Here is a 72,089-nt window from a genome sequence, read left to right on the forward strand (position 1 = left end):
ATGTGTGTTTATTGAGTCCGCCAGATCAGAGGCAATAGGGATGACCGGGGATGTTCGCTTGATAAGTGCGTGAATTTTCCTGTCCCACTAAGCATTCATAATGTAAGTAGTACTTTTGGGTGTAAGGGAAAATGTATGGAGTGAAAAGTACATTATTTTCCTAAGGAATGTAGAGAAGTAAAAGTAAAAGTTGTCAAAAATATGAACAAAAAAAGTCAAATACAGATACCCCAAAAAACTACTTAAGTAGTACTTTAAAGTATTTTTACTGAAGTACTTAATGCCACTGTATTTTTGTGTAATTTGTATTTGACAATACAATACATTTTGCCTATCCCTGGTCCCCCTCAACACGCATTCTAATGTTATACCTCTCAACTGCCTTTTTCAATATTGATTCTCTGTTTTTGCAGGAATCTTCTAGCTTGGGTGGAAGGATGGAGGAGGGAGCAACGGGAAGGAGTACAGAACTTATTGTCACAACTTCCACCGAAGGTGGCTCCTCTCCCTGTTCGTGCGGCGTCCGGCGTTCGTTGTCACCGGTCTACTAGCTGCCACCGATTCCTTTTCCCTTTTCTGTTGGTTTTGTCTTTATTGTTTTCACCTGTATCTTGTTTGTGGTTAATTCGGGGCTATTTAAGTCTTCAAGGCCCGCCTGCTTTTGTGCGGGCTTATTTTCTTTTCTGTCAGTTTTGTTCCATTACGGATTGTTTGGTGTCCCGTTTTGTGGTCATTTGTGCCTGTTGTTTTTTGCTTGACCATTTTTGGAATAAATACGTCCTTTCTGGAACCTCTGCTCTCTGCGCCTGACTCCACACCCACCACTCCTAGCTAACGTGACAGAAGCCCGCACCTAAGCATGGAGTCAGCAGGAGCAGCTGCGACCCCCCCCCCCCATCTATGGAAGAGGAGTGGCCTCCCTACCTTGTCCCCAGCTCCTCCTCCGCCTGCTCTACCTACTTTTACGGTGCCGTCCAGATCCAATGCTCTTCGGCTCGCACCCCCGAGGGAGTACGATGGAACGGCTGCCGGGTGCAAGGGATTCTTGCTCCAGCTAGAGCTGTACCTGGCTAACGTTCGCTCAACTCCTTCTGGAGAGGAGAGTGTTAGCGTCCTCGTCTCCTTTTAGACGGGCAGAGCCCTGGAGTGGGCCAATGTGGTCTGGGAGAGTCCTGACTCCGTAAGGGTCCACTACTCTGAGTTCACCCGCCGGTTCCGGGCCATTTTCGACCACCCACCAGAGGGCCGAGCGGTGGGTGAACGGCTGTTCCACCTTAAGCAGGAGACGAGGAGCGCACAGGACGTTGCACTGGAGTTTCGGACCCTGGCCGCTGGAGCAGGGTGGAACGACAGGGCCCTGATGGACCACTACCAGTGTAGCCTCCGGGGGGACGTCTGCAGGGAGCTAGCTTGTCGGGACGCCACCCTCACCGTGGATGAGCTCATAGACATGTCGATCCGACTGGACAACCTGCTAGCTGCCCGCGGGCGTCCAGAGCGGGTCCTGTTTGTTCCACCCCCATGGTTCTAGGGGAACCGGAGGAGGAGGCTCCTCCTGCACCAGTTGTGGTCGGAGAGGGCACACTGCCGATCGGTGCTGGAGGAGCTCGTCTGGGAGTCGAGAGGGCAGGCAGAGCACTTCTCAGAAACCCCAGGTGAGTCAGCACCAGACTCACCCAGAGCTCCCTGTTGGTCACAGTTCATACTAATCTCTTTTGCTGAGTTTTCCCCCTCTTTCCAGCATAAGGCGCTAGTCGATTCAGGTGCAGCTGGGAACTTTATGGATCGCGGACTCGCTCTTTAGGGTTTCCGCTGGTGCTGATAGGCCAACCCTTCCCCGTTCACTCCCTAGATAGCCGACTGTTAGGGTCAGGGCTGGTCAGGGAGGCCAAGGTTCCACTGGACATCGTAACGCAGGGAGGTCATAAGGTGCGGATTAGTCTCTTCCTTATTGATTCGCCTGCATTTCCACCACACTGGGGGGATTCCCTGGTTGGGGATTCCCTGGTTGGCTAGTCACAATCCTAGGATTTCATGGAAACAGGGGGCTCTAAAGGGGTGGTCAGAGGAGTGTCCAGGTAGGTGTATAGGAGTTACCATCGGTGCAACGACGGTGGAGAGTCCAGACCTGGTTTCCACTGTGCACCTTCCCTCAGAATATGCCGATTTGGCTATCACCTTCTGTAAAAAGAGGGCGACCCAATTACCACCTCATCGACAAGGGGATTGCGCGATAAACCTTCAGGTAAACGCAGCACTTCCCAGGAGTCACGTGTACCCACTGTCACAGGAGGAGACAGTGGCTATAGAGGCATACGTCACTGAATCTCTGGGACAGGGGTACATTCGGCCCTCCACGTCACCCGTCTCCTCGAGTTTCTTTTTTGTGAAGAAGGAGGGAGGTCTGCGTCCATGCATTGATTTTGAAGAGGTCTAAATTCCATCACAGTGGGGTTTAGTTACCCGCTACCTCTCATCGCTAAGGCGGTGGAGTCATTTCCCAGAGCGCAGTTTTTCACAAAACTGTGTCTCAGGAGCACGTATAACTTGATGCGAATCCGGGAGGGTGATGAGTGGAAGGCCGCGTTTAGTACCACATCTGGCCATTATGAGTACCTCGTCATGCTGCATGGGTTGAAAAATGCTCCAGCCGTCTTTCAATCCTTTGTAGACGAGATTCTCAGCAACCTGCAAGGGCAGGGTGTGGTGGTGTATATCGATGATATACTGTTCTATTCCGCCACACATGCCACGCATGTGTAACTGGTGCGCAAGGTGCTTGGGCAACTGCTGGAGCATGACCTGTACATCAAGGCTGATAAAAGTGTGTCTCCAAACAAGCCATTTCCTTCCTGGGGTATCACATTTCCACATCTGGCGTGGTGATGGAGTGTGACCACGTTTCAGCCATGCGTAATTGGCCGAAGCCGACCACGGTAAAGGAGGTGCAGCGGTTTTTAGAGTTTGCCAATTACTACCGGAGGTTTATCCGGGGTTTTGGCCAGGTGGCTGCTCCCATTACCTCACTGCTGAAGGGGGGGCGGTGGGTTTGCGGTGGTCTGCGGAGGTGGACATAGCTTTTAGTCATCTGAAGGCGCTGTTTACCGATGCTCCCGTATTGGCTCATCCGGACCCCTCTTTGGCGTTCATAGTGGAGGTGGACGCGTCCGAGGCTAGGGTTGGAGCCGTGCTATCACAGCGCTTGGGCACGCCACCGAAGCTCCACCCCCGCGCTTTTTTTCGAGGAAGCTCGCTCCGGCGGAGCGAAACTATGACGTGGGGGACCGGGAGTTGTTGACTGTGGTAAAAGCTCTGAAGGTGTGGAGACATTGGCTTGAGGGGGCTAAACACCCTTTCCTCATCTGAACTGACAACCGTAATCTGGAGTACATCCAGGCAGTGAGGAGACTGAATCCTCGTCAGGCAAGGTGGGCCATGTTTTTCACCAGATATAGGTTCGCCATCTCCTATAGACCAGGTTTCCTTAACACTAAGGCTGACGTGCTGTCCCGTCTCTATGACACCGAGGAGCGGTCCATCGATCCTACTCCCATACTTCCAGCTTCATGTCTGGTGGCACCGGTGGTATGGGAGGTGGACGCGGAGGAGGTACTGGTGGTCCACTTTAGCGAAGGACGTGAGGTTTTATGTCTCCTCCTGTGGCATTGCTTGATTTTTTAAATGTAAGAATATGTTGCAGATGAACTTTAATCGGTGACTATGGAATCCAATAGAAATGTAATGAACAACATATTCAATATCAAGCTTAATCCTGTGCAATACTTTTTACAGTACACTCTTAGAAAAAAAGGTGCTATCTAGAACCTAAAAGGGCTATTCGGGCTGTCCCCATAGGAGAACCCTTTGAAGAACCCCTTTGGTTTCAGGTAGATCCCTTTTGGGACCATAGTCGGGTGGTCATTACCAGGTTATGCTGAGGTCTTACTATGACCAGTAGGCTACATAATTGTAACGGTTTTCTTCCTGGGAAGGAGAGGAAGACCAAAATGCAGCGTGGTTATTGTTAAGCATCTTTAACTTCTTCGATATAGGGGGCGCTCTTTTAATTTTTGGATGAAAAACGTTCCCGTTTTAAACCAAATATTTTGTCACGAAAAGATGCTCGACTATGCATATAATTGACAGCTGCTTTGGAAAGAAAACACTCTGACGTTTCCAGAACTGCAAAGATATTGTCTGTGAGTGCCACGGAACTGATGTTACAGAAAAAAAACAGATAAAAATACAATCAGGAAGTGCCGCATTTTTTAAAACCGCCTCATGGCAATGACTCCTTATATGGCTGTGGAGGAGCTAGGAGTCAGCTTACCTTTTCCACGTTTTCCCCAAGGTGTCTGCAGCATTGTGACGTATTTGTAGGCATATCATTGGAAGATTGACCCTAAGAGACTACATTTACCAGATGGTCGCTTGGTGTCCTCCGTTGCAATTATTGCGTAATCTCCAGCTGCAAGTACTTTTCCGTTTGCTACTGAGGAGAAACCCAACTGCCACGAAGGATTTATCATCGAATAGATATGTGAAAAACACCTTGAGGATGATTCTAAACAACGTTTGGCATGTTTCTGTCGATATTATGGAGTTCATTTGGAAAAAAGTTTGGCGTTGTAGTGAATTAATTTTCGTTTTTTTTCTTAGCCAAAAGTGATGAACAAAACGGAGCGATTTCTACTACACAAATAATATTTTTGGAAAAAATGAACATTTGCTATCTAACTGAGAGTCTCCTCATTGAAAACATCCGAAGTTCTTCAAAGGTAAATTATTTTATTTGAATGCTTTTCTTGTTTTTGTGAAAATGTTGCCTGCTGAATGCTAGGCTTAATGCTCTGCTAGGCTATCAATACTCTTACACAAATGCTTGTGTAGCTTTGGCTGAAAAGCATATTTTGAAAATCTGAGATAACAGTGTACAAAAGGCTAAGCTTGTGTTTCAATATATTTATTTCATTTCATTTGTGATTTTCATGAATAGAAAAAGTTGCGTTATGCTAATGCTTTATTGAAGTTGAAGTATTTTTCTGTCGATTTCTCAGCCAAGCAGGATGAACAAAAATATTATTTTTGGAAAAAAGGAACATTTGCTATCTAACTGGGAGTCTCCTGAGTGAAAGCATCTGAAGTTCTTCAAAGGTAAATTATTTCATTTGGTTGCTTTTCTTATTTTTGTGAAAATGTTGCCTGCTGCCAGCACAGCCTAGCATAGCATTATGCCATGCTAAACTTACACAAATGCTTGTCTAGCGTTGGCTGTAATGCATATTTTGAAAATCTGAGATGACAGTGTTGTTAACAAAAGGCTAAGCTTGTGTTTGAATATATTTATTTTATTTAATTTGCGATTTTCATGAATAGGAAACGTTGCGTTATGGTGATGTGCTTGAGGCTATGATTATGCTCACGGATACGGGATTGCTCGTCGCTAGAGATTAATAAAGACGAAAACGTAAACACTATACAAATACAAAATGAGAAAACGTGGCAAAACCGAAACAGTCCTAACTGGTGCAGAGAACACAGAGACAGGAAACAATCACCCACAAGATACCTAAAGAATATGGCTGCCTAAATATGGTTCCCAATCAGAGACAACGATAAACACCTGCCTCTGATTGAGACCCACTCCAGGCAACCATAGACTTACCTAGAACACTCAACTGAACACAACCCCATAGACTACAAAACCCCTAGACAAAACAAGACACATAAATCACCCATGTCACACCCTGGCCTAACCAAAATAATAAAGAAAACACAGAATACTAAGGCCAGGGCGTAACCCCCCCCCAAAGGTGCGGACTCCCAGCCGCACACCTAAACCCATAGGGGAGGGTCTGGGTGGGCGTCTGTCCACGGTGGTGGCTCTGGCGCGGGACGTGGACCCCACTAAAACACAGTCTTAGTCCGCTTATTTAGCGTCCCTTGAGTGGCGACCCTCGCCGCCGACCTTGGCCTAGTAACCTTAACAAAGGGCCCCACTGGACTGAGGGGCAGCTCCGGACTGAGGGACAGCTCGGGACTGAGGTAGCTCGGGACTGAGGGGTAGCTCGGGACTGAGGGGTAGCTCAAGACTGAGGGGTAGCTCAAGACTGAGGGGTAGCTGAAGACTGAGAGGTAGCTCAGGACTGATAGGTAGCTCAGGACTGAGAGGTAGCCCAAGACTAAGACATAGCTCAGGCAGGTTGACGGCTCTGGTAGATCCTGGCTGAATGGCGGCTCTGACGGATCCTGGCTGAATGGCGGTTCTGGCAGATCCTGGCAGACTGGCGGCTCTGGCGGATCCTGGCTGACTGGCGGCTCTGGCGGATCCTGGCTGACTGGCGGCTCTGGCAGATCCTGGCTGACTGGCGGCTCTGGAAGATCCTGGCTGACTGGTGGCTCTAGAAGATCCTGGCTGACTGGCGGCTCTGGAAGATCCTGGCTGACTGGCGGCTCTGGCGGCTCATGACAGACGGGAGACTCTGGCGGCTCATGACAGACGGGAGACTCTGGCGGCTCATGACAGACGGGAGACTCTGGCGGCTCATGACAGACGGGAGACTCTGGCGGCTCATGACAGATGGGAGACTCTGGCGGCTCATGACAGACGGGAGACTCTGGCAGCTCTGGACAGACGGGAGACTCTAGCAGTTCTGGACAGACGGGAGACTCTGCTAGCGCTGGAGAGGAGGAAGGCTCTGGCAGCGCTGGACAGTCGAAGCGCACTGTAGGCCTGGTGCGTGGTGCCGGCACTGGTGGTTCTGGGCCGAGGACACGCACCTCAGGGCGAGTGCGGGGAGCTGCCACCGGAGGGCTGATGCGTGGTGGTACTGGATAGACCGGACCGTGCAGGCGCACTGGAGCTCTTGAGCATCGAGCCTGCCCAACCTTACCTGGTTGAATGCTCCCGGTCGCCCTGCCAGTGCGGCGAGGTGGAATAGCCCGCACTGGGCTGTGCAGGCGAACACGGAGACACCGTGCGTAAGGCTGGGGCCATGTACGCCGGCCCAAGGAGACGCACTGGAGACCAGATGCGTAGAGCCGGCTTCATGGCATCTGGCTCGATGCCCAATCTAGCCTGGCCGATACGAGGAGCTGGTATGTACCGCACCGGGCTATGCACCCGCACTCGGGACACTGTGCGCTCCACAGTATAACACGATGCCTGCCCGGTCTCTCTAGCCCCCCGGTAAGCACAGGAAGTTGGCACAGGTCTCCTACCTGGCTTCGCCATACTCCCTGTGTGCCTCCCAATACATTTTTGGGGCTGACTCTCAGGCTTCCTTGCCGGCCGTGTTCCCTCGTATCGCCGGCTCCTCTCTCCAGCTGCCTCCGCTCTCCTAGCTGCCTCCACCTGTTCCCATGGGAGGCGATCCTTTCCCACCAGGATCTCCTCCCATGTGTAGCAACCCTTGCCGTCCAACACATCATCCCATGTCTATTCCTCCTTGCGCTGCTCCTGCTGCCGCTGCCTGTCACCACGCCGCTTGGTCCTGTTATGGTGGGTGATTCTGTAACGGTTTTCTTCCTTGATTCCCCCTGTTTATCGTAAGGAGCCAAGGAAGAAAACCGTTACAATAATATAGTACATAATATAGTGGTCAGAATTATGACCAGCTGGTCAGATAGAGGTCACAATTGCCCTCAATGATTTCATTTTTGTTTTCATTACTACATGATAATAACTCTGGACATGTGTGCGTTTCTATCAAAGTAAGTGCCTTACTAGGTTATCATAAAAGTTTCTGTGTGTCATTTCCACTGTTGCTCACTGTATGTATGGAGCATCATATATTTGTGTGTATTCCTTATAACCACGGACATAGCCCTTATGGTCGGCAGTCATTGTCACCGGCCTACTAGCTGCCCCTGATCCCTTTTCCCCTTTCTGTTTATTGGTTTCACATGTTTGTGTTTTAGGCTGATTAGTCAGGCTATTTACCAGTAGGCCCACCTGCTCTTTGTGCGGGATTGTTTTGTGTAACTTGTATGCACATCTGTGGGTTACCTGTTTCCCATTTTGTGGGTTTTGCTGGACTGTTTTAGTCCCCGTGTTTGGGGCATTTGTTTTGTTGTGCGCCCTGTGTTTTCGTGGGGTTGGCGTATGTTCGCCGTTTTGTGCATTAAATATAGCACTACCCTGCGCCTGACTTCTCACCCACTACACCCAGTACGTTATAGTGTATTTGTCACGTGCGCCGAATACAACAGGTGTAGACCTTACAGTGAAATGCTTACTTACAGGCTCTAACCAATAGTGCGGGGGAAAAAAGAAAAAAAAGTGTGTGTGTGTGTGTGTGTGTAGGTAAGTAAATCAATAAAACAACAGTAAAAAGACATTTGAAAAAAGAGTAGCAAGGCTCTATACAGACACCTGCTAGTCAGGCTTATTGAGGTAGTATGTGCATGTAGGTATCGTTAAAGCGACTGTGCATATATGATGAACAGAGAGTGGCAGAAGCGTAAAAAGAGGGGTTGGCAGGTGGTGGGACACAATGCAGATAGCCCGGTTAGCCAATGTGCGGGTGCACTGGTTGGTCGGGCCAATTTAGGTAGTATGTACATGAATGTATAGTTAAAGTGACTATGCATGTAAGATAAACAGAGAGTAGCAGCAGCGTAAAAGAGGGGTTGGGGTGCACACAATGCAAATAGTCCGGGTAACCATTTGGTTACCTGTTCAGGAGTCTTATGGCTTGAGGGTAAAAACTGTTGAGAAGCCTTTTTGTCCTAGACTTGGCACTCCGGTACCGCTTGCCATGCGGTAGTAGAGAGAACAGTATATGACTGGGGTGGCTGGGGTCTTTGACAATTCTTAGGGCCTTCCTCTGACACTGCCTGGTGTAGAGGTCCTGGATGGCAGGCAGCTTTGCCCCAGTGATGTACTGGGCCGTACGCACTACCCTTTGAAATGCCTTGCGGTCGGAGGCCGAGCAATTGCTGTACCAGGCAATGATGCAACCGGTCAGGATGCTCTCGATGTTGCAGCTGTAGAACCTTTTGAGGATCTCAGGACCCATACCAAATCTTTTTAGTTTCCTGAGGGGGAATAGGCTCCCTCTTCACGACTGTCTTGGTGTGTTTGGACCAATGGAGACATGCTCGGTGATCCTTTTCCTGCAGTCCACAATCATCTCCTTAGTCTTGGTTACGTTGAGGGATAGGGTATTATTCTGGCACCGGCCAGGTCTCTGACCTCCTCCCTATAGGCTGTCTCGTCGTTGCCGGTGATCAGGCCTACCACTGTTGTGTCGTCTGCAAACTTAATGATGGTGTTGGAGTCGTGCCTGGCCATGCAGTCTTGGGTGAACAGGGAGTATGGGAGGGGACTGAGCACGCACCCCTGGGGAGCTCCAGTGTTGAGGATCAGCGTGGCAGATGTACTGGTCTGTAGTCATTTAGGCAGGTTGCCTTTGTGTTCTTGAGCACAGGGACTATGGTGGTCTGCTTGAAGCATGTTGGTATTACAGACTCAATCAGGGACATGTTGAAAATGTCAGCGAAGACACCTGCCTGGAGCACACATCCTGGTAATCCGTCTGGCCCAGCAGCCTTGTGTATGTTGACCTGTTTAAAGGTCATGATCACACAGTCGTCCAGAACAGCTGATGCTCTCATGTATGCCTCAGTGCTGCTTGCCTCGAAGTGAGCACAGAAGTGAATTAGCTCGTCTGGTAGGCTCGTGTCACTGGGCAGCTCACGGCTGTGCTTCCCTTTGTCGTCTGTAATAGTTTGCAAGCCCTGCCACATCCGACGAGCGTCGGAGCCAGTGTAGTATGATTCAATCTTAGCCCTGTATTGACGCTTTGCCTGTTTGATGGTTCGTCGCAGGGCATAGCGAGATTTCTTGTAAGCTTCCGGGTTAGAGTCCCGCACCTTGAAATCGGCAGCTCTACCCTTTAGCTCAGTGCGAATGTTGCCTGTAATCCATGGCTTCTGGTTGGGGTATGTACGTACAGTCACTGTGGGGACGACGTCCTCAATGCACTTATTGATAAAGCCAGGGACTGATGTGGTGTATTCCTCAATGTCATCGGAAGAATCCCGGAACATGTTCCATTTTGTGATAGTAAAGCAGTCCTGTAGTTTAGCATCTGCTTCATCTGACCATTTTTTTATAGACCGAGTCACTGGTGCTTACTGCTTTAATTTTTGCTTGTAAGCCGGAATCAGGAGGATAGAGTTGTGATCGGATTTATCAAATGGAGGGCGAGGGAGAGCTTTGTACGCGTCTCTGTGTGTGGAGTACAGGTGATCTAGAATTTTTTTCCCTCTGGTTACACATTTACAATGTTGATAGAGATTTGGTAGAACTGATTTAAGTTTCCCTGCATTAAAGTCTCCGGCCACTAGGAGCGCCGCCTGAGTGGTTTCCTGTTTGCCTATTTCCTTATACAGCTGACTGAGTGCGGTCTTAGTGCCAGCTTCTGTCTGTGGTGGTAAATAAACAGCCACGAAAAGTATAGCTGAGAACTCTCTAGGCAAGTAGTGTGGCCTGCAGTTTATCACAATATACTCTACTTCAGGCAAGCAAAATCTAGGGACTTCCTTAGATTTCGTGCACCAGCTGTTGTTTACAAATGTGCACAGACCGCCCCCCCTCATCTTACCGGAGTGTGCTGTTCTATCCTGCCGGTGCAATGTGTATCCCGCTAGCTGAATATCCATGTCGTCATTCAGCCACGATTCTGAGAAGCATAGGATACTACAGTTTTTAATGTCCCATTGGTAGGATATTCGTGATCTTACCTCATCTAGTTTATTGTCCAATAATTCCACGTTGGCGAGTAATATTGACGGTAACGGCAGTTTTCCTAGTTGTCTTCTGCGGGTCCGGACGAGGCATCCGGCTCTTCGTCCTCTGCGTCGCTTCCTTTTGTGAATAATTGGGATGTCTGCCCTGTGGGGTGTTTGGAGAATATCGTTTGAGTCCTGCTTGTTGTTGTTGAAGAAATCTTCATCTAATCCGAGGTGCGTGATCGCTGTCCTGATGTCCAGAAGCTCTTTTCTTCCGTCAGATACAGTTGCAGAAACATTATATACAAAATAATTGACAAATGTCGCGAAAAAACCCACATAATAGCACAATTGGTTAGGAGACCGTAAAACGGCGTCCATCTCCTCCAGCGCCATTTTCAACAACCAATCTGGAAACATCCAGGGGCAGGCAGAAGGTCACACACAAGGGGTGCAAAAGGGCAACAGTACAGGCAGGGAAAAGGCTAGTAACATAGTCTGGGAGATCAGGCAATAGGTAGATAACAGGAAATCCAATATGCTGAAGTACAGGCAGGGAATAGGCAAAAAGCAAAGTTACTGAGGCAGGCAAAAAACTATCATACACGGGAGGAGTAAATCACAGGAAAACCAACGCTCTGCAAGACGTGTGTCTATTTCATTGAAATATTGGCGGTGGTTGAACAACAAAAACTTGCTTTACTCAAGGAAAAAAAACTGCAAGAAAATACAACTTATGAATATGCATAATCCATATTTCAATATTCATGCAGTGATTGAACAACAACTAAAGGCATAACATCATGGCAGGTCACCTGTCAAGTCAGTCAGTCAGTCATTTCTGCAGATGTGCTCAATAGTGCTTGAGCGTTTGGTACTCCCCAAAGCATGGTGAAACACACAGGAGTGTGTCACAAGCTAAACACATATACTTTGTCAACCTCCTTTGCTTCCTTCTCCTGGTTCCAGACAGGCAGACTTTGCAGTGTCTCCGTGTGTGACTGCCTTGAGCAGAAGTTTGAGGGACTTCACAGGGAAAATGTCATACAGTGAGGCATAGGGAATTGTCTGCAGCAGGACGACCCCCAGTGGATCGACACTGAGGGGTGCGGTGCTCCTCCAGCAGCTCTCTCATGAGGTTCTCTCTGTACTTTTGGTAGGTAATTACTTTACATATGAGGGAGTGGGGAGGATGAGGGAGAGGAGAGAATGATGAGGGAGTGGGTAGGTGGGTGAGATATTGTCACTATAATTGATTAATGCAACTTTATGTGATTTGTATGTGAACTGTATGTCCGATTACCAAAAACATATTGTACAGTAATCATCTCACCAGCTATTTGGCGGTGAACTATGTGGCCATTGAGGACAGAAGTGTCAATCAGATAGAAAAAATATCTTATTATACCACTTGGTAGTTTTCTGAACGCATTTCACATTTATCATGTCTGCGTTATCCACTGCCCCCATTTTGAGGTCACAGTCTGGTTTGATGTTTCCTCCATCCCTGTGACCGACATGGTTGACGTATGGACACTGGAGAGGACATGGATGTCTCGTTTGTCGTGCCACTTTACTGCCAGCTGTTGACCATTCTCCTTGAACTCAACCTCCCCCTCTGCATCTTCCTGTTTCCGAATCCCGGCATCCCCTTCCTGTTCGACCTGACTGTGCCACAGGTCCCTGTGCTGTTGGAGAGCAGATGCTGGAAGACTTCCGTACCAATTGTCCACATACAAAGTGTCTCTTTCTTAGATGTGGAGCCAGCACGGTCATCACCACGGACCCAGACACCTCAAGCCCCTCGTAATGTTGGATGTCAGTGGTGGACCCAGTGTAAACTATAATGTCCTGGACAAATCCTGTCTTCATGTTGCACATGACAAAGAACTTGACTCCAAACCTGTGCTTTTTGGAGAGAATATATTGTTGGAACGCCATGCTTAAACTTCCATAACATCAGGGACTCATCAATGCATAGGTCTTTGTACGGCACATTGACCCGACCAAATGCTGATGTTATGCTGGTAATAAAAATAAAAAATAAAGGTAAATGGGCCATTTAGGTTGGCAGTAGTATTGTTGATGAAATACTGGCCTCGAAGCAGAACTAGGAAGTGGTCTTGGGGAAAGAGGGTGGCAAAGAAGGGATTTGCAAACATAGGATCTGTGCTCCAGTATTCTCTTAGGGAGTTCTTCACTATTCACCTGAGAAGGACTTTAACCAGGAAGGTATACATTTCACTAACTGTGGTTGTCACCCATTTTGCAAGTTTCCCCCTCACTCCTGACTCTCTCTTCTCCTGTAGCTCCAAGACATACTGATTGTTCTCCTCTGTCTCCCACCAGCTCCTTTGTCAGAAACAGCTTGAATCACTCTGCCTCAGAGGGAAATGGGAAGGGAATTTGCACTCCAGACTGGGACTCATCAATGCAAACAGCAGGGCCAGGAGGGGTGAAATGGCTGGTGGCCTTCCAGCTACCACAAACCTCCTGTACTTCATCCACTGTGGGTCTGCCTCCATCACCAACAGCATCCTCAAAGGGACCTGGGAATTCGTCAGTAGGCAAGGGGTCCTCAGATTCAGGGTTATCAATGGTTGGGGGGCAGCTTCTCACTGTCACTGTCAGAGTCTGATTACTGACCTTCATTCTGTTCGAATTTACAAAAACCTCCATAATTTCCACATTCCTGAGTTGTCTCCTTTTGAAAGACATTGCTAATGCTACAGCTTAGCTCAGTAGCTACGTACATAAACAACAACACTGAATGGCTCAGAGTGGGAGTGAGAGGTTACGTGATTGACTGCCGACACGCGCCATTTATATCAATAAATCACTATCAGAAAATGGTTTGTGTGGTAATTATGTATTTATTTACTGTTTTAATTACATTTTCAAGTACTGGTGACAAATCATGCATTCCTATTCTTGCATAGATTGTAATGGACAAATATTATGTGTGTAAATTCCTTTTTTTGAAGGTTGTACTGGCTATGATGAGCTAATGCTATGCTAATTGCCAGCTATGTGTGGAGCCATGTTTGAAGACAATATACAATGCATTCTGGGTGTCACGTAAATGTTTGTCAAACCAAAGATGTTATAACAAAATGATATGAAGGGATGGTTCACTCATCTTTGGAGTAAACTTCCGGAAGTGAATAATGGTAGATGACACACCCCCTTCAACATGTATACTGCAAACAGATCAAACCCATCTTGTCTCCTCTTCTTATCTTTGTTTGATGCGAAAAAACAAACATGGCAGCACACACAAATACCCACCGTCGGATTACTTTATGGTGAGCTCACCTTTGATGGGATGAATTATAAATAGTAATTGCTATTAGCTAATTCATATTGTGGTTTCTGTCAATCTTTCCTCAGTTAATGCTAGGACTACTGTAGCCTACATTTTCCAGTTTGGATGACCGTGTTAATTTGTTGCTACTTCTGTGAATGTCTGAACATTGTGGCGGGCACTTGGGTTCCCTTTCTAAAGTGGCTTCGCTTTATATAGGGAGGATGAATTCAAATAGGAGCTGATGCAGATTTAGGAAATGTATGCCTTTTTAACACTTTTTGATTTAAACACTCATTATTTGGTGTTTACTTACCCTATAAACTTGTGTAACGAGGTTTGCAGGTGGGGCTTCCTTGTGTGCACCGAATAAATCTAATTCAATCCCAGAAAACACTTCCCTGGCTACCCAAACTCCTTGCTCTGGCCAAATGCTATGACACACCCACGTTTCTTCACTGAAATGAGTCTGGATCTGAATACCTCCCCAACAATTGCTAGAACGCAAACACATTCTAACGGTTCTGATTGGTCACAGACACCGATAGGTTGGGCCAGAGCCAGAACACACATGAGTAAAGTGGCATTTAGAAAATTTGGTGGTTAGAAATGTTCCAATCGCTGATGACTTGGGAAGAGGGGAATGTTTTATACAACACCCCTCATTTTGATATCACCACAAACGACTTCAAGTTTGCAGCGAACATACAGCAGCGGAAGAATTCAGTTTGAGTCATCAGGCAAGGTAAACACACCCACTGGGTGGCCTACCAATTTGATCAGGAAGTTTTTACTCAGTTTGATTATCTGTTCATTTATCTAAAGCGATCCCTTTAAATACTGTGTACTCTACCTATAATTTTAATTTGATCAGCACAACATTAGAATGTATCCTACGGAGAATGAGTTCAGAATGGAGATTTTACTTTATTTGATTTTATTTAACCTTTATTTAACTAGGCGAGTCAGTTAAGAACAAATTCTTATTTACAATGATGGCCTACCAAAAGGCCTCCTGTGGGGACTGGGGCTGGGATTAAAAATAAAAATAAATTAAACAGAAATATTGGACACAGTACACATCACGACAAGAGAGATAACACAACACTACATAAAGAGAGACCTAAGCCAACATGAAAACAACATGATTGTGACACAACATGGCAGCAGCACAGGGTACAAACATTATTGGGCACAGACAACAGCACAAAGGGCAAGAAGGTAGAGACAAGAATACATCACACAAAGCAGCCACAACTGTCAGTGAGAGTGTCCACGATTGAGTCTTTGAATGAAGAGATTGAGATAAAACTGTCCAGTTTGAGTGTTTCTTGTAGCTCGTTCCAGTCGCTAGCTGCAGCGAAATGTAAAGACTAGCGACCCAGGGATGTGTGTGCTTTCAGGACCTTTAACAGAATGTGACTGGCAGAATGAGTGTTGTATGTGGAGGATGAGGGCTAAAGTAAATATCTCAGATAGGGGGGAGTGAGGCCTAAGAGGGTATGATAAATAAGCATCAACCAGTGGGTCTTGCGACAGGTATACAGAGATGACCAGCTTACAGAGGAGTATAGAGTGCAGTGATGTGTCCTATAAGGACCATTGGTGGGAAATATGATGGCCGAATGGTAAAGAACATCTAGCTGCCAATCTATAAATTACATCTCCGTAATCTAGCATGGGTAGGATGGTCATCTGAATCAGGGTTATTTTGGCAGCAGGGGTGAAAGAGGAGCGATTATGATAGAGGAAACCATGTCTAGATTTAACTTTAGCCTGCAGCTTTGAAATGTGCTGAGAAAAAGACAGTGTACTGTCTAGCCATACTCCCAAGAACTGGTATGAGGTGACTACCTCAAGCTCTAAACCCTTAGAGGTAGTAATCACACCTGGGGGGAGAGGGGCATTCTTCTTACCAAACCACATGACCTTTGTTTTGAAGGTGTTCAGAAGAAGGTTAAGGGCAGAGAAAGCTTGTTAAACACTAAGATAGCTTTGTTGTAGAGCGTTTAACACAAAATCCAGGGAGGGGCCAGCTGAGTATAAGGCTGTATTATCTGCATATAAATGGATGAGAGAGGTTCCTACTACCAGAGCTATGTTGTTGATGTAAATTGAGAAGAGCGTGGGGCCTAGGATCAAGCCTTGGGGTACACCCTTGGTGACAGGCAGTGGTTCAGACAGCAGATGTTCTGACTTTATACACTGCACTTGAGAGAGGTAGTTAGCAAACCAGGCCAAAACCCCTCAGAGACACCAATACTCCTTAGCCGGCCCACAAGAATGGAATGGTCTACCGTATCAAAAGCTTTGGCAAAATATATAAACATAGCAGCACAACATTGCTTAGACTCAAGGGCAATGGTGACATCATTGAGGACCTTTAAGGTTGCAGTGACATCCATGACCTGAGCAGAAACCAGATTCCATACCAGAGAGAATACAACAGACATCAAGAAAGCTAGTCAGTTGATTATTGTTTTTCTAACACTTTTGATAAACAGGTCAACATAGAAATAGGCCTATAACAGTTAGCATCAGCTTGATCTCCCCTTTAAATAAAGGATGAATCGTCACTGCCTTCCAAGCAATGGGAAACGCCCCAGAGAGGAGAGACAGGTTTAAAAGTTCAGAGATAGGCTTGGCGATTATAGGGGCAGAAACCTTAAAGAAAGGGTCTAAACCATCTGCCCCAGATGGTTTTTTGGGGTCAAGTTTAAGGAGCTCCATTAGCACCTCGGACTCAGTTAGCGCCTGCAGGGAGAAACTTTGTAGCGGGGCAGGGTAAAAAGAGGGAGGAGCATGGGGGCTAGTCGCATTAGAAGGGGTGTGAGATGAGGAAATGTTGGACGGGCGAGGAGGCATGGCTGAGTCAAATAGGAATCCTGACTTAATGAAGTGGTGATTAAAGAGCTCAGCCATGTTCTTCTTGTCAGTAACAACCACATCATCAACTTTAAGGGACATGGGCATCTGTGAGGAGGGTATAATCTCCAGGTCTTTAACTGTTTTCCAGACCTTCTTGGGGTTAGACCCACAGAGAGATAACTGCTCCTTAAAGTAACTAACTTTGAAAGATAGCCATAAAGAAAAAAAGGCATATTTATCTCTGTTTCAGAACCCATGGTTAGATGTCAAAACACTGATATTTGACAATATGTACTGTATGTTTTAATGAACCCTGGCCTGTTGCTCGCACTGACCCTGGAACTGTGTGATAACACGGCAAAGTATTGCATCATGCATCAAGACAAACTGTGGTGGGCTAAATATGGTCAACTATTAATGGTGATCCTCAGCAACAACCACATGGACGTGGTTAAACAAAAAACAATCTTATGAAATGGAATGATAAGAACTTTATAACAACAATGGAACTAATTGGGAGTTAAATATGTGTGGTTATTACTGATGAATGGTCGATACTGATAGTGGCAAATATTTAAACCTCTTAAATGTAAAGTCCCCTTTTTAGGGAAACTGAGTGGTTCTGCTACCGGTTACGACAGACATTTTCGCTTATAAAACTATCTGTGTATACCGTGTATCAAAATAGCTTGCGTTGAACGGTAGCTCTGATTCTCATCGATACAGGAGTATTGCTGCGTTCGAACACTCATACTAACCGCAATAAGTGGTATAGTCGTGCGTTTCAATGGACATAGTTAATTCTGGCTATCTACTCCGATTTCAGAGCACTCTTGTCTAAATGTGCCAGAGTGCAGAATAACTGATGAATTCACAAATGCTCAACACTCGTTGAATATGGCCTGTGTCAGTAAAGGTTAGCAAAAAAAAAACGTAATTAAAAAGTTTCCAGCAGCACAGTTGCTTGCCGACCACACCGCTCGTGTCGTGTACATTGCAAAATAAATGTACACATTATTGAATTATTGCACCCACTGCTCGCGTGCGCGTCTGCATAGCCTGCCGCTAAAATATAACCTGGTTCTATTTGTGACGCTTGATACACTGCAAGTCCCGCCTCTCCCAACAACCGCCATATAAAGTCCAAAGAAGAAGAAACCTGAAGGAGAGATTATTAGAAACCAACTTGGTTTACCCTTTTATCTGTGGATTAATTGTCAGAGTAGAGGACCAAGCGCCACATCTGGAGGAACCCTGGCACCATCCCTATGGTGAAGCAAGGTGGTTGCAGCATCATGTTGTGGTGATGTTTTTTAGCGGCAGGGACTGGGAGACTAGTCCGGATCAAGGGACAGATGAAGGGAGCAAAGTACAGTGAGATCCTTGATGAAAACATGCTCCAGAGCGCTCAGGACCTCAGACTGGGGCGAAGGTTCACCTTCCAACAGGACAACGACCCAAAGCACACAGCCAGACAACACAGGAGTGTTTGATTTGTGTTAATTTTGCCCCAAAATATTAAAAACTATTTTTGCTCTGTCATTATGGGGTATTGTGTGAAGATTGAGGAGGGGAAAAAAACGATTTAATCAATTTTACAATAAGACTGTAACTTAACGAAATGTGGAAAAAGTCAAGGGGTCTGAATACTTTCAAAATGCACTGTAAAATGCATCTGATTTTTCTACACATCTCTTAACATTATCTTTATGAGTAACCTTGTACTATACTTTTCCAAAGGAACATTTACACCCACCGCTTGGGTTGGAAGCTTTCTCTGACCTTCAGCTATACAGGTCAAATACTCTCACCTTATTTTGAGAATCTCAGGCCTACCAGTCTGCTCCTGAAAGCACATTACAACATGACTGGCATTCCCTGCAGAGGTTTGGCTCAGGTTTTCCCAGTAGGGGATTAAGAAAGGCTGCCAAAGCTCCTTATTTACTTTATGAACCCTGAATAGATCAGAGGTTGGTCCCAGTCCAGGCACAATGTCTGTCATACGCTTGCTTGCTCCTCTGTAGTGAAAATAAAGTAGACTTTTTATGACCGTGGATGAGGTCAATTAAATGTGAACTTTTATCAACTCAGGGATGATGTACAGCAGGGTTCCCCAACTGGCAGCCCGAGGGCCAAATAGTTTTATTTGGCTCCCAAGTTTTGGCCAGCATCCCGGAGTCGTCTCTACTGTTGACGTTGAGACTGGTGTTTTGAGGGTACTATTTAATGATGCAGCCATTTGAGGACTTGTTAGGTGTCTATTTCTCAAACTAGACACTCTAATGTACTTGTCTTCTTGCTCAGTTGTGCACCGGGGCCTCCCACTCCTCTTTCTATTCTGGTTAGAGCCAGTTTGCACTGTTCTGTGAAGGGAGTAGTACAAATCAAATCAAATGTATTTATATAGCCCTTCATACATCAGCTGATATCTCAATGTGCTGTACAGAAACCCAGCCTAAAACCCCAAACAGCAAGCAATGAAGGTAAAGAAGCACGGTGGCTAGGAAAAACTCCCTAGAAAGGCCAAAACCTAGGAAGAAACCTAGAGAAGAACCAGGCTATGAGGGGTGGCCAGTCCTCTTCTGGCTGTGCCGGGTGGAGATTATAATAGAACATGGCCAAGATGTTCAAATGTTCATAAATGACCAGCATGGTCAAATAATAATAATCACAGTAGTTGTCGAGGGTGCAGCAAGTCAGCACTTCAGGAGTAAATGTCAGTTGGCTTTTCATAGCCAATTATTAAGAGTATCTCTACCACTCCTGCTGTCTCTAGAGAGTTGAAAAAAGCATGTCTGGGACAGGTAGCACGTCCGGTGAACAGGTCAGGATTCCATAGCCGCAGGCAGAACAGTTGAAACTGGAGCAGCAGCACGGCCAGTTGGACTGGGGACCGCAAGGAGTCCTCATGCCAGGTAGTCCTGAGGCATGGTCCTAGGGCTCCGGTCCTCCGAGAGAGAGAAAGAAAGAGAGAATTAGAGAGAGCATACTTAAATTCACACAGGACACCGGATAAGACAGGAGAAGTACTCCAGATATAACAAACTAACCCTAGCCCCCCGACACATAAACTACTGCAGCATAAATACTGGAGACTGAGACAGGAGGGGTCAGGAGACACTGTGGCCCCATCCGATGATACCCCCGGACAGGGCCAAACAGGAAGGATATAACCCCACCCACAGAGAATTAGAGGCAGAGAATCCCAGTGGAAAGAGGGGAACCGGCCAGGCAGAGACAGCTCTAGAGCCTTTCCGTTCACCTTCACACTCCTGGGCCAGACTACACTCAATCATATGATCCACTGAAGAGATGAGTGTTCAGTAAAGAGTTGAGACCGAATCTGCGTCTCTCACATGGGTAGGCAGACCATTCCATAACAATGGAGCTCTGGCAAAGAGCTCTGGCAAAGAAAGCCCTGCCTCTAGCTGTTTGCTTAGAAATTCTAGGGACAATTAGGAAGCCTGCGTCTTCTGACTGTAGCGTACGTGTAGGTATGTACGGCAGGACCAAATCAGAGAGATAGGTAGGAGCAAGCCCATGTAATGCTTTGTAGGTTAGCAGTAAAACCTTGAAATCAGACCTTGCCTTAACTTCTTGACGCTACCAATCCCTGTAGCGGGATAATTTTTGTCTGCAACCGCTGAATAGCATAGCGCAACAGTCAAATAATATTACTAGAAAATATTCATATTCAAGAAATCACAAGTGCAATATTTTGAAACACAGCTTAGCCTTTTGTTAATCACCCTGTCGTCTCAGATTTTGAAATTATGCTTTACAGCGAAAGCAATCCAAGTGTTTGTGTAAGTTTATCGATAGCATAGCATTATGTACACTTAGCATCAGGAAGCTTGGTCACGAAAATCAGAAAAGCAATCAAATTAACCGTTTACCTTTGATGATCTTCAGATGTTTTCACTCAGGAGACTTCCAGTTACACAGCAAATGTTCCTTTTGTTCCATACAGATTATTTTTATATCCAAAATACCGACGTTTGTTTGTCGCGTTATGTTCAGAAATCCACAGGAAAGAGCGGTCACGACAATGCAGACGGAAATTCCAAATAGTCTTCATAATGTCCACAGAAACATGTCAAACGTTTTTTATAATCATTCCTCAGGTAGTTTTTAAAATATATATTCGATAATATATCAACCGAGTGTGTAGCTTTTTCCATAACAGCAGGAGGAACAAAGGCTGCTTCACTCAATTGTGCACCATCTCACTCTGAGAGCCCCCACCTCTCCACTTACGCAATGTTATCCTTCACGCTCATTTTTCAAAATAAAAGCCTGAAACTATGTCTAAAGACTGTTGACACCTTAGGGAAGCCACAGAAAAAGGAATCTGGTTGATATCCCTTTAAATGGAGGACAGGCACACATAGGAACACAGAGGTTTCAAAATAAGAGGCTCTTCCTGATTGGATATCCTCAGGCTTTCGCCTGCAATATCAGTTCTGCTATACCCACAGACAATATTTTTTACAGTTTTGGAAACTTTAGAGTGTTTTCTATCGTAATCTGTCAATTATATGCATATTCTAGCATCTGGTCATGAGAAATAGGCCGTTTACTTTGGGAAAGTTATTTTTCCAAACATAAAAGTGCCCCCTAGCTTCAAGAGGTTAACAGGAAGCCAGTGTAGGGAAGCTAGCATTAGAGTAATATGATCACATTTTTTGGTTCTAGTCAGGATTCTAGCAGCCGTATTTAGCACTAACTGAAGTTTATTAAGTGCTTTATACGGGTAGGCGGAATGTAGAGCATTGCAGAAGTCTAACCTAGAAGTAACAAAATCATGGATGAATATTTCTGCATCATTTTTGGACAGAAAGTTTCTGATTTTTGCAATGTTACGTAGATGGAAAAAAGCTGTGCTTGAAACAGTCTTGATATGTTCGTCAAAACAGAAATCAGGGTCCAGAGTAATGCCGAGGTCCTTCACAGTTTTATTTGAGACGACTGTACAACCATTAAGATTAATTGTCAGATTCAACAGAAGATCTCTTTGTTTCTTGGGACCTAGAACAAGCATCTCTGTTTTGTCCGAGTTTAAAAGTAGAAAGTTTGCAGCCATCCACTTTCTTATGTCTGAAACACAGACTTCTAGCGAGGGCAATTTTGGGGCTTCACCATGTTTCATTGAAATGTACAGCTGTGTGTCATCCGCATAGCAGTGAAAGTTAACATTATGTTTTTGAATGACATCCCAAAGAGGTAAAATATATAGTGAAAACAATAGTGGTCCTACAACGGAACCTTGAGGAACACTGACATTTACAGTTGATTTGTCAGAGGACAAACCATTCACAGAGACAAACTGATATCTTTCCGACAGATAAGATCTAAACCAGGCCAGAACCTGTCCGTGTAGACCAATTTGGGTTTCCAATCTCTCCAAAAGAATGTGGTGATCGATGGTATTGTCTAATCACCACCATAATATGAGTTCAAAATGTCCAGTATTTCTGTGTTCATATTTCAGACCAACATATGGATTATTTAGACATTCAGAAGCATTTCGCTACACATCAACATCTGCTAACCATTTGTATGTGACAAATAAAATGTGATTTGACTTGAATAGTGAATAAAGGCATGTTGAGGGACAATAGAGCCACTCTACAAATTATTACTAACCCAAACACAGTGGGGAACAATGGGCCTTCTACAGCCTTCAAAGAAGGGTTATGGATTTATAAAATAATCATTAGAATTATGTTTTCAGTGATGATTAAATCACTTCAGTTTTGTTTGGAAAGAAAAGGGTTAATACTGAAGAGAAAAAAATATCTAATCAGGATTTTCCTTTGGTGGTCTCAGGGGAGATAAATCTGGAGACCACATACTCCAGACCACATAGAGTGTCTCGGTCTTGTTTCGGATACATTTTTACTCAGCCTTGACTCAGTCTTGGACAATTAGGACTCGCAATTTCTTCCTGAGACCAGCCAAGACCAGCTGAGTAAAAAACTAAATTATCAGCTTCCATTCAGTCAGCACATAAAACCGCTTCGCCAGGCCAAATATATACACTCCTTTCTTGAAACAAATATCTTATCGCCTATTGAAACCTAATCTAATAAAAGTTTATTTGTCACATGCTCCAAATACAACAGGTGTAGATCTTACAGTGAAATGCTTACTTACAGGCTCTAACCAATAGTGCAAAAAAGGTATTAGGTGAACAATAGGTAAGTAAAGAAATAAAACAATGTTAATGTTAAGGACAGTAATGTTACGAGTAAAGTAGGAAGCTCAGGTTTCAATAGGTGTTAAGATTTTAATGTTTCAATAAAGGAGTGTATATATTAGGTCTGGCGAAACGGTTTCATGCGCTGACTGAATGGAAGCTAATAATTTTTTTACTCAGCTGGTCTCAGGAAGAAATTACAGGTCTCCACTGTCCCAGACGGAGTCAAGACCGAGTAAAAATGTATCCGAGACAAGACCGAGACACTCAATATGTGGTCTGGAGTATGTGGTCTCCAGACAGGTTTGGAGTACTACATCACTGGCAGAAAGGGCTTTGCGGCTTCAGTCCAAGGTGCAGCGTGGTGAGCGTACATATTCCTTTATTTAAAAAGATGCCAAACAAAACAATAAACACTACAAAACAAACCGTGAAGCTATAGGATATGTGCCCTAAACAAAGTCAACTTCCCACAAAGACAGGTGGGAAAGGGCTACCTAAGTATGGTTCTCAATCAGAGACAATGATAAACATCTGTCCCTGATTGAGAACCCTAACAAAACATAGAAATACAAATAATAGAACATAGAATACCCACCCCAAATCACACCCTGACCAAACCAAATAGAGATATAAAAAGGATCTCTAAGGTCAGGGTGTGACAGTTTGTCTTTTGTGTTAACTCAGCAGCACAGACATTCCTCGCAATGGTGACTCTTACACAGGACAATGTTACTCGTTTCAGGAAACTAGGCGTTAAGTCACGCGTCACAACTTCACAGGAGAGGCGTTTGAACATATTTTTTTTTATTTTTTTATTATAAAAATGCAGTTTTGGGCAGAAATGCCTTCTGGAACATGTGAACTTTCTTTAAATACAAACAATCTTTAAAATTGTTATATTACGAGCATAGTTGTTAAAGCCATAACAAAAGAGAGGAACCTTCCTGTTAGCCATGATTGCCTGAGATAATGGATGTGCTGGACATGCCGAGAGATATGTTCAGAAAGGTCTGCCATGTAGTACGCTTATGTCTATATCATGAGCTGCGTAGTATGTGAAGGTAATCCTTTCTAAAGTGGCTTTTTTGAAAGGTGTCATGAAGAACTGCACAAATGTTGCTAAGGCTCTCCACGTTCTGGAGGATCGAGTTTTGAAATCAGTGGAATGACTGGTGGAAGCAGAGTATGATTGCTAAGGAGATTTAGGCGTATGATTGTAAATGCGGAGGCGGTCAAAAAGAGAACACATAAGGCTGTTGTTTAAAGCACCTGTCTGGATTACATCTTCAAACTAAACAACTCCTTTGCTCGCTTTGAGGACAATACAGTGCCACTGACATGGCCCGCTACCAAAACCTGCAGACTCTCCTTCACTGCAGCCGACGTGAGTAAAACATTTAAACGTGTTAACCCTCGCAAGGCTGCAGGCCCAGACAGAATCCCTAGCCACGTCCTCAGAGCATGCGCAGACCAGCTGGCTGGTGTGTTTATGGACATATTCAATCAACCCTTATCCCAGTCTGCTGTCCCCACATGCTTCAAGAGGGCCACCATTGTTCCTGTTCCCAAGAAAGCTAAGGTAACTGAGCTAAATGACTCACTTCCGTCATCATGAAGTGCTTTGAGAGACTAGTCAAGGACCATATCACCTCCACCCTACCTGACACCCTAGACCCACTCCAATTTGCGTACCGCCCCAACAGGTCCACAGATGACGCAATCGCAACCACACTGTACACTGCCCTAACCCATCTGGACAAGAGGAATACCTATACCTATGTGAGAATGCTGTTCATCGACTACAGCTCAGCATTTAACACCATAGTACCCTCCAAACTCGTCATCAAGCTCGAGACCCTGGGTCTCAACCCCGCCCTGTGCAACTGGGTACTGGACTTCCTGACGGGCCGCCCCCAGGTGGTGAGGGTAGGAAACAACATCTCCACCCCGCTGATCATCAACACTGGGGCCCCACAAGTGTGCGTTCTGAGCCCTCTCCTGTACTCCCTGTTCACCCACGACTGCATAGCCATGCACACCTCCAACTCGATCATCTAGTTTGCAGGCGACATTACAGTGGTAGGCTTGATTACCAACAACAACGAGGCGGCCTACAGGGAGGAGGTGAGTGCCCTCGGAGTGTGGTGTAAGGAAAATAACCTCACACTCAACGTCAACAAAACAAAGGAAATTATCGTGGACTTCAGGAAACAGAATAGGGAGCACCCCCCTATCCACATCGACGGGATAGTAGTGGAGAGGGTAGTACGTTTTAAGTTCCTCGGCGTACACATCACGGACAAACTGAATTGGTCCACCCACACAGACAGCGTGGTGAAGAAGGCGCTGCAGCACCTCTTCAACCTCAGGAGGCTGAAGAAATTTGGCTCGTCACCAAAAGCACTCACAAACTTTTACAGATGCATAATCGAGAGCATCCTGTCAGGCTGTATCACCGCCAGTTACGGCAACTGCTCCGCCCACAAGGCTCTCCAGAGGGTAGTGAGGTCTGCACAACGCATCACCGGGGGCAAACTACCTACCCTACAGGACACCTACACCACCCGATGTCACAGGAAGGCCATAAAGATCATCAAGGACATCAACCACCTGAGCCATTGCCTGTTCACCCTGCTATCATCCAGAAGGCGAGGTCAGTACAGGTGCATCAATGCAGGGACCGAGAGACTGAAAAACAGCTTCTATCTCAAGGCTATCAGACTGTTAAACAGCCACCACTAACATTGAGTGGCTGCTGCCAACATACTGACTCAACTCCAGCCACTTTAATAATGGAAAAATTGATGTAAAAAATGTATCACTAGCCACTTTAAACAATGCCACTTTTATATGTTTACATAACCTACATTACTCATCTCATATGTATATACTGTACTCGATACCATCTACTGCATCTTGCCTATGCCGTTCTGTACCATCACTAATTCATATATCTTTATGTACATATTCTTCATCCCTTTACACTTGTGTGTATAAGGTAGCTGTTGTGAAATTGTTAGGTTAGATTACTTGTTGGTTATTACTGCATTGTCGGAACTAGAAGGACAAGCATTTCGCTACACTCAAATTAATATCTGCTAACCATGTGTATGTAACAAATATTATTTTTTGAAACTAAGGGCAAGCATGGCATCCGTGACAGAGATGGAGAAACGTTCATCCATGTAGCTTGCTACATTTTCAGATATATTTAGTCAGAAAGTCATTTTCATTGCAAGTTAAAGCTTACTGTTAGCTAGCTAACATTAGCTGTCTGGCTGGCTCGCAAGTTCATGTTACATGTATGATCTGTGTAGTAATGTTATGCATATCTCAGAGCCATTTGTATTGCTAGTTATAGCCGAATGTTAGCTAGCTAGCTAACATTGAACCCAGCTAGTTGGTTAGATTTATCTACCTGTAGATTCATGCAGGGTAGTAACGTTATGAGTTGGGATTATGGTTAATTGTTTAGCTAGCTAGCTACAAGTCTAAACAAAAGACTCCACTATTCAAGTAACCATTTCACTGTACCCTTTACACCTAACAGGCTAGAAACTAACCAAAAACATTGTTTAGAAAGTAGCTTTTAATTTTTAAACGGATGGGTTTAATGGTGTTAATACGCACCAGTTATGCTATTTTGGACCCCCAGGCTGCTGATGTCATGCATGATGTCATTTTATTGTTAATAATTTTTCAGAACAACAACGACAAGTTTGATGTCGGACGACAATAGAATGTTCATGATGTCACTGTGACAACTGTTGATAGATGTAGTATAAACCAGCCTTTAGTCTTGAAATCTTTGGTTGTTCACTACCATACTCAATGTTTAGCACATTGCCTCACACGTGAAAGAGATGGGTGGGGCTAAGTCTTAAGAGGGTGTAAACGATGCTGAATGGGTGTAGAATAAGAAGAGCTCGTGTACCAAACATTCAAGGACCATTTTCTCAAAAGTGGGGTTACAAGTTTTTCAACGTTCAAAGCAGAATTACTTTCCCATTTGTTCCTCAACTGCAGTGTATGATATACAGTTTTTCTAGCTGTGAGCCTAGGGAGTCAACTTTTATCTAATGTAAAAACTAAATACTAAAACAATGTTACAAAACACCAAATCGAGGCGGTCAGTCACAAACTTTCTTTACATGAGGCTCAGATCTCACTGTCCCCTGAGTCCTTATGAGAGGTTAAATAGGGTAAAAACATGAGCTGTTACGGTAGATGCCTGTCATCAATCAGTTCCAACCGAGGAATGCGTCCCAGGAATAAAATCATGTGAATAGATCTGACATGTTGGCAATTCGGGTAACAGAGCTGTACGGAAACAATCAACTGTTTCCACATTTTGGCCTCTGAGCACAGAGGAGGGAAAGCCCTTGGGTGACAGGGACTCCACCCAACCACCCTGCCCGCACTCAGAGATGTTTTTTATCCCCTCAGTTTCCAGGAATCAATAACAACAATGGTCTCCAGCTATCACTGGTTAGCTGGGAGGATGGCAGCTGATTTCAGTCGATCTTTGCTTTCTAAAGGGCCCCACCACTCCCAGTGGGGATTCCAGGATGTCTGGATGGCTGGAGAAAGGCCTGGGCAGCATGCCGTTGCCTGCCATCCCGTTCCCACCACCGCCACCACTGTCCTCCTCCATCCCAGGCTGCATCCTGCCAGAAGCTGAGAGCAGCCGTATGTCAGAGTGTGCATTGGCCACTGTGTGGCGTCGGACTCCTCCCACCTTCTCCAGGTAGGATTCCCCCTCCTGCTCCACTAGGGGAGCCAGAGAGGAGGAGTCTGAGGCATGATGATGAGTAACAGTGATCTCTGGTTGTGCCACTCCTCTTAACCTGGAAAGTGGTGCACGGCATTCTAGGGATAGAAGAAGAGGAAAACACCTGTTTGAGTATTTCTCTTGCTATTGTTTGAAAGTAATACAGTCGACTCCTGATGAGTATGCATTGGATAATTGCAATGTAGTTCACCAGTCCTAATTCAAGAACAATTGTTAAAGGCCCAGTAGTTAAAATCATGTTTATTTCCAGTTTTGTTCTATCTTATTGTACAACAGCTGATGAAACTAACAGTGCAAAATAAAACATTTTATAAGTGATATTTCCTGTGCCTTAAAGAATTATTCCTGAATTCATCTCCCAGTGTATGGTGGAAAGCAGACTCAACCAGATTTTCCTTTAGGATTTTGCCTGTGCTTAGCTCTATTCTATTTATTTTTCATCTGGAAAAACATAGCAATTTCAAGCACACCCATAACATGATTCAGCTACTGTACGCTTGAAAATATGTAGAGTGGTACTCAATAATGTGTTGTATTGGATTTGCCTCAAACATAACACTTTGTATTCAGGACAGAAAGTGCTTTATCACATTTTTTTGCAGTATTACTTTAGGGCCTTGTATCAAACAGTATGCATGTTTTGTAATATTTTTTATCCTGTATAAGCTCCAATCTTTTCAATCTGTCAATTAGGTTAGTTTTGTGAAGTATGTACTGTTGTTGTTGATTCACTTAGTCTTGCCATAACAAAGGGGTTGAATACTTATTGACTCAAGACATTTCAGCTTTCATTTTTAATTAATTTGTAAAAATGTCAAAAAACATTATTCCACTTAGACAAAATCTCAATTTAAATGTAGGCTGTAACACAACAAAATGTGGAAAAAGTCAAGGGGTGTGAATACTGTAGTTGCTGGCACTGTAGTTGCTGATTGAAAATACAATTTACACAGGACCTTTTAATCAGCATGTTTGCATGGGCGGGATGCATTGGCATTACATTGTGACATCACCATGCTGTAAATTGGTTAATCGACCAATAACAAAGAGAACTCCAAACCTCTCTGCCAATAACAGCCAAATGATCAATGAACCTACCAGGTACAACCCCAAATCAGTAAACACGGGCACCCTCATAGATGTCATCCTAACTAATTCGCCCTCCAAATACATCTCTGCTGTTTTCAATCAAGATCTCAGCGATCACTGCCTCATTGCCTGCATCCGTAATGGGTCTGCAACCAAACGACCAGCCCTCATCACGGTCAAACGCTCCCTGAAACACTTCTGCGAGCAGGCCTTTCTAATCGACCTGGCCGGGGAATCCTGGAATGACATTGACCTCATCCCGTCAGTAGATGATGCCTGGCTATTCTTTAAAAGTGCCTTCCTCACTATCTTAAATAAGCATGCCCCTCTCAAAAAAATTTGAACTAGGAATAGATATAGTCCTTGGTTCACGCCAGACCTGCCTGCCCTTGACCAGCACAAAAACATCCTGTGGCGTTCTGCATTAGCATCGAATAGCCCCCGTGATATGCAACTCTTCAAGGAAGTTAGGAACAAATATACACAGGCAGTTAGAAAAGCTAAGGAAAGCTTTTTCAAACAGAATTCTGGGACACTGTAAAGTCCATGGAAAATAAGAGCACCTCCTCCCAGCTGCCCACTGCTCTGAGGCTAGGAAACATTGTCACCACCGATAAATCCGCTATAATTGAGAATTTCAATTCTCGTCGCCAAACCCACTGGCTACAGGTTATCTACAAGTCTCTGCTAGGTAAAGCCCCGCCTTATCTCAGCTCACTGATCACCATAGCAGCACCCACACGTAGCACGCGCTCCTGCAGGTATATCTCACTGGTCACCCCCAAAGCCAATTTCTCCTTTGGTCGTCTTTCCTTCCAGTTCTTTGCTGCCCATGACTGGAACGAATTGCAAAAATCTCTGAAGCTGGAGACTCACATCTCCCTCACTAGCTTTAAGCACCAGCTGTCAGAGCATTTTACAGATCACTGCACCTGTACTTAGCCTATCTGTAAACAGCCCATCTATCTACCTACCTCATCCCCATACTGGTATTTATCTATTTATTTTGCTCCTTTGTACCCCAGTATCTCTACCTGCACATTCATCTTCTGCCGATCTACCATTCCAGTGTTTAATTGCTATATTGTAATTACTTCGCCACCATGGCCTATTTATTTCCTTAAATTACCTAATTTGCACTCACTGTATATATACTTTTTGTTTTCTTTTGTTCTACTGTATTATTGACTGTATGTTTTGTTTATTCCATGTGTAACTCTGTGTTGTTGTATGTGTCGAATTGCTACGCTTTATCTTGTTCTCAACTAGCCTACCTGGTTAAATAAATAAAGGTGAAAACAGCTGGTTTTCCCTTCCCCACTCAGACCACTCCCAAAAGCTATTTTTGCCCATTTTAATGGAAATCTATTACAGTAAGGTACTTAATTGTTACGCTGAAATTATTTGATATTGATATAAAAACTGCTGCATTGGGCCTTTAATTACTCTGGGATATCTGCATGCTCTAGTTTAGTGCATGATGTCACGACCATCCCAAGCCATTGAATTGGTCAGGTTGACTGTAATGGCAATCGTAGAAACAACTACACTGGGGAAGGGGAGTAAAAGTGCAATAAAGAAAGTGTGTGTGCTAGCCAGTTCCAGGCCAGTGGGATAAGAAATGTGATCAAATGCAGATTTGCAGGCTCTGGTGATGTTTTTTATGTGATTTGTCATGCCATAGAAGCCTAGTTAGGGCTTTCAAGGCTTATTTCCCCTCATAGAGCCTGGGGGCCACAGTAAAGGGATCACACATTCTCCTTCTTATTAAAAAAACTGGTCAAATTGCTGTTAATGCTTCTTTTGAAAATAAGTACTATTTTACTCTTTTATTAACTGTTCATTATTGTTCAAAATACAATATGATTAGGGAAAGAAAAAAATCACTTAATCTTACTACAAAAAGTGGGACCAAAGCTTATACTATGTTCTGTTGTGACTCAGGCCACTCACCTACGAAGCAGTTGGTGTTGCTAACGTGGAGGACGTTCCCCAGGTAAGGCGAGATGACTGTCTCGACCAATCCCTCTAGCTGATAGTACTCTTGACTGGGCCCGTTAGACTCATGGATGCCCTGTGGATAGATACAATGACAGAAACATGGACAGATACATCGTGAGTAAGCATGGGATGGTGCTCAACACAGACAGTTGACACAGAGGCCTCACTTTGAACCCTATTGCATTAACTTCATATTACGATGTGAGATAATGTTATGTTCATTTGCCACAGAGCCAGGCTCTGATTTGCCATGTAGTACTGCCATGTAGTACAACTGACCCAAAGGGGTTTAGAAGCTACATGTACTAACTATTATTATTCTACTATATGTGGTGACAATTGACACATAATGTGTCTACATGTCCAGATTACAATGACTGGTGTAGAAGTAAGCTTACCTGCAGAATCAGCAGCATTTGTGTGATGGCTGGGGGGACTGTGGCAATGGGCAGTAGGTCTTCTAGGGAGAGCTTCAACAGGACCAGGTCTCTGAAGCCCAGTAGAGCCATCTGTCTGACGGTAAGCTCCTGACCCTGCACTCACACAGGAAAAAAACACACATAAACGAATGATGTTCATGAGGGATGAAATTAGATGGCAACATTGCAGTAAAGGGCTGGGAGGACTTCAAGATGCCAAATAAATGAAAGAGTATGGCAAAAAGCAGAGGCTGTAATTGAGAGAGGGAAGGAGAGAGATTTCTGACCCTACACTGACAGGGGCAGGAGAGGATTGTCCCTATCTGGCTGTGTGCAGTAGAATGAGCAGCCAGTTTCAGAATTAAGCCAGGAGGGCAGGATTAATAACACCCCTACTGTATAAACCAAGTGCCATGGGATTGTACTGATTACTGAGGGTCAGGCAGTCGGTTTAAAGTCTCAGCGAAAGGACGGGCTGTATGTTGGCAGTACCTGAACAGGATAGAATATAGCCTGGAGCGTGGGCAAGATCCCAGTGAAGAACCTGACCCACATCTCAGACAGGATAAGGAGTTGACTGTCACCTGAGGAGAAAGGGAGGGACAAATGAACCACCATTAGATGACACTGTGACAAATGACACAGATCTAAGTTCTTTCACAGAGCCTTCGTTCTCTGAGTCTGAAAGCATTGGACAGGTGGAAAGCAATATGGCACTTGGATAAGGATTTTTACTATTGAATTGCTATTACACATAATGCTTTATGCTACACAAGACTGAATTGAGGTGGTCAATCACAAATAAACTCTCTTTACATGCTCAGATCTCACTCTCATTTCTGTGTCCTTATGAGAGGTTTAATAGGGTAAAAACACAAGCGGTTACAGTAGATACCTGTCATCAATCAGTTCCAACCGAGGAATGCGTCCCAAGAATAAGACCTTGGGGAAATACCCTGACCATCTCGCTGTGAACAAAGTAGCTTCCTTAAATGTAAATGCAAACTATCCAAATTGTTTGCAATGTTTCATGGCGCAGATGGTACACTTACCCTCATAAAGTCTAATCTTCTCCAGAATATGTGACAGGCCTTTGGTCAAGAGTTGATTCTAGGACAAATTGTAAGAAAGAAAGAGTAAATGTTAGAAACATATGTTTTTAAATTCAAGGAAACAGTAACAGTTTCAAGTTCTCTTACATGGCTGTTACCAATGACTCTATTAACATCTACATGAGAGACATCTGGTGTGCAAATGAAATGCATCTCACATGCCAGTTGGTGTAAGGTTGCTGAAAGGAGGTGTTCATTTGTGTCCTATCCAAAACACGTAGAAAAGGGGATATTTATAACCAACGTTCAGAATGAACAGGTTTCAACCCCTTCAAAAAAATCAGTTCTCTGCTGACTGAATAATTGATCAACAAATGCACAGAAAGGCACTAAGCAAAAGAAAATCTGCTCATTGCATATAGAGGAGCTGGTGGGACAGCCAGTGGAAAATACGGAGCATAGTGGTTGGTAATGTTCCCTAGTTGCGCCGTGATTTGCTCAGTGTTCTGTTACTCATGGGGACACTACATCACCACAACATTTATTGGGAGAGCTCGAAAATTCAAGCCCCTTTGGTGCTGCCATAGAGTTACATTAGAAGTGTCCATCCAAGAAGGCTCAAGGTCATTGGCCACAGAAAAAACATAAACATTACAGAACACATTGGAAATTGCAAGTTCAACAATGAGTGGTTTGGAAGAAATCAGTGGCTAACTGCAAGCATTGCAAAGCAATCACTAGCATGCTATTCAGTGGAGTGGGTGTGTGGTCCAAATCTGGGTTTAAGGATCTCTTTTCCAAGCTTAAAAGGATAAACATTCAACATTTGCAATGCTGTCAATCCAGCATGGCTTCTGCAGCGTTCAAAACAACTGGAAACTCGGAACTGGGAAATCTCAGACTTCAGTGAGTTCAAGACAACTGTGACCTCGGGAAAAAAAACTAGCTCTGACTGGGAAAATACGTTTTGAATGGTCTTCCAACTCGGAATTCAGAGTCGGGAACTCAAGCCTCTTTCTAGAGCTTTGAACTGAAGATCACTGACGTCATGATTCAACGTTTACAGAGTTCCCAGTTGTCTTGAAAGCACCATAAATCCAGAGAATGCCAGACTTTGATGACAAAGTTTGATGACAAAATTTGCCCACGAAGGTCGGCCACGCCACTTCCTGTTCAAGTGAGCACAGCACAACAAGTTGAGTCAAAAAATGTATTGTATGCTGCTTCAGAAATTATGTAATATGCCAGGGAGATATGTATACTGTAGCTAAGAAAGTAATACTGAGTTGTGTTGTAATTTGAAATACTTGCTACACCAGAAGTTAATGGTTATATGTAGGAGGAATGTTTATGGTGGGGTCAATTGAGGGCGGATAAGAGCCATAGGCCTGGGAAGTTACTAAGTAAGGGAAAAAGGCAATCACATGGTTGCGGTCACTGATAACGGTGGAGAGCTGTGTTTTAGTGAGGAATGGGGGCCGAGATCAGGTCAGGTCACATGAAGGGAGAAGGAACAGTTTACTACCCACATCACTTAACTTCCTGCCTAGCAACAAAGATGTAGGGTTTAGAAAAAAGGAGGAGACTCCGCCTAAAGGGAGGTTTAAATACTTGTGCTGTTGGAACCATGTCTTTGTCGCTGTTTGACCCGTTGGGTGAATAAACTTAGTTTGAGCATTGACTAGTTGTCTGTTAGTTTTTCACTCTGTTTGTCAGAACCTAACAAAGTTAGCCTACTGTTCTGACTTGGTGGTGCATGTAGCCTATAGCCTGTTTTAAAGAAATGTAATCATTGAATATTGTAAGAGCTTTCATTGTCTGCATATGCGCCCCCCTTATTTATCCAATGGTTCTGACTTGGTGTACAGTGAGAATACCGTAAGAATGGCCCATGTTCTGAATTCTATCGCTGTACATTTCAAAAGTGTTTAACAAATAGTTATATTGACTACGTCCGTCCTAGTTCGCTCGTTAATGTCTTAATCGAAATTACGGATTGCCTCTCATCCACTCATTGTCCCAGTATGCCATAATTTATACATCTCAATTGTCAGTAGAAACCACATATGTTTAAGCAAGTCAGCCATATCAGCTATGTTTTTTTAAAAGGCAGTAAATGAGGCTGAATGAACTGTTTCTCTGCCAGACAAAGCTCCGTTGATAGCAGTGATAAGGTGTTGGGACTGCTGTTGGGACTCCGTTGTTGAGACAGCTTTAAGTAGACCCTAACAGTTTGTGGGCACCGTTTGTCACCGTTATAGTGCACTTCATGTATTGTTTAGTGTTCTGTTGTGTAGTGTAGTGGCTTTGCTGGCATGCATCTCCATTTTTGGGGGGAGTTTGCCCCACCTAGATTTACATGCTAAAATTGCCACTGGCTCAACTGCTATTTCAGGACAAATAATTAAGACAGCAATCTAAATGTAGTTTATTAAAACACCAAAACACCTTTCACTTCAATTGAAAAATAAATAAATATATGAATTACTTCATTATAATTACATTTGACACATGTATATGATTTTCCAGGTACCTTGGCTCTTGTCAACTCACCCAGACTGTTTTTAAATTGTTCTTATTGAGGCATTTTCCTAAAACACCTTACAAACACATTTGACTGGGAAGTTTGTAAAGGGTATTTTGGAATGAATGGGGCAAAAATCCTTACAAATCTGATATGGCTATTAAATACACTACATATGTAGCTACATGTGCATTATATTAATAAACTACTCCTTTGATCATTTTGGATGGTGAATCTACAGTACATGCAAGGGGAAAGGGCATACCTGGAAGTACTCTGTGATGAACGAGCCCAACTCGGTCTTGAGGAGCCATCTAAAAGGACACAGAACAATGGGACACTAGCTAATAACGTGAAAGAAAAACATTGATTTGAAACACACTTTATAAAAGTATTGACATACAGTGGTGCCCTAAATCAAAGGTGGTGTAAACATTTTGATGTCTCCTTTCCTTTATGTTGATTCCACTAAGGCCTTATCTGTCAAAGCCTTATGGGTTACAAGAACAAAACAAGGAGGACCGTAATCCCCAAAGCTTCCTGCAGTGTGCGGTGAAGTCACAAAGCTCTTACAGAGTACGTCTATCTAGACTGTCAATTCAACCTTACCTGATGCTCTCATTGAGGGTGTAAAGCTCATTCGCTTGCAACCCTCCACCCTGGAACACTTTGATCACGGCTGTTTGGACGCTAAGGGAAAGAAACACAGGGTCAGGTCAGAGCTCATAGGTCAGAGGGCATTTGTGAGGGAGCCTCAACTGCCTGGCAAATGGGTAGCTCTGGCTGAGATCAACAGGACAGTATTTAAACTTTTCTGAAAGATGGCTGATTGTGATAGATGGTGATTAGGTTGCCTCATTTTGTCTAATAAGTCAATCATACACTGAGTATACCAAACATTCGGGAACACCTTCCTAATTTTGAGTTGCATCCCTATGCCCTTAGAAAAGCCTCAATTCGTCGGAGCATGGACTCTACAAGGTGTCAAAAGTGTTCCACAGGGATGCTGGTCTATGTTGACTCCAATACTTCCCACAGTTGTGTCAAGTTGGCTGGATGTACTTTGGGTGGTGGACCATTCTTGATACACATGGGAAACTTTTGAGCGTGAAAAACCCAGCAGCGTTGCAGTTCTTGACACAAACTGGTGCACATGGCACCTCCTACCATACCCCGTTCAAAGGCACTTCAATATTATGTCTTGCATAGGGTTGCAAAGGGTCGGAAACTTTCTGGTAAATTTCCAGAGTTTTTCCATGGGAAGTTAAGCCCGGGAATTAGGGGAACTTTGCTTAAATTAATTTTTTTAAATCATTAGCTTATTACAGTGAACCATTTTTGTGGGATACACATAAGGCAATTCTAGGTCTTGTGGCATATTTTGGTTAAACTACCCCCAATTCAATGGAATTGCAAACCTCTGCATGCACAGTGCACTCTTCCATCTAATGTACAGCTGATTCTCAAGATCTTGCAGACTAATGATGCTATTGCCATGCTATTGACACTGCCTGAACCAAGGACTACACGCTTTCTGGTAAGTTTTGATTACAATACTGGGTGGGGTGAATATATTTTATATGACATACATTATTTTTTGTTAACTTGTAAACAGTAGCCTACAGAAAAGTGTGTTTAAATAATTTCTAACTTGTTAACAATTTCTGCTAGTTAGTTTTTGCTACCATGTGGCTTTAGCTTGCTTTGAGCCTGCTATTTGAGGAGTGTTAGTTCACCTGTTTCCATACATGTTTCATTTTAAAACATGTATCTTACAAAGGAGTTGTATAATCTAACTGCTTAACTATTTATCTGTACATGGAATTGTATTAGTTTATTTTAACTCTCTTTTTTTCGAGTCTTTACAGGAATATTCCACAAGCACTATCTGATGTGTGGAGACATTTCACTGCAGCTAATGTGGAAGGAAAATGTCACGACTTCTACCAAAGGTAACTCCTCTCCCTGTTCGGGTGGCGCTCGGCGTCGCCGGTTTACTAGCCGCCACCGATCCCTTTTTTATTTTCTGTTTGTTTTGTCTGTGATTCTTTTCACACCTGGTTTCATTTGCGTTTATTTCTGTGTGTATATAGGGTACCTGTTGCCTGCCTTAGTTCGTGCGAGATTAGACTTGTGTGTATTGCGCTCGATTGTATTTTGATGTTTGTTGTTTAACGGTTACGCACGTGTATGTAAAGTGTCGGAACTGTGTGTGTTCCTCCTTGTTTTGAAACACACATCAAAGCACGCAACAGGCTAACCAATACAAGGGTTGAAAAATTGGGGCCATCCGGGAAAATTTTTGGCTTTTTGAGCCTGACAACGAGCCATCCTCAACAAGGTTGAAAAGTGACAGTGAAGATGAGGCCTCAGAGTCAGATGTTCAAGGGGTGGACATTGAGGAGATCTAGGGAGAAGACATGGAAGACAAACAAAGCTTTAGTTTCTGGACTATCATTTTACAGATGTATGTTGAAAATGTTTTTGGGAGATCTGATGGATCATTCAATACTCCCTTTCCTTTGTTGTTCAGTGAAATCATCCCATGTGAAGAGTCAACTCGTTTAATTAAAGTTAAATTCGTAACTAAATCGGTTTTAAAAATGTCTATTGGAAGAAATTTTATGATTTGCAATTATGTCTACTTATGATAAGGTAAAAGGTTTATGTTTCTGTCTCCATATGATAAGGTAAATATATCCAATGCAAAAAACATCTACATTTAAATGGTAATAATATTAATTTGCATATATTTTTGTTAATTCCCATGGAATGTTTCCACCTCTGAATATTACCTAAAATGTGCAACCCTAGTCTTGCCCATTCACCCTCTGAAGGGTACACATACACAATCCATGTCTCAAATGTCTCAAGGTTTAAAAATCCTTCTTTAACCTGTCTCCTCCCCTTCATCTACACCGACTGAAGTGGATTTAACAAGTGACATCAATAAGGGAGCATAACTTTCACCTGTATTCACCTGTTCTGTCTATGTCATGGAAAGAACAGGTGTCCTTAATGTTATGTATACTCAATGTATGTCTTGAGCCATGTTAATTACAAAAACCATTTTTAAACTTGTTTTGATAACAACCCACCGTGGACAATTAGTGCCCTGCAACATTTTCTGAATATGAATTCTCCAATGTAGGAAAAGAGGTGTGAAGTATGATGCATTTTGCAACAGGGAGGCATGGACATACTGTAAACAGTGAAAACCAGAGATCCATTTAAAGCCCCTCTGCAGATATTGTCATAACATGACATAACATATTGTCATAACATGGCCTTGGGGGTTTTCATAAACCTTTTCATTGTGTAGCAAAGCTGTGTAAAGGTACTGTCCAGAATCAACCCCTAGCCCATACCCCCTGGGCACTTTTGTAGAGCTGAAGGAATTAGAAAGGAAAATAGGGCTTGTGAAAACTTGGCATTGGCCTTTTGTCCTAGTTTAGGGACGGTCCGCTATCAGATCAAAACAGTGCAGCGTACCATTGTGACTTCGGCCCTTTGCTGTGGAGGACTGTGCCGTTCAAGCGGTGGCGGCGGCCGGTGACCATGTGACCAAGGACACAAACTCCACACCTATGGAAAGACCCCCTGCTTTCGGTGGACAAAGAGCATGCCAAGCGCCTTAGTGGCACCTCTGGGGTTTAGCAGAAGGGACCTCTTAGCAGCCGAAGCACCCGCTGCCCCATCCGCTTCCCACAAAACATCCTGTCAAATGCTCTATTCACTTCCTGAGAGAAGGGGGAGAGCTGTCTGACACATTTCCATACCGAAATAAAGGGTTAGCTTCCGTTTCCGTAGTGAATATGTTCAAAACCGCCAGCTCAACAGTACTATCCACACTTTTTGCAGAGTGATGGGGTGGTCAGAGAGGAAAGAGACCATCGCAGGTCTTCCTGCTCCAACCCGGACACTTACTAATATACACATAACCCACATCCTCTAAAAACTTCCTGGTGGGATTACAACATTATTTATCCTGTAATTTCCTATCATGTTCTCTTTGGACATTTTAGGGAAATAAAGTGAGGCACAAAGAAATATGATATGTATCAAATCTAGTTGCTTCCCATTTGAAAGCAAATCAAAGTCAGTTCAGTATCTAATGACTGATATAGACCCTCTGTCAGAGATGTATGAAAAGAGAAACGTGTTTCACACACTCAAACACACACATTTAAAAGCAGTGTTGGATGTGGTTCACACAGATGAGGAGGCCCACCCACCTATTCCAGACGCTGGTGTTGGACAGCTGCTGGCCGACCGAGCTGGCGTGGAAGCAGGCGAGGTCCGTCAGCACGGGCGAGCTCATGAAGCGAGGGCGGGGCCGCCGAAAAGATCCCATCATGCACCAGGCCTGCAGAAAACACAAGTCAGTGGTTAATAATGGCTATTCAATTGGGTGCAACTAAAAGTTCATGACATTGCCGATTAAAAAATAAATAAATTATCATGCAGTATAGAAGTCTGTGTATGAGCTATTCAGTGCATTTCTGCCTCCAATGCTAAAGCCGTTCATTCTTACTGAATAGACCGCATGGAAGAAAGGAAGACTTGGTGTGACATTGTGAAAGTTTCAGAATCAACAGCCACTGGCATAGACGAAGACTGAAACCAAAATTCTTTGGCTACAACACTCACACAAAAGTGTTTGTGTGTGTACAGTAAACCGCTACAGTGAGCGAGTAAGTTCACTAAGCGAAACTGTGTCTGAGGGGGAAGACAGACACTCGCTCTCACAGCAGGTATGCATGCTTATGTTGTCTCAATACGAGAGAGCCTGTATCATTCCGAAAGCAGAGAGGTGGTGAACCCCCGCTGTGCAGTCATGTCAACTTCCTCTCGTCCATTAGCTTCCTGCCTTACTGCTCTAATCCAAACCTCAGTACTGTTTACAGCACAAACTGTGCCCTAATGAAAGGGCCAACCGCCAAAAGCCTGGGTTGGTTAGGTAAGAGAAGAGTGGCTAAGCTAGGCTACACTAGGATATAATAAGAGCCTGAGAACAGCATGGGATTTGGCGTCCCGCACAGATATATGGATAGCTTGTGAGCCAGGCCCCAAAAATAACGCTGTGTCGAGAACTTGGTAAACTAAAATGAGATAAGGGACAAGGTGACAGGAGGTGGGCCATCGCACAGCTTTTAGTCTCAAGTCACCCACTGACAGAGAGAGCAGGAAGCCCACATGAAGGGGAAGGGAGGGTGGTGAATGCCACCAAATGTTGTAAACAACGCACATGCGCTCTTTCCCACGCATTGAAAAGGCACTCATGCACAAGCTGGCCTGGTACATAAACAATCACACACAGACTTGCACAAACACAAGCTTGCAAACACCTACGGTACACACTTGAGACATGCACACACAAGCTGGTGAACACATACACCGCCCCCCCGCCTGTACCCACCACGTCACCCCATCCCACACACATCTGGGTGTCAGAAAGTATCCCTACCTCCCCAATCTACTCTGTAGAATGAGAGCAGATGCAACAGCACCCACCACTCATTTAAAGAGGCGCAATGCCTAATATACGTGACTTATCTACATGTGTGCATGTGCCCTCATCAAGTGCAGATCCTAAATTAGAAAGAACATCGAAAAGCTGTAAATGAAAGATTATTATGCACCTCCTTTTTTTTCTCTCGCCTTTGTGCTCTGCTCTGCTCTGCGTCCCCTCTAATGCTGTCCCTTTGTGCACTCCACTGAGGGTAGCCTGGCAACGCTAAATAAGTATTTAGCAATCACCTCTCTCTCTGTTCTCTGTTTGGCAGACCAGATGAAAATAAACAATAGCATGCTTGTGTGCACCCACCCCGGGTGCTTCCATTTGCCCTGATCCAAGAAGAAATCAGAGTGAGGGTTTGTGGGGCACTCTGCAACATGAGGGCTGGACTATTAGCCACCTGGGTCGCCCTAATTGAGACTAGGGTAGTGGGCACTATGAATGTATACTTTCAAAATGCATCCATAAATACAATGTTTATCACAGATCTGTAGATGACTGGATAGGGGATGGTAGTAGTAAGGCAATTCTATGGTAACAGAATGACACTGAAATACTTTTAAATTGAAAACAAATTATGCCAAACAAAAACCTTTGACTCCAAAGTCAAAGAAACCAGACAACTCTATGCACAAGGAATCGTGCTATACGGTACTATACCAAACTCTACTCTACTGTATTGTACTGACCTATACTCCACATTTCTTTACCGTACTGTACTGTACCAAAATCTACTCTACTCTATTATATTGTACTGACCTATACATTTCTTTACCGTACTGTACCAAACTCTAATGCGAGTGTAGCAATTCAAGATGTAGCGTCATTGCTTGTAGACGCAGTTTTTTGTTAGGCTGGGTGAATGTTATGGACTACTATTTTAGATCAACACATTAGAGATTTTCTATTTCTCCATCTCTCATTCTCTTTGAATCAGCACCTGTGCTCTATTTCCACAGGCTTGGTATCACCAACACTGGCTGTTACTTTGCCTCTTTGACTAAGTACTTACAACCTTCAGTGACATTCTAAAGATCTAATGCCTTCCCTAATCAGCAGTAGGAGTTACTAGTAAGGTAATTATTTTCAGCGAGGAGTGTCACACACACAAGCAGGCCTTAGGCTGCAATGACTGTCAGCTTAGCGTCACCCATCTTTACTGTACTTTCCTATAAAGGTGCATCAAACTGATGCAACTTGGACTCATGGGTAGACGTAACATGGTAAACGTAAATATGTCTCCCTCCACTTGGTATGATATGTTACATTTCGTATGGTATGTATACATTTGTGGAGGTCCATCTCGTATAATATAATGTCTTCTAGGCAGAGTTGCAAAGAAAAAGCCATATCTCAGACTGGCCAATAAAAAGAAAAGACTAAGATGGACAAAAGAACACAGACACTGGACAGAGGAACTCTGCCTAGTCGGCCAGCATCCCAGAGTCGCCTCTTCACTGTTGACGTTGAGACGGGTGTTTGTGGGTACTAATTAATGAAGCTGCAAGTTGAGGACTTGTGAGGCGTCTGTTTCTCAAACTAGACACTCTAATGTACTTGTCCTCTTGCTCAGTTGTGCACCAGGGCCCTCCACTCCTCTTTATATTCTGGTTAGAGACAGAAGTACACAGCATTGTAGCAGTAGTACACAGCATTGTACGAGATCTTGTACGAGATCTTCAGTTCCTGGGCAATTTCTTGCCTTCATTTCTCAGAACAAGAACAGACTGACGAGTTTCAGAAGAAAGGTCTTTGTTTCTGGCCATTTTGAGCCTGTAATCGAACCCACAAATGCTGATGCTCCAGATACTCAACTAGACTAAAGGCCAGTTTTATTGCTTCTCTAATCAGCATAACAGTTTTCGACTGTGCTAACATAATTGCAAAAGGGTTTTCTAATGATCAATTAGCCTTTTAAAATAATACACTTGGATTAGCTAACACAACGTGCCATTGGAAAACAGGAATGATGGTTGCTGATAATGGGCCTGTGTACGCATATGTAGATATTCCATAAAAAAATCTGCCATTTCAAGCTACAATAGTCATTTACAACATTAACGATGTCTACACTGTATTTCTGATCAATTTGATATTATTTTAATGTACAAAAAATATACTTTTCTTTCAAAAACAAGGACATTTCTAAGTGACCCCAAACTTTTGAAAGGTAGTGTATTTGTTAATAATTCCAATTTGTTGTGGCTAACATTAGTTAGGTTCCTAACATTAGTTAGGTGGCGAACGTTAAATACGCTAGGGGTTACGGGTTAAGGCTAGGAGTTAGGTTAAAGGGTAAAGGTTAGGGGAAGGGTTGGCTAACAGAGGTCGACCGATTAATTGCCATGGCCGAATAATTAGGGCTGATTTTTCATAACAATCGGTAATCAGCATTTTTGGACGCCGATTATGGCCGATTACATTGCCATCCATGAGGAGACTGCATGGCAGGCTGACCACCTGTTGCAGAAGTGCAGCATCAAAATAACCTTGTGGCTACAAGGAGCCAAGGTAAGTTGCTAGCTAGCATTAAACTTGTGTTATAAAAAACAATCAATCTTAACATAATCACTAGTGAACGGCACATGGTTGATGATATTACTAGGTTAACTAGCTTGTCCTGCGTTGCATATAATCATTGCGGTGCCTTTATTTAGTTAAAAGAAATTCATGTTAGCAGGCAATATCAACTAGGGAAATTGTGTCACTCCTCTTGCGTTCAGTGCAAGCAGAGTCAGGGTATATGCAGCAGTTTGGGCCACCTGGCTCATTGCGAACTGTGTGAAGACAATTTCTTCCAAACAAAGACCGTAATTAATTTGACTTAGGGTTGCCACCCGTTCGATAAAATACAGAACGGTTCGGTATTTCACTGAAAGAATAAACGTTTTGTTTTCGAAATGATAGTTTCCAGATTTTACCATATTAATGACCAAAACTCGTATTTCTGTGTGTTATTATATTATAATTAAGACTATGATTTGATATTTGATAGAGCAGTCTGACTGAGCGGTGGTAAGCAGCAGAAGGCTCGTAAGCATTCATTCAAACAGCACTTTACTGCATTTGCCAGCAGCTCTTAGCTATGCTTGAAGCACAGCACTGTTTATGACTTCAAGCCTATCAACTCCCGAGATTAAGCTGGCAATACTATAGTCCCTATAAGAACATCCAATAGTCAAAGGTATATGAAATACAAATGGTATAGAGAGAAATAGTCCTATAAAATCTACAACCTAAAACTTCTTATCTGGGAATATTGAAGACTCATGCTAAAAGGAACCACCAGCTTTCATATGTTCTCATGTTCTGAGCAAGGAACTTAAACGTTAGGTTTTTTACATGGCACATATTGCACTTTTACTTTCTTCTCCAACACTGTGTTTTTGCATTATCTAATCTAAATTGAACATGTTTCAATTTATTTGAGACTAAATTGATTTTATTTATGTATTATATTAAGATAAAATAAGTGTTCATTGTTCATTCAGTATTGTTGTAATTGTCATATACATACATACATACACATATATATATATATATATATATATATAATTAAAAATCGGCCCATTAATCGGTATCGGCTTTTTTTGGTCCTCCAATAATCAGTATTGGTGTTGAAAAATCATAATCGCTCGACCTCTAGCTAACATGCTAAGTTCCAAAAATATAAATGCAACTTGCAACAATTTTCCTGAGTTACGGTTCATATAAGGAAATTAGTCAATTGAAATAAATTCATTAGGCCCAAATCTATGGATTTCACGACTGGGCAATTTGTGCACACAATTTGAGCCATGGGAGGGCATAGGCCCACACACTGGGGAGCCAGATCTGGCCAATCAGCATTCATTTTTCCCACAAAGGGGCTTTATTAAAAACAGAAATACTCCTCAGTTTCATCATCTGTCCAGGTGGCTGATCTCAGACGATCCTGCAGGTGAAGAAGCTGGATGTGAAGGTCTTGGGCTGACATGGTTACACGTGGTCTGTGTTTGTGAGGCCGGTTGAACGTACTGCCAATTTCTCTAAAATTATGTTGGAGGTGGCTCATGGTAGAGAAATTAACATTAAATTAATTTCAGTCTTGCTGTCACTATGCCAATTGCACACTCCTTCAAAAGGAGGAGACATCTGTGGCATTGTATTATGTGACATAACTGCACATTTTAGAGTGGGCTTTTATTGTACCCAGCACAAGGAGAACCTGTGTAATGATCATGCTGTTTAATCAGCTTCTTGATATGCCACACCTGTCAGGTGGAAAGGAAAAGTTCTTACAAACAGGGATGTAATGATATTTGTGCACACAATGAGAGAAATACGTTTTTTATGCATATGGCAAATTTCTGATCTTTTACTACAGTTCATGAAACCTGGGACCAACATTTTACATTTATATTTTTCTTTAGTATAGTTGCAAAGTAGCTAAAAAGTAGTAAGTAGCTCCAAAGTTGTTAATAAGCTAAAATACTAAAGTTGTCCGTGATGAGATTCGAACACGCAACCTTTGGGTTGCTAAATATTAGCTTTTTTTTTTAATACCAAACATAACATATTTTAGTAATTTGGTTGTCCGGGATTTACATTTACTATGTCACTATTAGTCTATGAGAACAGGCTGAACCACCAAGGAGTAACAGGCAGCATGCTCAGTCCTTCAAAATTCAGTTTGGAGATGTTATTCAATCGTTTGAGTTCATTTTCTACATATGTATGCAGTTTTTTACTGCCGTCTAGACGTTCACTGACATTGACACACACTCATTTAGGAAGAAACTTCAAGATGGCAAATCAGAATCTCGAGAAGTTGAAAGGCAGAAAACATATTAGAAGTGTGACTGTCAACGTGAATATTTATCTTTAGAAGTAGGCTGGGCTAATTTGAATACATTTTGTAAACAAACATATTTTAAAGCGTATCTTACCTTTTACAAGCTCACTTCAACTACTCTTCAATTGCCGTGTGTCTTGCGCACAGCGGCGTCCTTGTGGCGACAATTTCAAATTCGTGTATAAAGCATGTGTAGCCTATACCTCTTTGAACTAGCGAATTATGAAATTCAACCAATTGAAATGTCCTTGGGTTTTAGTCTCGTCGTCTAATAATTCAGCCCATAAAGAGTGGCATTAGCTTGAAGGCTATTTGCTACATCTGCTACTTTGTACTGCGAAGTATCGGACAACGCTCGCGTTTACAAGTGTGACTTTCATCAATACACATCTATAGAGTTCGTTCATTCTCTGGTGGTGCCTGCCCCTCCTTCCCGACACCGATTGTTACGGAATACTTAACCGTTTCAATATTCATGAAGTGATCACCACTCTCTGTTAGCGGAAGCATTTTAACGGTTTATTATAGCCTATAATACAGTTATGTGAGTTGTCGCAGAATTGATAGGGAGTTTTTTAGGAAATGGTCGTCTTTAATACAATATTGACTTTCACTAAATTCAACATTAAAAGCATAGGCCTAGATGCTTCACAATAACTGTGTTGGAACTATTGCACACTGCACAGTATACTATTTTGTACCTAACTACTAGCATTGTAATTTGTATAATATATTATATCAAATTATACTATTCATTACACAAGCCAACTGCAGGCTTCGTCTAGGATTAATGAAGTCAGGTACTGACTTGTCACACATTTAGTGTGAAGAAATGCAATTTCGCCTACCATTATAATTTCAATGTATAGTCCTACAAACCCACAGTTCTAAACCCTCTACTATCACCATACATGTTGATGCAACTAGGCCTGCACATATCGTATTTTTTCAATCCATTATTATTGTGCAATCCTAAAAGGTAAACATTTACACTTCAAAGTGTTGTGATTTTGATAAGAGTAAAATGAAACCGGGTGATATAAGATCAATCCATTTTTCCACCCTGACCAAACAATAAATCCCTTGATTCTCTCAAAATAACCTTCTACCTAACAGCTACTTGACAGTTTAACATGTAAACGTGAAGTTCGAGACTCATGAACGTGCTCAAGAAAGTCAAAAACCCCACTGAGGGAATCATCATGTTGATTGTCCATCAAGAAAAAGGATCAGGCTAAAATGAATTGGACAGTGCTGATCCTTTATAATCACTAAGCAAGAGCCTTCTTTGGTCTACAGAGGGTCAAACCAGTGCCACATTTTAATAGTTAAGGTAGAGCACAAAAATGGTCAACACAACATCAAATCAAATTTTATTTGTTACATGCGCCGAATATAAACAGGTGTAGACGTTACAGTGAAAAGTAACCAATAATTAAAGAGCAGCAGTAAAATAACTATAGCGAGGCTATATACAGGGGATACTGGTACAGGGTAAATGTGCGGGGGCACTGGTTAGTTGAGGTAGTATGGACATGTACAGTCATAGACAAAAGTTTTGAGAATGACACAGATATTAATATCCACAGTTTGCTGCCTCAGTGTCTTTAGATATTTTTTGTCAGATGTTACTATGGAATACTGAGGTATAATTACAAGCATTTCATAAGTGTCAAAGGCTTTTATTGACAATTACATGAAGTTGATGCAAAGAGTCCATATTTGCAGTGTTGACACTTCTTTTTTCAAGACCTCTGCAATCCACCCTGGCATGCTGTCAATTAACTTCTGGGCCACATCCTGACTGATGGCAGCCCATTCGTGCATAATCAATGCTTGGAGTTTGTCAGAAGTTGTGGGTTTTTGTTTGTCCACCCGCCTCCTGAGGATTGACCACAAGTTCTGAATGGGATTAAGGTCTGGGGAGTTTCCTGGCCATGGACCCAAAATATCGATGTTTTGTTCCCAGAGCCATTTAGTTATCACTTTTGCCTTATGGCAAGGTGCTCCACTATGCTGTAAAAGGTATTGTTCGTCACCAAACTGTTCCTGGATGGTTGGGAGAAGTTTCTCTCAGGGGATGTGTTGGTACCATTCTTTATTCATGGTTGTGTTCTTTGGCAAAATTGTGAGTGAGCCCACTCCCTTGGCTGAGATGCAACCCCACAAATGAATGGTCTCAGGATGCTTCACTGTTTGCATGACACAGGACTGATGGTAGCGCTCACCTTGTCTTCTCCGGACAAGCTTTTGTCCGGGTGCCCCAAAAAAATCAGAAAGGGGATTCATCAGAGAAAATGACTGTACCCCAGTCCTCAGCAGTCCAATCCCTGTGTACCTTTTGCAGAATATCAGTCTGTCCCTGATGTTTTTCCTGGAGAGAAGTGGCTTCTTTGCTGCCCTTCTTGACACCAGCCCATCCTCCAAAAGACTTCGCCTCACTGTGCGTGCAGATGCACTCACACCTGCCTGCTGTCATTCCTGAGCAAGCTCTGTACTGGTGGTGCCCCGATCCCGCAGCTGAATCAACTTTAGGAGATGGTCCTGGCACTTGCTAGAATTTCTTGGGCGCCCTGAAGCATTCTTCGCAACCATTGAACCGCTCTCCTTGAAGTTCTTGATGATCCGATAAATGGTTGATTTAGGTGCAATCTTACTGGCAGCATTATCCTTGCCAATATCCATGCTTGTGAAGCCCTTTTTTGTGCAAAGCAATGATGACGGCACGTGTTTCCTTGCAGTTAACCATGATTGACAGAGGAAGAACAATGATTCCAAGAACCACCCTACTTTTGAAGCTTCCAGTCTGTTATTCAAACTCAATCAGCATGACAGAGTGATCTCCAGCCTTGTCCTCGTCAACACTCACATCTGTGTTAATGAGAGAATCACTGACAGGATGTCAGCTGGTCCTTTTGTGGCAGGGTTGAAATGCAGTGGAAATGTTTTGGGGGATTCAGTTCATTTGCATGGCAGAGGCACTTTGTAAATAATTGCAATTCATCTGATCGCTCTTCATAACATTCTGGAGTATACGGAAATTGCCATCATACAAACTAATATGTGTCATTCTTAAAACTTTTGGCCTGTAGGTAAAGTAGGTAAAGTTATTAAAGTGTCTATGCATAGATAATAACAAAGTAGTGGGAGCGTAAGGGGGGGCAGTGCAGGTAGTCCGGGTAGCCATTTGATAGATATAGATATTCAGAGGTCTTATGACTTGGGGCTAGAAGTTGTTTAGAAGTCTCTTGGACCTAGACATGGTGCTCCAGTACCGCTTGCTGTGCAGTAGCCAAGAGAACAGTCTATGACTAGGGTGGCTGGAGTCTTCGACAATTTTTAGGGCCTTCCTCTGACACCGCCTGGTATAGAGGTCCTGGATGGCAGGAAGTTTGGCCCCAGTGATGTACTGGGCCGTACGCACTACCCTCTGTAGTGCCTTGCGGTCGGTGGCCGAGCAGTTGCCAAACCAGGCAGTGATGCAACCCTCCAGGATGCTCTCAATGGTGCAGCTGTATAACCTTTTGAGGATCTGAGGTCAGTAGTCATTTTGGCAGGTTAGCTTAGTGTTCTTGGACACAGGGACTATAGTGGTTTTCTTGAAACATGTTGTTATTACAGACTCAGACAGGGCGAGGTTGAAAATGCCAGTGAAGACAGTTGCCAATTGGTCAGCGCATGCTCGGAGTACACACCCTGGTAATCTGTCTGACTTCTGAATGTTGACCTGTTTAAAGGTCTCACTCACAATCGGCTGCGGAGAGCGTGATCACCCAGTCGTCCGGAACAGCTGATGCTCTCATGCTTGTTTCAGTGTTACTTGCATCGAAGAGGGCATAGAAGTAATTTAGCTCGTCTGGTAGGCTCATGTCACTGGGCAGTTCTAGGTTGTGCTTCCCTTTGTAGTCTGTAATAGTTTGCAAGCCCAGTCACATCCGACAAGCGTTGGAGCAGTGTAGTACGATTCAATCTTAGTCCTGTGTTGACGTTTTGCCTGTTTGATGGTTCATTGGAGGGCATAGCGGGATTTCTTATAAGCTTCTGGGTTAGAGTCCCATTCCTTGAAAGCGGCAGCTCTACCCTTTAGATCAGTGTGGATTTTGCCTGTAATCCATGGCTTCTGGTTGGGATATGTACTTACAGTCACTGTGGGGACGACGTCATCGCTGCACTTATTGATGAAGCCAGTGACTGATGTGGTGTACTCCTCAATGCCATCGGAAGAATCCCTGAACATATTCCAGTCTGTGCTAACAAAACAGTCCCGTTGCTTAGCATCTGCTTCATCTGACCACTTTTTTATTGACCAAGTGACATAGGCCTAATGCCTGCACTCTGTTCACTAAAATGTTTTGAACTAAAACATATTCTGACCTACCACACTTCAAACACATATCCCAACCAACCAAAATTATTTTAATTGCAATATACTGTATCTGTCACGTGTGCTCCCTCTCTGGCCTCTAGGTCACCAGGCTGCTCGATAAGGTGCACACCTGTCACCATTGTTACGCGCATTAGCGCATAATGACACTCACCAGGACTCCATCACCTCCTTGATTACCTGCCCAATATATGTCACTCCCCTTGGTTCCTTCCCCAGGCATCATTGTTTCCGTTCTTGTGTATCGGCGTACTGCCATGTGCTCTAGTGTCGTGTTCTTGGTTTTGTTATTTTATTAAAACATTTCACCTGCAGCTGCTTCCGACTCACCGCCCAGTCATTGCAGTATCTAAGACTTTATACACTTTTCCCAAATGTATCATATCTGTAATCATTTTCGAATTATTTATCTGTATAAGAAACAAAACATAATTTCAATAGATATCCTTACATGGTATGTTATATACATCCTCCTATGTATGATCGAAAATGGACTAAATCCGACTCATAAAAGGTCCAGCTGCCAAATAATTTGACCTGTTCAGATGCCAAAAATCATTGTGCTTCTTCACATGCAGGTGACATATCTGAGCATACATTTGCACCATATTCAATAGTAGGCTATACAAGGCACGGAAAGGCAAACATTGTCATATTTAATCCAAGTTGCTATTTCCAAAGCACATCTCTGCTATTTCTGTTTTAAAAATTCAGAATAGCAAATCCAGAGCTCCAATCACAATTTTCTGTAAAGATGCTAACATAGGCCAATCCTGGTAAAAAAAAAAAGTATTTTATTTCATTAACAGAACATAAAAGTTGCACACCCTCAATATCCCTCCCTGTCCTGTTTGTTAAGCTGGATGGGTGTTGATTGGCTCTTTAGCGGCGGTCCCTCGCAGTCCAGACCCAACGTAGTCTGTGAGCCACTCCAAACTGTCAATGCATGAATTAAGAATAAAAAAGTGTAGATATTGCAAGAAAATATTGTAATTTCACCTAACCATACCACAAGGTACCCACTCTAACTGCTTCATTCATGATGAGGAAAATGGAACAAGCTAGCTAGCTAGATAGATAAATAGCCAAGTTGCAAGTTAGCTAGCTATCTTATATCAAGGAGTAATTCAAAACACTCCTAAACTTTTTAAAACTGAATTTCATATTGAGCATGTGCTGAAAACATATCAAGATCTGGATTTGGACCTCAGCCAAGAGAAGCATTTCTGGAATCAATAGTGCTTATCTTGAATGTACTGAGAAAACACAGATATTGTCACATCCTGACCTTAGTTCCTTTTTTATGTCTCTATTTTAGGTTGGTCAGGGCGCGAGTTGTGGTGGGCATTCTATGTTTTGTTCTTGTGTTTATATTTCTGTGTTTGGTCTGGTATGGTTTCCAATCAGAAGCAGCTGTAAATCGTTGTCTCTGATTGAGAACCATACTTAGGTAGCCTATTTTCCCACTTTTGAGTTGTGGGTGGTTATTTTCCGTTTCAGTGTTTTCACCATACGGGACTGTTTCGGTTTTCCTTTATTCTCTTGTTCTTTGTTTTCTGTGTTCAGTGTAATAAATATGACGAACACTTACCACGCTGCATATTGGTCCAATATTTCATACTCCTCCTCAGATGAAGAGGAGAATCGTTACAGATATGCAATGAATACAGTCAGTATTTGTCAACGTGAAGAGAGAAAATAGGATCTCGCATATCTCAAGTCCATATCCAGCCATAGGAAATGTCTACATGTGATATTCGGAATAATCCCAATTGAAATCAAATAATGGCAGGGGAAAAATGTCCATGTTAGCTACCCCCTGCGAAACTGTGATACAGCTGCCCAGTGGGAAGCACCCATAGAGAATGATAGAGGCCTCTAGTTGCCAAAAGTCCATTTTAGCATGGGAAGCTCTATTGACAGCTTCCACCACGCTTCCATGCTGTCACAGACACTATAATGGCACACACCTACAGCACCCGATGTCACAGGAATGCCAAAAAGAACAACAACCACCCGAGTCACTGCCTGTTTACCCTGCTATCATCCAGAAGGGGAGATCAGTACAGGTGCATCAAAGCTGGGACAGATACTGAAAAAACAAATTATTTCTCAAGGCCATCAGACTGTTAAATAGCCATCACTAGCACCTTACAGGCTGCCCTATATACAGTGCCTTGCGAAAGTATTCGGCCCCCTTGAACTTTGCGACCTTTTGCCACATTTCAGGCTTCAAACATAAATATATAAAACTGTATTTTTTTGTGAAGAATCAACAACAAGTGGGACACAATCATGAAGTGGAACGACATTTATTGGATATTTCAAACTTTTTTAACAAATCAAAAACTGAAAAATTGGGCGTGCAAAATTATTCAGCCCCTTTACTTTCAGTGCAGCAAACTCTCTCCAGAAGTTCAGTGAGGATCTCTGAATGATCCAATGTTGACCTAAATGACTAATGATGATAAATACAATCCACCTGTGTGTAATCAAGTCTCCGTATAAATGCACCTGCACTGTGATAGTCTCAGAGGTCCGTTAAAAGCGCAGAGAGCATCATGAAGAACAAGGAACACACCAGGCAGGTCCGAGATACTGTTGTGAAGAAGTTTAAAGCCGGATTTGGATACAAAAAGATTTCCCAAGCTTTAAACATCCCAAGGAGCACTGTGCAAGCGATAATATTAAAATGGAAGGAGTATCAGACCACTGCAAATCTACCAAGACCTGGCCGTCCCTCTAAACTTTCAGCTCATACAAGGAGAAGACTGATCAGAGATGCAGCCAAGAGGCCCATGATCACTCTGGATGAACTGCAGAGATCTACAGCTGAGGTGGGAGACTCTATCCATAGGACAACAATCAGTCGTATATTGCACAAATCTGGCCTTTATGGAAGAGTGGCAAGAAGAAAGCCATTTCTTAAAGATATCCATAAAAAGTGTTGTTTAAAGTTTGCCACAAGCCACCTAGGAGACACACCAAACATGTGGAAGAAGGTGCTCTGGTCAGATGAAACCAAAATTGAACTTTTTGGCAACAATGCAAAACGTTATGTTTGGCGTAAAAGCAACACAGCTCATCATCCTGAACACATCATCCCCACTGTCAAACATGGTGGTGGCAGCATCATGGTTTGGGCCTGCTTTTCTTCAGCAGGGACAGGGAAGATGGTTAAAATTGATGGGAAGATGGATGGAGCCAAATACAGGACCATTCTGGAAGAAAACCTGATGGAGTCTGCAAAAGACCTGAGACTGGGACGGAGATTTGTCTTCCAACCAGACAATGATCCAAAACATAAAGCAAAATCTACAATGGAATGGTTCAAAAATAAACATATCCAGGTGTTAGAATGGCCAAGTCAAAGTCCAGACCTGAATCCAATCGAGAATCTGTGGAAAGAACTGAAAACTGCTGTTCACAAATGCTCTCCATCCAACCTCACTGAGCTCGAGCTGTTTTGCAAGGAGGAATGGGAAAAAATTTCAGTCTCTCGATGTGCAAACCTGATAGAGACATACCCCAAGCGACTTACAGCTGTAATCGCAGCAAAAGGTGGTGCTACAAAGTATTAACTTAAGGGGGCTGAATAATTTTGCACGCCCAATTTTTCAGTTTTTGATTTGTTAAAAAAGTTTGAAATATCCAATAAATGTCATTCCACTTCATGATTGTGTCCCACTTGTTGTTGATTCTTCACAAAAAAATACAGTTTTATATCTTTATGTTTGAAGCCTGAAATGTGGAAAATTGAAAATTGTTAGATATTACTTGTTAGGCACTGTTGGAGCTAGAAACAAGCACTTTGTTACACCCACAATAACATCTGCTAAAAATGTTTATGTGACCAATATTATTTTATATAAGGTTGAGCTTTCTATCTATCTCTCCAGTCGGCACCCAGCTCCATACAACACCAGTGCACTAGTCATTCGCACTCATTGAGCAGCCCAATCAGCCACACAAAAAACGGTCTTGAGTGGCAACAAGTCTGCCCAATTAGCAGATTTTCTTTCCATACACCCACTCCTTTCAACACCTCGACTCGCCAAAACTCCGATCGCCATGTTGGGCAGTTACCCATACCAAAGATGGTGAATAAATGAAGATAGTTCACTCATGCGTTTTACCATTAAAAAAAAGGTCACTTCCAGTCTACATATACACCAATGTATAAGTGTCTGTGTCTGGTCTGGTCTTCTTCGACTTTCATTGAACCAGAAAAAAACTGATTGGAGTGTCTCATTTCCTTTTCCATCTCTGATAGCAGGTATCACTGAATATGTAATTTTCCTGAATAATGTAGGTTATGTTCCTTTGCTCAGCCAGTGGATTGCATATTTTGTTGCAATTGCCCCTCGCTCACATGCCTGCCTCACCGGGGTCAACTTTAGAGATTCCTGTTTTTCTTCAGTCAAAAGACTACAACACCCACAAGTCTGTTGACAACCAAAGCAGCCATGACTGCAGTTATTTAACATAGAAGTCAACCTATTTCCTGTAGTTTCAAAATGATTAATGATTAAACGTTTTGTTTCATGCAATAAAGTTTATTTTCATGAACACAACCAGTCATAATCTTCCCTTTCAGTCAGTCAACTTCAGTACAACTTACTATAGGGAGACGCACTGTTGTGACTTCGGTTGAAGGATGTACAATCAGGCCAATGAAATCTGCGCCTCGCTCGAAGTCCAGCCTTCCATGGGTGATAAGGGTGAAGCTCTGATTCATTCCTGCAATTATTCAAACACTTCACCATGGTGTGAACAGGAACGATTCACGCTTCTAAAACAAACTGTTGTTTGTGCTGAAGTTTGTACTTTTTCTCATACGTTTTCAATTTTTTTTTTCAAATTCATTTAATTTTTTATTTCACCTTTATTTAACCAGGTAGACCAGTTGAGAACAAGTTCTCATTTACAACTGTGACCTGGCCAAGATAAAGCAAAGCAGTGCGACACAAACAACAACACAAAGTTACACATGGAATAAACAAGCGTACAGTCAATAACACAATAGAAAAAATAAATAATAATAAGTCTATATACTGTACAGTGTGTGCAAATGGCGTGAGGATGTAAGGCAATAAATAGGCCATAGTAGCAAAGTAATTACAGATAGCTCAGATAGCTGATGTTTGAAGTTAGTGAGGGAAATATTAGTCTCCAACTTCAGCGATTTTTGCAATTCGTTCCAGTCATTGGCAGCAGAGAACTGGATGGCGGCCAAAGGAGGTGTTCGCATTGGAGATGACCAGTGAGATATACCTGCTGGAGCGCGTGCTATGGGTGGGTGTTGTTATCGTGACCAGTGAGCTGAGATAAGGCGGAGCTTTACCTAGCAAAGACTTATAGATGACCTGGAGCCAGTGGGTCTGGTGATGAATATGAAGCGAGGGCCAGTCGACGAGAGCATACAGGTCGCAGTGTTGTGTAGTATATGTTTCTGCCTGGCCGGTTCCCCTCTCTCCACTGGGATTCTCTGCCTCTAACCCTGTTGCAGGGGTTGAGTCACTGGCTTACTGGTGCTCTTCCATGCCGTCCCTGGGAGGGGTGCGTCACTTGAGTGGGTTGAGTCATTGACGTGATATTCCTGTCTGGGTTGGTGCCCCCCCTTGGGTTGTGCCGTGGCGGAGATCTTTGTGGGCTATACTCAACCTTGTCTCAGGATGGTAAGTTGGTGGTTGAAGATTTCCCTCTAGTGGTGTGGGGGCTGTGCTTTGGAAAAGTGGGTGGGGTTATATCCTGCCTGTTTGGCCCTGTCCGGGGGTATCGTCGGATGGGGCCACAGTGTCTCCCGACCACTCCTGTCTCAGCCTCCGGTATTTATGCTACAGTAGTTTATGTATCGGGGGGCTAGGGCCAGTCTGTTATTTCTGGAGTATTTCTCCTATCTTATCCAGTGTCCTGTGTGAATTTAAGTATGCTCTCTCTAATTCTCTCTTTCTCTCTTTCTTTCTCTCTCTCAGAGGACCTGAGCCCTAGGACCATGCCTCAGGACTATCTGACCTGATGACTCCTTGCTGTCACCAGTCCACCTGGCTGTGCTGCTGCTCCAGTTTCAACTGTTCTGTCTGCGTCTATGGAACCCTGACCTGTTCACCGGACGTGCTACCTGTCCCAGACCTACTGTTTTCAACTCTCTAGAGACAGCAGGAGCGGTAGAGATACTCTGAATGATCGGCTATGAAAAGCCAACTGACATTTTCTCCTGAGGTGCTGACCTGTGGCACCCTCGACATCCACTGTGATTAGTATTATTTGACCCTGTTGATCACCTATGAACATTTGAACATCTTGGCCATGTTCTGTCATAATCTCCACCCAGCACAGCCAGAAGAGGACTGGCCACCCCTCAGAGCCTGGTTCCTCTTTAGGTTTCTTCCTAGGTTCTGGCCTTCCACCGTTTGGTGTTTTAGGCTGGGTTTCTGTACAGCACTTTGAGATATCAGCTGATGTAAGGGCCAAGACGACCGAGACGATGATGGCTAAGCCGAGTTCGGGGTCAAGTTCATGCCCCCAGTCATGCGGTTATAGCGTTTCTCACGGTTTACTCACAATTTACTCAAGATTTATGTGTAGTTTGTCTCGGATTGGAACAGAAGTTACCTAAGGCAACTTCATTTTTTCTGATGCCGGTACCTCGGTTGGGACCGAGCGGCAGGAAGCGGAGAGAGACTTGGGGCTGTGGTCGGAACAGGTGGAACTAGCATCCCAACAGGGGGAGACTTCTGGTTACATATAAGGCCCAAGTTCAGATGACGACTTGGGGTGCATTTCAAACTCAAAGTAGACAGCCTTCGGCCCTAAACGCTCAGCCCTTGAATGACGTTTCACATCGTCACATTCGATTGTACCTTAAATGTCCCTTGCCCAAGCGAGGGAGAGTGATGATCGGGGAGGAATCATCCTGAGTGGAAATCTTGAAGTTGAGCTTAAAAACAACAAACCTAAAGCTATTAATGTACCTACGAAGCTAACGTATCTATGCAGCACTCCTCTCAGGTAGCTAGCTACAGTTACCCATAGCTGGCTAGCTAGTTTTATAGTTTGGTCATTTATTCCAATAAACTTCAGAATACCCCAAAATATGTTTATAAATCTAGCTACGTTTTATAGGCTCCTCATTACAAGACTACGCCAATTTGCCAACGCTTAAACCAATGTTTAAATCTTTTTTTAGCAACCTAGCTCCATACTTTTTCCTGACATGCTGAAAATGCAGCATTGTTGTTGATTAAATTTGGCACTTCACAGCCAGCAGAGTTTGACATATGACTGCAGTTTGTATTGAATTGTGGGTCATATCAACCCCGCAAGTCAATGTTGTTCACTCGCTCCCTCAAGCTAATTCGAGGGGGTGTCACGATCGTTAGAATAACTGGACCAAAGTGCAGCGTGATCTGGGTTCCACATCTTTTATTTCTAAGTGAAACTCACAGCAAAACAAAAACATTAAATCTCAAAACGAAACAATTGTTCTTCATGATGTTCAAACGTTAATAGATGACCAGCAGGGACAAATAATAATCACAGTGGTTGTAGAGGGTGCAACAGGTCAGTACCTCAGGAGTAGATGTCAGTTGGCTTTTCATACCAGAGCAATCAGAGGTTGAGACAGCAGATGCGGTAGAGAGCGAGTCGAAAACAGCAGGTCCGGGACAAAGTAGCTTGTCCGGTGAACAGGTCAGGGTTCCATAGCCGCAGGCAGAGCAGTTGGAACTAGAGCAGCAGCACAACCAGGTGGAAATGGGGGCAGCAAGGAGTCATCAGGCCAGATAGTTCTAGGGCTCAGGTCCTCTGGGAGGGGAGAGAGGGAGAATTAGAGGGAGCATTCTTAAATTCACACAGGACACCAGATTAGACAGGGGAATTACACCAGATATAACAGACTGACCCTAGGCCCCCAGCGCATAGACTATTGCAGAATAGATACTGGAGGCTGAGTCAGGGGTGGGTCGGGGGACACTGTGTCCCCGTCCAACGATACCCCCGGATAGGGCCAACCAGGCAGGATATAACCCCACCCACTTAGCCAAAGCACAGCTCCCACACCCCTAGAGGGATATCAACACACCACCAACTTACTACTGTAGTGACTCCCATTAATGTGATGACTGTTAATTAAGTATTTTTAATTGTTACTCAATTAAATTAATCATGTAACAACTAACTCATTAGGAATTTAGGGCACCACGGGAAAGGTTTTTTAACAAGTTACTATCTCCCGACTTAAACTCCAAAGATATCTATATATCTCTTACATCAATAACAGTCAATTATTAATTATTACCCCATCAGTCTCATTCTGAACGTTGCGTAAGCCTATGATCTGCAAGAACCCTAGCCCTTCTGAATATTCAGTACTACACAAATTGATTTAATAATTTATTGACTAACTAAATAATAACACAATACACATACATGAAATAAAAGTCCCTAGGGGACAGAGAAGATATGACGGCTTGTTACACATATGGAGAGGGAGGGGTAGGTAAAGAGAGGAGAGACAAAGAGAGACAACACTTTAATATATTTGGAAGCTACGCTCACAGAAATATGAATACTTAGCACCCTAACCACCGCTCATTCGGATTAGAAATGCAATATATATTTACGCATAGCTGCTCCTGATCGTCGTCTATCCGTTGAAACCAATCGATCTGTCTATGGGTAGGCTCTGGTTGTCCACCAAAGGTCACACCATTTTCTGTTGTGTAGCCACCGCTCCACGCTGTCTGGTCTTGTAGTTTTAACCATTTGCAACGTTTAGCTCGCGCTGTACATTGGCTGTTCCATAGAGTTTAAATCATTTCGTAACATTCAGCTCATGCTGTCGGTCAGGCTGGTCTGGATCTTAAATCTTAGTGAGTCCTTTTAAGCTCTGTCATGTTCCGTCATGCTGACACGAACTCTGAGCTCACTTGGGCGTGGCTACTGACTGCATAGTTTGTGAAAAACAATTCTCATTAGAAAACTAAAATCACGTTTCTATCTTATCAAAAATACTCTGATACTTAATAATTTATTTTATACAACATTTAGATGTAATCTTGACATATAGAATGTGCTTCCTTCCTAACTTACAGTTACTTTGTTATACCATCCTTAATGACATCAAAATAACAAACAATGTGACAGGATTATTCTTTAGATCCCCCCCCGGACCATTCTTAACATTCCTATCTTATAAATATTGTTCCAAAGTTCATTCTCTTGGAGAAAAAGGATTTTGGCAGCAAAAGTCTCTGGAACAAAGAGGTTTCCGTCTTCTCATACTAGAGAGCCAGAGGGTGGTTTCTGCAAACTATTTATGACCGGCTGTTATGTCATAAAACCAGCCCAACTCACCGCTCTCCTCTCCTGTCAGCCATTGCCAGTTGATCTGGCACCTTTGAGCCTCACCAAGGAGAGAGTCATGACACTACCCCGAGACTGAGTATAGCCCACCAAGATCTCATCCACCTCACGAGCCCTAAGGGAGCGTAAAACCGGACAGGAAGATCACGACTGTGACTCAACCCACTCAAGTGACGCATCCCTTCTAGGGACGGCATGGAAGAGCACTAGTAAGCCAGTGACCCAGCCCCCATAATACGGTCAGAGGCAGAGAATCCCAGTGGAGAGAGGGGAGCCGGCCAGCAGAGTCAGCAAGGGCGGTTAGTTGCTCCAGTGCCTTGCCGTTCACCTTCGCACCCCTGGGCCAGACTACACTCAATCATAGGACCTACTGAAGAGATGAGTCTTCAGTAAAGACTTAAAGGTTGAGAGCGTCTGCGTCTCTCACATGGATAAACAGACCATTCCATCAAAATGTAGCTCTATTAGGAGAAAGCCCTGCCTGCAGCTTTTTGCTTAGAAATTCTAGGGACAATAAGGAGGCCTGAGTCTTGTGACAGTAGCATACTTGTAGGTGTGTACAGCAGGACTAAATTGGAGAGATAGGAAGGAGCTAGCCCATGTAATGCTTTGTAGGTCAGCAGTAAAACCTTGAAATTAGCCCTAGCCTTAATGGGAAGCCAGTGTAGAGAAGCAGCACTGGAGTAATATGATCAAATTTATGGGTTCTAGTCAAGATTCTAGCAACCGTGTTTAGCACTAACTGAAGTTTATTTAGAGCTTTATCTGGGTAGCCGGAGAGTAGAGCATTTCAGTAGTCTAATCAAGAAGTGACAAAAGCATGCATGAGCTTTTCTGCATCATTTTGTGGATGAAAAGTTTGATTTTTGCAAGGTTACAAAGACGGAAAAAGTCTGTCCTTGAAATATTCTTGATATGTTCATCAAAAGAGAGATCAGGGTCCAGAGTAACGCTGAGGTCCTTCACAGTTTTATTTGAGAAGACTGTACAACCATCAAGATTAATTGTCAGAATCCAACAGCAGATGTCTTTGTTTCTTGGAACCTAGAACTAGCATCTCTGTTTTGTCCGAGTTTAAAAGTAAAATATTTTCCGCCATCCACCTCCTTATGTCTGAAACACAGGCTTCCAGGGTAGGCAATTTTGATTTGTTTGATCGAAATGTACAGCTGTGTGTCGTCCACATAGCAGTGAAAGTTGACATTGTGTTTTTCGAATGACATCACCAAGAGGTAGAATATATCATGAAAACAATAGTGGTCCTAAAATGGAACCTTGAGGAACGCCAAACCTTACAATTGATGTGTCAGATGACAAACCATCAGAGACAAACTGATATATTTCTGACAGATAGGAACTAAACCAGACCAGAACTTCTCTGTGTAGACCAATTTGGGTATCTGGTATCGTGGTGCGCCATTTCCATGCGGCCCATTCTTAAGTTTAGTTTTTTGCATCTTTTACTTTAGTTTCAAACAGCTGAAACAACAATATTTTTGGTTATGGAAAATATATTTCACAGCGGTTTAGATGGTATAGTGTAGAGAGTCATTGTACCATCTTATTTAATCACAAACTGAAATTAGGCGAACTATTATAGTTTTAGCAACCAGGAAATGGCGGAGCGATTTCGTCATAGTGCAACTTTAATAAATACATTTCTATATTTTTTACAATGGTGGAGGAGTGCCAAAATGGATGCACGGCAGCTTCAACACAGCGCACCCAATTAGTAATCTAGTGGATGAAGCAAGGTTTTAACTGGATAACTTGTAACCACTGAGGTATAATAAGGAGATTTTGTCCAAGATGTCCAACCGGTGTACTCCGTCCTCAATACAGAATGGGCGGTGCCATAGCATTTTGATTGATGCGTATTATCAACAAATGGAAGAGGACAAAGATTTAGGCAGCTAACTAGGATGTTTGCTAGCTAGCTAGGAACTTGGAGGGTGAAGGAAGCGAGACAGTGGATGGTGGACAGTGGACAGCTTTGCAAACTCTTGGCATTCTCACAACCAGCTTCACGAGGAATGCTTTTCCAACAGTATTGAAGGAGTTCCCACATATGCTGAACACTTGTTGGCTGCTTTTCCCTTCACTTTGCAGTCCAACTCATCCAAATTCTACTGTAACCCTCATCCTCCACCCATTCTGCCATGCACCATCTGTTAAAGGGCCCCAGAGCACACACATCCCTGGGTCTCTCGTCTTTTCAGTTCGCTGCAGCTAGCGACTGGAACGAGCTGCAACAAACACTCAAACTGGACAGTTTTATCTCCATCTCTTCATTCAAAGACTCAATCATGGACACTCTTACTAACAGTTGTGGTTGCTTTGCATGATGCATTGTTGTCTTTGCCTTCTTGCCTTTTGTGCTGTTTGTGCCCAATAATGTTTGTAGCATGTTGTGTTGCTACCATGTTGTTGTCTTAGGTCTCTCTTCATGTAGTGCTGTGTTGCCTCTTGTCATGATGTGTTTTGTCCTATATTTATATTTGATTTATTTTTAATCCCAGCCACTGTCCCCACAGGAGGCCTTTTGGTAGGACATCATTGTAAATAAGAATTTGTTCTTAACTGACTTGCCTAGTTAAATAAAGGTTCAATAAAAATAACAAAATGGGTTGAGGTAGGGTGATTATGGAGGCTAGGTCAACTTACACAGCCTGGAGGTGTTTTGGGTCATTGTTCTGTTGAAAAACAAACCAGATGGGATGGCGTATCACTGCAGAATGCTGTGGTAGCCATGCTGATTAAGTGTGGCTTGAATTCTAAATAAATCCCAGACAGTGTCACCAGCAAAGCACCCCCACACCATAACACCTTCTCCTTCACACTTCACGGTGGAACTACACTTGCGTAGATCATCCATTCACCCACACCGCGTCTCACAAAAACATGAGGGTTGGATCCAAAAATCTCCAATTTGGACTCTAGACCACAGGACAGATTTCCACCGATTTAATGTCCATTGCTCGTGCTTCTTGGCCCAAGCAAGTCTCTTCTTCTTATTGGTGTCCTTTAGTAGTGTTTTTTTGCAGCAATTTGACCATGAAGGCCTGATTCACAGTCTCCTGTGAGTTGATGTAGAGATGTGTCTGTTTCTTGAACTCTGAAGCATTTATTTGGGCTGCAATTTCTGAGGCTGGTAACTCTATTGAACTTGTTCTCTGCAGCAGAGGTAACTCTGGGTCTTCCTTTCCTGTGGCGGTCCTCAGGAGAGACAGTTTCATCATAGCACTTGATGGTTTTTACGACTGCAAATGTTCTTGAAATTTCCCGTATTGACTAAACTTAATGTCTTAAAGTAATGATGGACTGTAATTTCTCTTTGCTTATTTGAGCTGTTGCCATAATATGGACTTGGTATTTTACCAAATAAGGCTATCTTCTGTATACCCCCCTACCTTGTCACAACACAACTGATTGGCTCAAATGCATTAAGAAGGAAAGAAATTCCACAACATTTAACAAGGCACACCTGTTGATTGACATGCATTCCAGGTGACTACCTCATGAAGCTGGTTGAGAGAATGTCAAGCATGTGAAAAGCTGTCATCAAGGCATATGGTGGCTACTTTGAAGAATCACAAATACAAAATAATTGTTATAATATAAAATACATTTAGATTTGTTTAACACTTTTTTGGTTGCTACATGATTCCATATGTGTTATTTCATAGTTTTGATGTCTTCACTATTATGCTACAATGTAGAAATAGTACAAATACAGAAAAACCCTTGAATGAGTAGGTGTTCTAATACTTTTGATGAAATGGACATCCATATTGAACGAATCGCAATTCATAACATATTGTGTAAACTGCCACTTGTGTCAAGAACAGAGAGAATATATACTTTATTGTCCATTGGTTAGAATGGAAATTGTGTCTTCTGATTTTCCCAACACCCTGCAGTGCAGCACCCATGGGCAATGGCAGGAGATGGTACATAGGAGCCTCCCAGCTACCAGTTTAAATACATAGGTTGATACGTTGATTATTTGAATCAGCTGTGTAGTGTTAGGAAAAAATAAGGCTTGATTGAGAAACAGGATTAGGAAACAGAGGTTGGAGAGGCAGACCAGCAGCTGGAGCAACATAAAAATGGGAACTGAACTTAACTGGCAGCTGGAACACTGCTGGTCATTGATCCCATGGACCATCTCCAGCCATTGAGCAAGGTACTAAACCCCCCACAATTGCTCTCAATCTAGAGGCTCTGCACTGCTGCTGATCCTGTGTCAACTTGTGTGTATTTGTTGGTGTTGGGAAAGGAATAAGACACATTTTCAATTCTAACCAATGGATTATAATGTTGTATTAAATTCCTATTTGGAGTCACCCATGTCTTTATGTAGCCAGGTGGTAAAAGGGAAGTTTCTTTTTTTGCTGAGTTTATATGGACGGGCAATGTCAGAGCGGCATAGACTGAGATACAGTATATAGTATAGAACACAGTAAACTCAGCAAAAAAAGAAAGGTCCCTTTTTAGGACCCTGTCTTTTAAAGATAATTTGAAAAAATCCAAATAACTTCACAGATCTTCATTGTAAAGGGTTTAAACACATGTTTCCCATGCTTGTTCAATGAACCATAAACAATTACTGAACATGCACCTGTGGAACGGTCATTAAGACACTAACAGCTTACAGACGGTAGGCAATTAAGGTCACAGTTATGAAAACTTAGGACACTAAAGAGGCCTTTCTACTGACTCTGAAAAACACCAAAAGAAAGATGCCCAGGGTCCCTGCTCATCTGCGTGAACGTGCCTTAGGCATGCTGCAAGGAGGCATGAGGACTACAGATGTGGCCAGGGCAATAAATTGCAATGTCCGTACTGTGAGAAGCCTAAGACAGCGCTACAGGGAGACAGGACGAACAGCTGATCGTCCTTGCAGTGGCAGACCACGTGTAATACCTGCACAGGATCGGTACCTCCAGACATCACACCTGCGGGACAGGTACAGGATGACAACTGCCCGAGTTACAACAGGAACGCACAACCCCTCCATCAGTTCTCAGACTGTCCGCAATAGGCTGAGAGAGGCTGGACTGAGTGCTTGTAGGCCTGTTGTAAGGCAGGTCCTCACCAGACATCACCGGCAACAACGTCGCCTATGGGCACAAACCCACCGTTGCTGGACCAGACAGGACTGGCAAAAAGTGCTCTTCACTGAGTCGCAGTTTTGTCTCACCAGGGTTGAAGGTCGGATTCACATTTATCATCGATGGAATGAGCGTTACACCGAGTTCTGTACTCTGGAGTGGGATCGATTTGGAGGTGGAGGGTCCGTCATGGTCTGGGGCGGTGTGTCACAGTATCATCGGACGGATCCTGTTGTCATTGCAGGCAATCTCAACACTGTGTGTTACATGAAGACATCTTCCTCCTCCCTCATGTGGTACCCTTCCTGCAGGCTCATCCTGACATGACCCTCCAGCATGACAATGCCACCAACCATTCTGCTCGTTCTGTGTGTGATTTCCTGCAAGACAGGAATGTCAGTGTTCTGCCATGGCCAGCAAAGAGCCTGGATCTTAATCCCATTGAACACGTCTGGGACCTGTTGGATCGGAGGGTGAGGGCTAGGGCCATTCCCCCCAGAAATGTCCGGAAACTTGCAGGTGCCTTGGTGGAAGAGTGGGGTAACATCTCACAGCAAGAACTGGCAAATCTGGTACAGTCCATGAGGAGGAGATGCACTGCAGTACTTAATGCAGCTGGTGGCCACACCAGATACTGACTGTTACTTTTGATTTTTATCCCCCCCTTTGTTCAGAGACACATTATTCAATTTCTGTTAGTCACATGTCTGTGGAACTTGTTCAGTTTATGTCTCAATTGTTGAATATTTACACATGTTAAGTTGAAAATAACCACAGTTGACAGTGAGAGGACATTTATGTTTTTGCTGAGTTTATATACATACAAGTGACATTATTTAAAGTGACTAGTGTTCCATTTATTAAAGTGGCCAATGATTTTAACTCTGTGTATGTAGGCTTCAGCCTTTCTGTGCTAGTGATGGCTATTTAACAGTCTGATGGCCTTGAGATAGAAGCTTTCCCACCTGGACAAATGGAACACCTATGTGAGAATGCTATTCATTGACTACAGCTCAGCGTTCAATACCATAGTGCCCACAAAGCTAATCACTAAGCTAAGGATCCTGAGACAAAATACCCCCTCTGCAACTGGATCCTGGACTTCCTGATGGGCCGCCCCCTGGTGGTAACAGTAGACAACAACACATCTGCCACGCTGATCCTCAACATGTGGGCCCCTCAGGGGTGCCTGCTTAGTCCCCTCAGATCCTCAAAAAGTAGGCTGTTCTATCTGCTACCGCACGGCAAGAGGTAGCAGAGCGCCAAGTCTAGGTCCAAAAGGCTCCTTAACAGCTTCTACCCCCAAGCCATAAGACTGATGAACAATTAATCAAATGGCCACCTGGACTATGTGCATTGACCCCCACCCCTTGTTTTAACACTGATGCTACTCGCTGTTTATTATCTATGCATAGTCACTTTACCCCTATATGTACAAATTACCTTGACTAACCTGTACTCCCGCACACTGACTCTGTACCGGTACCCCCTGTACATAGCCTCATTATTTTTTTCTTTTTTTTTTCTTTGTAATGTGTTACTTTATTATTCTCTTCTTTTGTTTATTTAGTAAATATTTTCTGAACTATATTCTTAACTGCATTTTTGGTTAAGGGCTTGTAAGTAAGCATTTCACGCTAAAGCTACACCTGTTGTATTCGGCGCATGTGACAATTACAATTTGATTGGGGGAGAGCGAGATGATTAAACTTATTTGGCCTACCTGTAATGATTGATAGACTGGCAAATTGTTCATCAGAGGATTGGTGGAATGACCCACTATTTTCTTACTGTGTCCATAAACGGAAAAAACATGGGTCACGCAAAACATGACAAGCTTTCCATTTTGGTCAACATGCAGTTTATGACCAATGTACTTTGTGTTGTATGGTACAGCATTAAGATTCCGTGCACCCTAATAAAAAGCCCCCCCAAAAAATCCTTTATCAAATACACTGGAAACCTGCTATGTTTTGGCATAGCCTTTTATCTATAATCAGAGTGATTCTTCACTTTCAGCTAGATCATTAACGTGCAGTTAATTATGATTATAGAAATATTCCATAAGCTTTTCTGACTTTTTCCATCATAAAAACAAACTGGTTGGTAAAGCGGCTCTGTTTCATTGTGCTACAGGTTTCTTGGCAAAGGAGTAGGGTACAACCCTTAGAAGATCATTCTATGTATAACCTTTCATAGAGGGTTCTAGGTATCAGACTGTTAAACAGCCATCACTAACATTGAGTGGCTGCTGACTCAACTCTAGCCACTTTAATAATGGAGAAATTGATGTAATTAAATGTATCACTAGCCACTTTAAACAATGCCACTTTATATAATGTTTACATAGCCTACATTACTCATCTCATATGTATATACTGTACTCGATACCATCTACTGCATCTTGCCATCTTGATGTAATTAAATGTGTCACTAGCCACTATCTGATAACCATGTGTATGTGACAAATACAATTTGATTTGGGTTCTAGGTAGAACCTTTAACAGAGGGTTCTACATAGAACTCTTCATATACCTAGAACCATAAAGGGTTCTCCTACAGGGACAAGCCGAATAACCCTACATGGTTTTAGTTGGAACCCTTTTCTCTATACGTGTATGTATTGAGACTACATTGCTGGGTTTAGCTGGCATCGTGCCTGATGATAGTGTTGACGCATAGATCTCAGCAGCCTTCCCACTCGACCGGCCGATGCAGCGACCCTTTCGAAGACAGATAGCCAGTCATGAACTTCCGTCCATATGTCGGTCCTGTCTGTTGATGAAAGAGATTAGCAAAGACTTAAGTAGAAGACGAGTAACTAAACGTCTGGTGAAAGTCATTGATGTTGTCTGGCAGCCTGGGATTGGTGCCAACAAAAAAAGCAACTTCCCCTAATGTATCCTGGAGAGAAAGAGAGAAACCATGTGGCAGTGGAGGGATCATTCAAATGATGTGAAAGGGATGCAGTATTCTAACAATCAGGTAACAAGTAAAATGCCTGATGTGGACACCAATTCAGAAGCAAACTATGTTAGGAGTCATCAGTAGGTAATACCACACAACATGAAAGACACCTTGAAAGCATCATGCACAACAGGAAGTGTAAAGAAGGTACTTTCCTTAAAAGATTGAGAAGAGAGGAATGAGAAGAGAGTCTCAGCTGCAGTCCAAGCATTCTGATACGGTAGGTTCAGTTCAGTTGCCCCTTAAACAGGCCTGCAGATGCCTTCAACCACCCTAAATACAGTTGAAGTCGGAAGTTTACATACACCTTAGCCAAATACATTTAAGCTCAGTTTTTCACAATTCCTGACATTTAATCCAAGTAAAAATTCCCTGTTTTAGGTCAGTTAGGATCACCACTTTATTTTATGAATGTGAAATGTCAGAATAATAGTAGATCGAATGATTTATTTCAGCTTTTATTTCTTTCATCATCACATTCCCAGTGGGTCAGAAGTTTGCATACACTCAATTAGTATTTACTAGCATTGCCTTTAAATTGTTTAAGTTGGGTCAAACGTTTCAGGTAGCCTTCCGCAAGCTTCCCACAATAAGTTGGGTGAATTTTGGCCCGCTCCTCCTGACAGAGCTGGTGTAACTGAGACAGGTTTGTATAGGCCTCCCTGCTCGCACATGCTTTTTCAGTTCTGACCACAAATTTTCTATAGGATTGATGTCAGGGCTTTGTGATTTTGTTGTCCTTAAGCCATTTTGCCACAACTTTGGAAGTATGCTTGGGGTCATTGTCCATTTGGAAGACCCATTTTCGACCAAGCTTTAACTTCCTAACTGATGTCTTGAGATGTTGCTTCAATAAATCCACATAATTTTCCTCCCTCATAATGCCATCTATTTTGTGAAGTGCACCAGTCCCTCCTGCAGCAAAGCACCACCACAACATGATGCTGCCACCCCCGTGCTTCACGGTTAGAATGGTGTTCTTCGGCTTGCAAGCCTCCGCCTTTTCCCTCCAAACATAACAATGTTCATTGTGGCCAAACAGTTCTATTTTTGTTTCATCAGACCAGAGGACATCTCCAAAAAAGTACGATCTTTGTCCCCATGTGCAGTTGCAAACCGTAGTCTGCCTTTTTTATGGCGGTTTTGGAGCAGTGGCTTCTTCCTTGCTGAGCAGCCTTTCAGGTTATGATGATATAGGACTCGATTTACTGTAGATATAGACACTTTTGTACTTTTTTCCTCCAGTATCTTCACAAGGTCCCTTGCTGTTGTTCTGGGATTGATGTGCACTTTTCGCACTGAAGTACGTTCATCTCTAGGAGACAGAAGGCGTCTCCTTCCTGAGCGGTATGATGGCTGCGTGGTCCCATGGTGTTTATACTTGCAGACTATTGTTTGTACAGATGAACATTCAGGCGTTTGGAAATTGCTCCCAAGGATGAACCCAACTTGTGGAGGTCTATCATTTTTTTTCTGAGGTCTTGGCTGATTTCTTTTGATTTTTCCATGATGTCAAGCAAAGAGGCACTGAGTTTGAAGGTAGGCCTTGAAATATATCCACATGTACACCTCCAGTTGACTCAAATGAGGTCAATTAGCCTTTCAGAAGCTTATAAAGCCATGACATCATTTTCTGGAATTTTCCAAGCTGTTTAAAGGTACAGTCAACTTAGTGTATGTAAAATTATGACCCACTGGAATTGTGATACAGTGAATTATAAGTGAAATAATCTGTCTGTAAACAATTGTTGGAAAAATGACTTGTGTCATGCACAAAGTAGATGTTCTAACCAACTTGCCAAAACTGTAGTTTGGTAACAAGAAAGGTGTGGAGTGGTTGAAAAAACGAGTTTGAATGACTCCAACCTAGGTGTATGTAAACTTCCGACTTCAACTGTACATCTGAGTGAGTGAACTGTGAGGATGAGAGATCAATGTTGGCCATTCCATTTAAAAATTGTGTAATACTGTTCAAGAGTCAGATTGTCTCAGCACGGTAGTGTACAGCAGGGTTAGAGAGGTATGCCAACTTACAGTCATGGGTAGAGGCGTTTTACTTCTCATCAAGGTGTTGTAGGGGGAAGTACTGTAGGACATTGAGAGCTTCTGGACTGTGTGAATGGTACTTTGAATGAGAGAGTGTAGGGGGAATCAGTAGTCAAGTCATATCAGACTGCCTCTGTATCAATGATCATCAGCCCCCCTGAAAGGTGTTTGGTATAAATTCCGATAATTGTCATAGTATTTAATTTAGTATCCACACACATTTTTACATTTTGTCATTTAAGCAGACGCTCTTATCCAGAACAACTTATACTAGTGAGTGCATACATATGTGCTGGGAATCGAACCCACACCTCTGGCTTTGCAAGCGCCATGCTCTACCAACTGAGCCACATAGAAAATGCATATGTGTGCGGCCCTAAGCATCTGCCTTACAATAAGCAGTAAAGTTAGGTTTGTGAAATATACCCTCATTAATAGAAGGCTGATTTTAACTTAATGCACTGGATCAAATGCATTTGATGCGGGCACATTCCCCCACACACACACACACACACACACTCACACACAAAATTGAATGTGTTAGAAATTGCTATGCAAAGGGACATTTAGCTATTTTATTTTATTTAACTAGGCAACACCGTTAAGAACAAATTCTTATTTACAATGATGGCCTACCCCGGACACTGGGTCAATTGTGCCCCGGCCTATGGAACTCCCAATCACGGCCGGTTGTGAAGCAGCTTGGATAGTTAACCATTTATAGTAACTGCAGTTCATTATTACTCAGTTAATAAGCATCAGCATCAGCCAGGCAGAAGATCTAGCTAAGCTAGCTACAGAAAGTAATGGAGAAATTAAAAAATGTATGCAGCAGGTACCTCTGGCCGGGCAGCTTCATCTTGTAGCAGGTTGAGGGACACAGTTACTTCCCTAGCTACTACTAGCTAGCATGTGTATAGCCAGTAGCCAGTTATGTCTAGCTAGCCTGCCTGCTAGCTAGTCAGTTAGCCAGCAGTAATGTTAGACAGCTAACCAGGCAGTGCAAAGCAACTTTATTCAGTTGTTGTTGAGTTTGTTCTATTGGCATGCTAACATAATGATAAGTTAAGCATCTTAGCTAACATTACAATTTTTATCTTCCTGTCACACAAATGTCTAATCCTTTCTCTGTGCTGCAGACACTGCAGCTTAACCCAGACTGGAAACAAACACCCTGCTATGCACAGTGAACATTATATTAGGGGGTGTGTACTTCCAGGTATGAAGAAAAGGAAACTGGGATAGAAATGTTATAATTTATTTTCTATTACTCGATGCCATTAATGAGAAAAACTAGTTGACATCTGATTTTCGTTCATAAAATGATGAATCTAAACCCAATTAAATGAGTCATTTTCAGGTTTTTTAACAATTTGATTTGAATGAAAATCAAACTGCCAAAGCATATACGGAACTGTGAGTTATCCTGTTAGAGTGTTTGTGCTGAACCCACTGCTGTGTTTCTGGTGCCATGTGTATAGTCATGTAACAGGAGGGAGATTCCAATATGTGGGAAGTGTGCAGGAGGGCATGGGACAGAGGATTGTGTAGTTTTGGTGGAAAAACATAGGGATTCCCATGTTGCCTGGGTTCGGAAGATTCCGGTGCGAGAGAGGCATGTTGAGGTGGCCAGAGTAATGCAGAAGATGTCGTATGCTGAGGCAGTGAAGATAGTAGGAGGAGGATGGGTCAAGGGTGAGGGATCCTGAGAGGATCCCTGTCAGTAGTAGATCTGTGTCAGCACAGAGGGATAGGCCAATGAGTGATATATGCTTCAGTAAGGTTGGCTTCTTAGCTATGGTTATGAACTGTACTGCAGAAATGGAACATAAATCACAGAAAATCAATATTGTTGTGGCAGTTGCAGAGAAGTACTTGGGTGTACAAGATTTGACTTCAGAAGCGTTACATGGTGTGTTGAGTGGTGATGTCCTGTGCTCCCAGGCCATTGGCATGGTGTAGGAGCAGGTAGAATCAAAGAAGTGGAATGGGGTAGTGGGTTTTTAAGTGTAGGGTAAGTCAAAAGGGTGTTTTTTTCAATGTACTTTCTAAAAATAAAAAGTGTAATGGTTTACACTCCAGTCCAGTTGGTGGGTGTAAAGCACCTTGGGATTGCCAACTGCTATTTAAAAACCAAAGAAGAAAAATAAGAAACTGTGCCCCCCTAGTCTTTGTTGAGCACATGACTCCATGTTTACAGATATTTCCACAAAGATTTTTATAACTAACCCAAGATAGACCAGAGCCTGTCGTTTCCAATGGTAGCACCTGAATCATAATGAGCAGAACAAGCAAGGAGGTGGGCAGGGCCAATGACGAACTAGTGAGATCCTATTTCCGCGTTGTAGCATTCATTTGTATATTTCCGTAAGGGGATGCCTACTCAGTGAAATTCGCAATAACTTAAACGCAACAACAACAAAACACTTCCGCAAAGGGTAAGTCTACAAAATGCAGTCCACTCTTACATATTTTATTTTTGAAAACATAAAACTATACGGGATTAAACGTTTCATCGATGAGAACATTTGCAAAATGTCGGCCAAAATCCATCTCGCTCCATCTTCTCCCACTGCTGGCCACTTGGCTTCCTCTCCTCAACATATTTGGTAGTGAGTGGAATCGCCAACCGGATAGTTCACATTTATACATCCGGTGAAATATCTGGAACATCTTTCTTGCTGCGATTTCCATCTGTGTTTTCATTGCATCACGTGGCAAGATGGCTGCCATTTCAGATGAACATTTTTCTTCCTTGCAAATTCTTTTAAAGGTAAGCTATATACTGTTTGTCGGCTTTGTTGTATTTATTGGTGTGATAATCTTTGTGGGTTATCGGTTTGTTATATCGGTCGCTTTTGTTCATTTCGTA

The 72,089-nt window shown here is 43.2% G+C and overlaps 2 protein-coding genes across 2 annotated transcripts in view; one reads left to right on the top strand and one right to left on the bottom strand.

Annotated features, from left to right (window-relative positions):
• Positions 1 to 26,774: 26,774 nt before the first annotated feature.
• On the bottom strand, positions 26,775 to 45,767 carry prr5l (proline rich 5 like). The gene is made up of 9 exons (XM_024379127.2): positions 45,435 to 45,767; positions 39,224 to 39,354; positions 35,598 to 35,678; positions 35,254 to 35,302; positions 32,465 to 32,522; positions 31,905 to 31,996; positions 31,392 to 31,526; positions 30,946 to 31,066; positions 26,775 to 27,980 (listed from the first exon to the last, which is right to left on the bottom strand). Exons 2-9 carry the CDS (start codon positions 39,343 to 39,345, stop codon positions 27,601 to 27,603), a joined length of 1,038 nt encoding a protein of 345 aa, XP_024234895.1. The 5' UTR covers positions 39,346 to 39,354; positions 45,435 to 45,767; the 3' UTR covers positions 26,775 to 27,600.
• Positions 45,768 to 71,573: 25,806 nt separating this feature from the next.
• commd9 (COMM domain containing 9) overlaps positions 71,574 to 72,089 on the top strand; it is an 8,597-nt gene continuing 8,081 nt past the window's right edge. The window contains exon 1 of the mRNA XM_024379129.2: positions 71,574 to 71,990. Within this exon, the coding sequence (XP_024234897.1) occupies positions 71,940 to 71,990 (51 nt within the window). The 5' untranslated portion in view covers positions 71,574 to 71,939. The remainder of the gene's footprint in view (positions 71,991 to 72,089) is intronic.

This window comes from Oncorhynchus tshawytscha, linkage group LG19 (assembly GCF_018296145.1).
Source record: "Oncorhynchus tshawytscha isolate Ot180627B linkage group LG19, Otsh_v2.0, whole genome shotgun sequence".
Classification (NCBI taxonomy): Eukaryota; Metazoa; Chordata; class Actinopteri; order Salmoniformes; family Salmonidae; genus Oncorhynchus; species Oncorhynchus tshawytscha.

Excerpts from the sequence above, each read along its gene's own strand:
- prr5l (XM_024379127.2), bottom strand. The coding sequence starts at position 39,345 with ATGATGGGATCTTTTCGGCGGCCCCGCCCTCGCTTCATGAGCTCGCCC. Across the intron at positions 31,997-32,464 it reads GAAGATTAGACTTTATGAGG|GTGACAGTCAACTCCTTATC; the intron begins GTAAGTGTACCA and ends CTTTCTCCTCAG. Across the intron at positions 31,527-31,904 it reads CTATATTCTATCCTGTTCAG|GGTCAGGAGCTTACCGTCAG; the intron begins GTACTGCCAACA and ends GTGTGAGTGCAG.